The sequence below is a fragment of the Dreissena polymorpha genome, chromosome 3 (genome assembly GCF_020536995.1).
Source record: "Dreissena polymorpha isolate Duluth1 chromosome 3, UMN_Dpol_1.0, whole genome shotgun sequence".
Classification (NCBI taxonomy): domain Eukaryota; kingdom Metazoa; phylum Mollusca; class Bivalvia; order Myida; family Dreissenidae; genus Dreissena; species Dreissena polymorpha.
The window spans coordinates 36,249,630-36,321,718 of record NC_068357.1 but is presented as its reverse complement, the minus strand read 5'-3'; the positions used below and the strand labels follow the sequence as shown (position 1 = coordinate 36,321,718).

The window sequence follows — 72,089 nt, the reverse complement described above, 5'->3', positions numbered from 1 at the left end:
TATAATTAATTGCACTATTAAACGAATAATTAATTATCACACTGCTTTGCCTATAATAATGAAACACAAAAATCGTATGACTGTCCTTATACGTATTATCTGCGTTTGGTTTAAAACAAAACGTTAAGACGAAATACTCCGGTTAATGTTAAATTGAAGACGTAGATATAATTTCACAATAACGTTGCGATGTGTTGCGTCATATGAATTAATTTTTCTACAGAATGCAATTTATTATAAAAAAGAGTACGATTATTGTTTAAATCTTCACTAAACGCCCTGCGTAATAATTAGTTAAAGAAATCTCGGCCTCTGAGTTACTCTTTATTCAATCATAAGCACGTGCTTGTAATAATATTCGTAAAATGATGCTTAAAGTCCCATATATGAGATTGTCCATTTTACTTTTTTTGTTAATATTTACTAACTTTACGAAATATTATATTTGAAGAGTATATAAAATGTCATATTAAAATCGACACATGTAGAAAATTTAAATATTGTATTATGTATTAAGTAATATTAAAGTTCATTAGTCGATCTCAATTTACGTAATAGAAACGCGCCATTATTAATAACATTCCTAACTATTAACCAAGTAACATAATTCTTAAACTTGTTTGTCACATTAAGTTATTATTTTAATTCGTTAACGAATTCAACGTGATTATTCGCTTTTTAAAATTAAATGGTAGAATATTCAAGTTAATAAAACCAATTCATGTTTAAAATTAATGAAGAACATGTGTCACGGTATTATTAAATATGTACAATAGAACAGAATAATCAACATACGTTTTTCTACAGCAATTGGTATAACAGAGGCATTAAATTCTTAGAACACATATTTGACTTCAGGTCGAAAACCTTTTACAATTTTGACACATTTAAACATTTTTACGATATTCCTACAAATGATTACCTCAAACATTACACACTCATCAAAAGTATTCCAACAGCTACATACAAAAACTAAGTGAAGAAGATTTTTTTAACTACAACCATGTGAAGAAGATTTTTTAACTACAACAATGACACATTACTTGAAAAGGTGTAAGTACAAAGAAAGCATGCAAATATTTATATAACCTACAACAAACCTTTGATGAAAATAAAACTAAACAGCAGCAAACATGGGAAAGTATCATGACTTCCTATAACTATAATATTGATTGGAAGAACGCATATCAAATACCATTTAAAGCCACAATTCACAATAACTTACGCTACTTTCAATACAAAATTCTCCAACGTACATTACCTACTAATACATACCTGTATAAATGTAAATCAACACTTTCAAATCTATGCTCATTCTGTGCTAGTTATAAAGAAAGTTTAAGGCATATTTTGTATGAATGTAATATTGTACAACCAATATGGAGAGATCTTGAATACTATTTAGAATGTAAAGATATATACATTGACCTTAACGTGCTTGACATAGTTTTTGGGACAAAAAGGTGGTGCAAAAAATATGGTAATAAACTACATACTCATTCTTATCAAATCATATATATATATTCAGTGTTAAAAATAGACACGATTCTCTAAATATTGAGATTTTCAAAAAAGCTCTAACAATGAAAATAAAATTGGAAGAAACAATAGCGTTTGAAAGACATAAAATAGACTTACACAAAAACAAATGACAGAAATTTGTCGCACTCTAACAAGATCTTGCCTATATCGTAGTATTCCTTACCGTCTTACCTTTTCCATATTTTTCCTTACTGAAATTCCTTAAGGAATTTTATATCGTCCTTCCTTTTTTCTTTTTTAATATAATATATTAGAATCATCTTTAAAATTGACCTCAGCTTTTATGCAAAAATAGTGTATAATATAAAGATATCTTAATAACAATAATTGATATGCTGATGCTGTCAATAAATAACCATTTTTTTTTCATATGTATATGAGATGTATATTTAAATTGAATAAAAAAAAGAAATTTGTTGTTTGTTGTTATTGTTGTTTTTTTAATATATTTTTTGCCACGTTTTAGTGTTAGTCCGGCAGAAAAGTGGCAATTTTTAACTAAACCCGTTATTGAGGTGTATAGTAAATGTTGTTGTTTTTTTGTTTTCGGGGGCACGCTACTGATGAAGAATCCAAATGATGCCGGGCTGGTATCTTTGGGGGTTACGAGAAATTCAAAATGGCGTCCAAAAAGGGGGCTATTTTCGGTCTGATTTGTTTAAACATATACATATGCATTATTTTATGTATTATATTGTCCTTATGATATAATTGTTAAACGTGTTTAATATGAAAAAAGGTGAAAACGTGTTTAATATAAACAAACGATGAAGATGGCGTTCAAAATGGCTGCCAGAATCGATTTCGCTGCTCAAATATTGCTTCTAAAACCTAAATCATACCCATTTTCTCCTAAGAATAATAAATATGAAAAAATAAGACAATTAAGTTGCAAAAAAGTTTTTTTTAATAAATGCTCGATTAAATGAATTCCAATTAATACATATACGCAGAGAATATTATAACAAGAACATATCGACCTAATACTGACCATTGGAGAAAAGTTATATTGTCTGTGTGTACAGTAACAACAACTTCATCAAAGGTATGATTTGTGTTATGAAAATGCAACGGTGTTATAAATGTCATAAAGCACATTATACATCAATTTAAACACCATGCTTCGTATAATTCAACATTTGTTTACAAAGGTTATGAAAAGGTCACATTGTTAAAACATCATGGTATAAAGTAGTATGTATACTAGTTTAGCTCCTGTTGGGAGTAGTTGTCTATCATAGGGTGATGTTCTAGTGAGAATATTAGTTCATTTCCCATGTTTGTCTTTTGTGGCAACAATTATCCTCCACTTTTCCATTCTCATTGAGAAAGAAAGTTATCTAAATGGCATGTTTTGTCTGATCATTTGTACATTTTACTATGTCTACCTGAAAATTTTGATAAGCGCTTCAGACATTACATAGTAGTAACTATTGAGTTCAGTAGCGCCCACATGTTGAACATGGGCCATCGCTTTTACACACTCATTTTATCCTTTTTTTGCACATTGACGGGAGCTTAAGCAACATTTGATGCTACTGTAATGGGTAAAAGGGTGTTAATCAAATTGATCCAGATCGGGGGGGGGGGGGGGGTACAGGGGCTGCATCTAATGCGTATTTCTATATAAACGCCTGTGTGTCAACACGTTTCACATTTGAAACGAATGCTTTCGTGGTTCGCGGCAAGCTTGCTAGCAATGGCAAAGCCTTACCCGACTTGCCTATACTAGTTGCCCAAAGATTTCCATAGCATGCTGAAACAAATCAGGTTGCTTCCTTCACAATTTATTTCATACAAGCTGTCATATAGCCAAATAGTCAGATTGAGATACATGCGTTCAGCAACTCAATGAATGTTGTCTTACCCATACCAAAATAATCAGCCACCGTGTTGCATCTAGAGCTAGCGTGAGCCGGTCGCGATATTTCAATTATGATAGCAGTTTTGCTAATGTGTTTTATAGCTCTTGCTCTCATCGGTAAGTTAATGATGACCAATAATAAAAGTTGCAGGACAAAATAGTAATGTAACAACAAAACAAACACGTCTGCATCATCAGCTACCTCATAAATGCCAGTGTGTTCTGCTTCTACAGCATCAATTATTTACCTCATAATAACTACGTCAGCTCTTTCGTTGATTGTTTCTAAATCAGTTTGATTGATTATGACACCTTTATTTATTTCAGTGGTCGTATCATGATCTTCTGTAACGACCAACCTCTGTGATTGAGTGCACAAGAGATGAAATTCTTTATCCGTACATGAAGCTTAACAAATCAGAGGGATCAGCTTTTTTTGTTCTCAGTGACACCTAGTTAAAACTTCCGTGGTGGTTCAAACATGTAACCCGTTAGATTGATTTCCTTGAGGCTTTGATTGTCTACTTGACATCGCCACACTCTTGGTGCTGACATCCATGTATCGGGAAATCATTACGTAGAAATCACATTTATTCAGATTTTGTCTTATACATGTATAAAACTTAAAGTTGTCAATAAAGTCATGGATATAAAGTTGTCAATAAAGTCATGTATCTAAAGTTGTCAATATAGTCATGTATATTTCCATCTAAGGGACAGTGAATGAAACACATGACAGCAGATCCATCTATTAATGACCTTTTGATCAGGCTTTCAATGTGTCGCTCAGACATGTCTACTTTAAATTGCTTCTTCAGCACCTATTTGGGTTTTCCTATTCTGAATTCCCCTTTTTCAGTAAATATAGCAGAAGGTACTGGAGCCAATACATGGTTTAGAATATGGTTTATGTCAGTTCCCCTAAAACAAGCTTGTAAGCCAACTACTTTTGAATAAATCAGATTAATTTCATACACTTTGGTGTCTGCACATCTAGGGTGCTTTCTTGAGACAGTCTGGGTTTTTTTGTTTTTAAATTGACACATAAAAAGTGCGGCCATGAGTTGAAAAATTCCATCATTTGGGTTTTACTAAATGTGGGTGCTATTGTTATAGTCACATTGTTTACAAGATTGGGTGGATACTTGGTTGGATCCAACGGATCAATACATTCTGTCAACTTTCTCCGAATACTTGCTTTATCCTTGGCACCTGCATTTAATCCTGGCCCGCTTTTCTTTTTTGTGTTGTTCATCAGTGTGAACGAAATTGACACTGCTCATTTCTCTCAGTGTTTTTCCATCATGTTGACAAAAAAGCAGACTCAAACTCAAAACCTTAAGAGTTGCAGGTTTAAGTGTCGATCATATAAATCCCTTCTTGTCATGACTATATCTCATAAATGTTGTTAAATAAAACACTCCATATATCATTCCATACCCCTGGGATATGTCCCATGACATGCTAACCCTTTAAAAACTTGTCTTGTGCGCTTTCGCGCATTTTCTCCATTTACCTTCGAAAATAGAGGCTGTATCTCGAGTTTGGTTGTGCAGCGGCAAGAGGCATGGTAACATGGACTTAACCGATGCAAAGTGCAGCGGTCAATTACCTCACTGGTTGATTCAATCAGTCAGCCTTAGTTGTGCCTAAGGTGTAAATAATTTTAGTTGGTCGCGTTAGTGACCAGCTAAATTTACAGAGCATATTTTGCAAATAAGTATGTGCTTATGTTACGCCCGAACCCCCGTAATAGATAAACACCTTACGGTAGCGTAGTGTGATCCCCGAGCAGCAAGGGACTGATTTATTCTATATTGATACTAGGGGCTGGACGCAAGCATTTATAAATAAAAGAACAAATACCATAATCACGTATTTATTTATATTTTGAGTACGATTAGACCTAGTTAAGATATATCATACAGGTGTATTGCATTCACTAATCTATACCTTCAACGTACACAATTATTTTAACATACCATCGAGCACGGAGACTCGGCTTCCATCGTGGAATCGAACGCCCCGCCGAACGCCCCGCAAACTAATCTATTTATGACGTTACTTTACTCAGAGCGTTCTTAGGTAAAAACCGAGGGACACCGAAACTAACGAAAATACAGTTTAACAATCAGCGGTATTTAAACAGATCATTAAGACGTTTAAAGTCGTCGAATAGAGTTAATATTCGGCATAAATATATATTAGTTTCTATATTTTCGATTACATGTACAAATTCTTAAAACAATGAAAAATATCAACCACATGGAATGGAGGTTACAACCCACTACAATTTCAACCGTGGCGAAATCGACAAGTTCGCAACATTTAGAAGCCTTACGGTAAGAACCGCAACTCACTCTGCTAGGGACGATAACCGCTGCCTGTCTGCAGCAGACGACAAATGATTCTGCTCTAGCTGTGAGTGTATATACCCTCTAGCAGTGAGTGTATATACCAGCTTGAAAGACGACATTGGCCAGTCTAGTGTTTGTCATTGAAATCTATACATATTGGCTGCTTTCAGGGAAAACGGGGCTTAATGCAAGTCAAATAAGATTAGCCTCTGTACACTGATTAGCCTGTGCAATGCACACAAGCTAATCAAGGACGACAACAGCGAACAACTTCGTGCCTTCAGCGCTTTGATTTCCAAAGTGTTGGAGACCTGGATAACATCTATTCACCAAACATGAATACAAGTTTTGTATTAAATAGCACAGGTGCTATTGTCATAAACATAGAATCAACTTGTATGGCCTTGTTTCGAAATGAGGCAATAGTCCAGAGATAAACTGTCAATTTGCCATTAAAAAACTATAATGACAAGGGGTTGTATTATATGTTTGTCTTACAAATATATAAATAATAAAACTCATAATGTCACCATCATAAATGTAAAGCTTTTAATTCGTATTAATATGTTGTGATGTCCTATTTCAGGAAATAATCTGGATATTTATGAAAAACATTTCCCAGTAAAGAGAAAAGGCATTTGTTCACCAGTAATATTATCTTGAGTAAAGTGTTAAAAACAGACATGAGAAATTCTGCTCCCCCCCCCCCGCCTTTGTAAAATGTTGAAGAGTTCAAATGTGAAAATGAAGTGGATAAGTGGTAATGAATGAAAATTCTACAGAAAAAGTAACGTGGCTGCATTCCTACACATATCTGCTTTCCGAAACACAGGGCACAAAGCAAAGGCTTTTCAATAATACGGGATTCCAGCTCTTGCCACATACTGCATGAGTTCAATAAGAAGATACCCAGAAGTCATTTGTAAACCAAGTTAATTGCTTTTCTCTCTTTTTAACGCGGTACATGTGTAAACACACACAATTCCTATCGTATACTCGAAGGCAGAAGGCCATTTGCTCCATAGTGGCAGCATCAGTGGTTTCGGCCGCCATGAAGCCGAAGCAGAAAGACGTGTTGCATGCTTTGACAATATTTGACGCTATCATAGATCCACATATTTCAATCAGCTCGTTCAGGATCTGTGGGGATATCCGATAAATACATTGTCTTACGATCTCCGCTTTCTAGGTGTCCACTCTTAAAAGGGTCAAGTTTTTCCTGACGTTTCAACAACGCTCTGAAATTTCCCTTTTCCTCATCGGCACTGCCACGTAAAGCAATATTTTGTTTCCCACAAAACACAATTGCATCCACGATGCCTACAATAATTGTTCTGTTCTTCTCTACACGAGCTTTGTAATTTGCATTTAAGGTACACTCAATATCTTTCTTTTCCTCGTTCAATTGCTAAGAAATCGTCGGCCCTTTCTTCTCGTGCAATATGATCAGGGTTTTTTCTCGTGTTTTTTATGAGTGGAAGACACGTTGCTCAAATCCAGGTATGGCTGCCTGATCAAATGGGGGGGGGGGTTATTAAGTATCACCAGCAAATAGGTAACAAGGAGCACAGTACACTCCATTGGTCTTCTCAGAGTACCGCAGCCAGGAATAGTTCTTGAAATATTTCGGTTGAAGCGATCTGGAACCTCTGTAATGAAAATAATTATTGGTAACCAAATACGATCAGTAACGTCTTACGCTATCTTTAGTGAGAGGTGTAGCTAGCCTAAAAAATATCCGCGCGTGACCCATTTCAAATGTGTGCACATACACTATAGTAACGCGTTTCTGATGGTTTAAACCTTTACCGGAACATAGCAATTATATTTGAAACTGTCATACCTCAGTATTTTACAACATTATGATAATTTGGAAAAGATTTTAAATTTCATGAATTTGCATGCAAAGAGGACACTAAGGTTTAAAGGGGCCTTTTCACAGATTTTGGCATGTTTTGATGTTTGTGATTAAATGCTTAATATTGATTCATGTAAACATTAGATCTAAAAAGCTCCAAAAAAAAAATCAAGAATAAAATTTAAAACAGACAAAAAACAGCAGGACTCGAACCACTAACCCCTGGAGTCCTGGAATAAAAACTCGCATTAGACCTCTCGGCCATCCTTCCGTATACACATATTGAGGTATTGTATGCTTGATATAAGCGATCCTCGTGGTTTCACAAAATATAAAGACACAAACACAACTCTCCAAATTATTTAATCGTTTTGCGTTGCAACGCTTTATAATTTTCAGGATTTTAAATCGTCAAAAGATACATATAGGCTATTTTAGAGCATGACAAATGTTCAGTATTACGGTTTCCTCACAAATATCATAACTAAAACGAAAATTTGCGAATATGAAACAACTTTGTTCAATTTTGTCAATTTACCAAAACGTAAAAAGGTCCCTTTAGCCTACCTTACAGGGAACTTATACAAATGAACATTGCTCCAGTCAGCAGTAAACAATTGTATTGTATCTGTACTGGATGTTGGCCGGTCTGATTTTCTGTCGAAATCATCTCTGTACGAAGGCGACATCAAATACACGGTGTTGACGCATATCGGTGGCCTTTCTGTCAAAATGCTGCCTCTCTGTTCATTCTTCGCTGCCCCTCTGTCATAAACAAGAAAAATGGATGATCGTTATTCACAAAACAGGTAAGAAAATGTCAAATTAAAACCCGTAAACACATGTGTGCATTAAAAGAGGTTGTCCATGAGTTTAATCATATATCCAGCTAATGGTTAACACTATTCCGCAGGTCTAAACACTCATCACAAACTCTATCGAAGATGGAATGATTACGAGGGTTGTGGAACAATCGTGCATACATGCTACTTTGATGACTTTTTAACATAGCTTTTCCGTAATATGCCAAATATCTAATGGCATTGATATCATCTTTATGATCAAAACTGTACATTCAATGTACGCTATCTAGTAATTTTCCATAATTTTACTTAAAAAAAGCCTACTTTCGCTGTCGTAGTGGCACGGAAAGCCTCTAGATCGGCTCACTTTTCTGGCACGGGAAGCCAAATTGTCGATTTGAACCGCTTGATATATAAAAAATCTTCTCGAGTGGATATGACTCATTATAGGCTAGTCTTTTATAAAATTGAATCTTGTATGTGTACCAATTTTTAGCTGTAAATATTTCATTTTTAAATATGTCTTTACACAATTTTGTGTTTGTGGCTTTTTGCGAAAATTGAAAGATAAAAATTGATATCAAATGAATAAATTTTGATACCAGGGCTCAGTGAACACGGAAGCAATAAGTCCGAGTAAAAAAACAGGGACGGAATGATACTTATTGACTGGTTTATCCACTTGTAAAATGCCGTTTTATAAGGACCAAATATAAAGTGGGCATTTTTGATAATCTGAGCCTAGCAGGCGACAAGTTACTTGACTTGCACGAGAAAATCCATGAACTCGGTGGCAGTTTACCGAATCTTTGGTTTTTGCATTAAGTTCTGTAAAGTTTGTAAACACGTTGTCACCAATATGTGTTCATTATTTCTGCAATACAACGCGATCTTCATTACTGACGGATGTATACAAAGTAGCATTACATTAAGGTACTTCAAATATGTAGTCGACAGGGTTAGTCCAAATAATAACGTTAAAAGTCCCCTTTCGCCTTTGATATTTACATCCAATATTCTGACATTTGAAATTATTACTATCAATACTTTTAACAATTCCCTTACATCCCTCCTTTCCTTATAAAGCAAACAAACAAAAGCTCTGTTATACTAGCCGTTGGGACTCTCCCGACGCATACCGGCTGAATGTTAGCCGTTGGGACTCGCATACCGGCTGAATGCCCCCCGGCTTTCCATTTATTATTATATTTAACATAATTATCATCATCAAACCTTCAAACATACATCACATACTACAATCTTTCTAACAGTCATCATACAGTGACATTCTATGTAAATTTAGCCCAATACATATATCAATTATTCAATTCAATATATAATTTCCATAATATGAAATATTAACACATTACTATTAAAATAACATGTATACCGTGCAAGTTCCAAAAGCTGAATGACAAATCTTCCAGAGCGCCTCTAGCGGCAAATTCATACTGAAGGGAAAGTAATTTTTGACTCAATCAATAAATTTTAAACATCGAAAATTATATTTCCCTTACATCCCTCCTTTGCCTATATAGCAAACAAACACAAACTCTGTTTTTTGGTCCTAGCCGTTGGGACTCGCATACCGGCTGAATTAAAAGCACGGGCTACTAGACGTAACATAATTGTAAAACAATACAATATTATAACAATTGTTTTTAATATTTACATATAAAATTACAAACCTAAACACTCAGACACCCTTAGCCTGTCATCTATCGAATTCTTAACACAACCATCCTTCGCGGATTCACTGGACCATCGTCCGTGACGCTTAAACAAACGGTCATGAATACCCATGTTAGCTGCCGCCGTGGCTCCACCCAATCTCAATGAATGCAAACCATAACATTTTATATCACTTACAAAAGGTTTGAAAGCATCAATAAGAAGTTTTCTTAAATTGCTGTGTGATAAATGTTTATCACATTGCCTTATTTTAAAACCGTCTTTTGTTTTTGACAGTTGAGAGAAGACAAAACATTCTGAATCACTTGGTATCTAACCCCACCCAAAATATCTTTCAAGATTAACTACTTGGCATAAAACAGTACCAGTTCTATGCTCCATCCCGATACTTGTCGATCTTGGATGACTGAATAAAAATACTCATATGCATTGGGTAAATAATTATATCACATCTCTTCAAATTCAACCACGCATTTCTTCTTAAAAATGCAGCATAAGAAAGTAACAGTGCACAAATTGTCCTGTGATTAAACCCATTATTTTCTGTATACAAACAGTGAAAAACTTGTTCAAGTACAGATACAGAAATTGGTTCTTTTCTTTTCAAAGGTTTGCTTAGTCTCCTCCTAGCGGCCTCTAACACATTTTTAACTATATTAGAATCGGTTGGTGATTGTTAGTCCAACAAGTCATGATACCACTTTATACTATAAAAAGCATTCCCAATAGGAGTTGGTGACCGAGCAGTTTGAATTAATGATGTCATATATAAAGCCACATGAAAAGCCTTGGCGGGCAAAGTATCATCACTTGTTAAGTTATTACTCAAAACCCAACCGCACCATCTTTTAAACCCCCTTTTGAATGCCTCTGATGTATTCATAGCTCTCGATTCTTTGAGTAACTCGGGCAGCAAGGAAACTCCCCCACCCCACCAATACCTCAAGCAGCGCGTTTATATCATCTGCATGTCTCTGAAAAAACAGATGTTAACACACAAATTTATGTTAATAAAAGATCCAACACAAACTAATACATTCCGATGTATAATACTAACCCGACAGCCGATGCCGGTACGTCGTACCGTGCTTATACGCACGTTCCCACACCTGGTGTGTAACAAGCCACTGTAGCTTCTATTAAGGCAAGCGCCTTACCCGCTGAACCATCAGCGCATACTCATTCACGAGTAAAATTAACAACATACATGTATTGAAACACACACATTCGTGTTAATAAAAAATTCAACATAAACACACACATTTAAAAAAACAGACAAATCCATTCCAATTTATATTACAACCACGACAGCCGATACCGACACGTCGTATCGTGCTTACACGCACTTTCACACACCTGGGGACCGTTTCTTAAAACTACGTACGTTCAAAAATCATGCGTAAGTGCAAAACGTTCAGTTTGTAGCGTTTCTATAAACTTCGTAAAGATACGTTTACCGTATTTTTGCACGTAAAGTTACGTGTGTTCAAAGGCTCACGTAACTCAGTAATTTAGCGTAAATATGGCGGCGTATACACCGATATTTCGGAGAACCGAACGTAGACTACGAAATCTACGAGCGCAACATCATTTTAGTTAATTTCAACCTTTATCTATATTAAGATCTTGGTAGGTAATGGAAAGATACTGTAACGGAAATCCTGCGTTGATTGTGCAGGATCTATTTTGTACGATTGTGGATTGGAGTTTTGCTAAAAGAGGAAATTTTACATGTTCGAATCGATTGTTGTTATGATTTGTTCGATTTTCCTTTTGACAATTCATTCAACTTTCGTTTTGAACAAGGCTTTATCCATCACAAGACGCCAAGTTGAACTCAACGAATGTGACGTTTGCTGAGTGATAGAATTGATTCATTGTAAACATGGGTAAAAGTATACTTTTTCTGTAAGAATTATGTATTAGAATTGTATAATCTACGTTTTTGTAAATAGTTGCATTTATATTACACTGCTGTGTCAATGAATGACAATTATACAGTAGTCTGTGCTAATATTTATTCAATTAATTTTAGCACAGATTACTGTATAATTGTCATTCATTGACACAGAAGTATAATATAAATGCAACTTTTTACAAAAACGTAGATAACTGTATACAATTTTAATTGATATGTCAACAGCGCTTCTTATAAATGTGTATACTGTTGTCACTTTATTGTTGAATTTGGCACGTTTACAGTTTAAGCAGAAGTTCTGCATCAAGATCCATTTCTTTGGAAATAATATCATGCATATATCATTTTGTCAAAACTGCGTAAAATAAAATATACTGTAGAGACTGTGAGATACAATCTGTCGACATGTTAGCTCAGTTCAGTTAGATTGGTTTTTGTCAGCTCTGGTACTACAATTGTATTTTATTTCAGGTGTGTGGCTTTAAATACTCAACACCTTCATTGTTTTCGACTGTGTGCTTATGGATTAATTTAATGTTCGATCTGCATAACGCCTGCATACTATCATAAGACAAAACATGTGCATAGTTATCTTTTTGTAAGATTTGTTTTATATTGAAAACAATAATAACGTTTCATTTTTGTGCCGAAATAATTTGCATAGATATTTAATTAGTTGTAAATATATGTCATAACTAATGAATATTAAGAATCACTCGCTCGAATTATGTTTCAAAATAAGGTTATACAATTCAAGTGTCTGTTGTTTCTTTGGCATTTAATGCATAATGCATTTAATTTTGAATAAAATACTTAACGTGAAGCTGCTATTTTATTAAAAAAATATTTTAATTAATGAATGACACGCTAAAGGTCCTAAGGTATGTACTGCTTACGACGAGTACTTGTCAAACAAATTCAAACAAAATCCTTCCTTTATATATTTGTTTTAATTTAAATAGATCAAATAAAAGCAATTGCCAGTACCGATAAATACAATCTAGAACATCCCAGTAAAGAGTCACCGAATATCGTATTTCTTCAACAAGTGGCAATACTAGTGCACTACATTTTAGGTTTTAATAAACTACTCAAACGTTAAGAACTTTCGCAAATATCACCGTTGATTTATTGACATACAATTTAATAATGCCAAGCATTTCTTAAGTAGCCTTACCCTACGGAGTTTGTCTTCGACTGTTGACTAAAGTAGATCAATAAGAACGCCGACTGCATATGACCGATCGTATGTAAATCAATATTTGAACACAAATGGATGGGGGATATCAAATCATCATCATCACGCCGGGTATGCGAATACTTTGATAACAGATGGCACTTCGGTACCAGATAACAACAAAAGCCACGCGCGAGAGTTGAGTTCTTCAGCTATTTGCAGTTATGATCTATTCATTTGGTTTCAAGACACGTAACATTGTTTGGTTGATTAATAGTATAGTATTTCGAATTTGGGAGCAAGAAAGTCGTGGAAAAAACAGTGCATTATAAAAAAGAGTTAAAATTTCATCGATAATCGTCATGAACTCGATGATCAGTACGTATTTCAACAAAATAAAAATACTTGGAAATACATCAAGAACGTGCCAACTAATCAAAATAAAAGATCAATATGTACATCAATGTTACAACATGTTAAATTTTAGTTAAATAACGTATTTGCGGAAATTCAAATGTTTTAAGTGTCGGATGCCAAATATTTATGGACACTTCTTTTACCGGTCATCTCAAAGACAATGGCACTTCGATTCCAGATAACTCGACACTTTTTACTAGATATAACACTATATTTAGTGAATCAGAAATGCACAATTCGCTGTGGAATACTGCTATACTACGAACGCAATGAATAAAAATGTATGTACTGACGTAAATTAAAAACGAATTACCGAAACATGTTCTTAGCCCTTTGGAATATGATAATAAAAGGAAAAGGGAAGTGTAAAGGGAAGTGCTTCCTATAAGTAGAGCTCAATATAAAGGGAGTTTTCCAATCTCTTTTAAATTTTGTGGCTACGCGTTAGTATCGTCTTCATGATGCGATTCTAATGAGCACCAATGACAAAGGGTTTTATTAGGTGTATTGGCCGCTTTAAGACCCCTTGCTCCCCTTATCTAGAGTCCTGCTATAAGTTCAATTGAACACAGTCGTGTTGATCCACATTATCCGTTGTATTTTCAATTCTTGTAATCTCAATTTACCACTTAACAAGAGCTGTCACCATAGGATGACATATGCCCCCTATAAACGCTTTGATAGAAGTTATGAGCTTTTTTCGAAACCTAAATACTAAATGCTTGAAATGCACTAAGATACCCCGTGACCGATTTTTTGACCCGGCATGACCCATATTCGAACTTGACCTAGATATTGTCTGACAGACAGACTCACAAACAGACTGACGGACAGTGCGAAAACTATATACCCCCTTTTCTTCGAAAGGGGGCATAAAAACAAGTTTATTATTTAGACAATTATTTCGGTTGTCACTTCAAATATATTACTTCAGAAATAAGCATTCGAATATTATTTAAAATGTGCACTTATAATATTAATTATATAAATTAATAGCAATAAGATTTTTGAAAACGAACAACGCCATTGGTTATATTTTACATGTGTGTGTAATTACGTTATGCATAGATTCCCAATGTGTTGGGCTTGACAATGCAAATTGATTCGTAATTGGTAAATTGGTAATAATAGCCATAATATACATAAATGCATTTCAGGTAGAAGATAAAACTCGGTAATCAGAGTTCCCAATTTGTTGAAAGTCTCTGTTATCCGAAGTGCCCTAAATCCCTAAAAGACAGACAGACAGACTTTTTATTCCAGACTTGTACATAGTATATCGTCTGAACACATACATTTACACAGAAAATGTAAATATTATAAGAAGTTATCATTTCCGTATCGTAAAATCAACAGTTAGGAATTATGTGTTAAGTTTACATTAATGACGATACCATTTTTGTATCAGAGATGAGCAAATATTGAAAATATTGAATATACATTTGAATTTACACAATAGATGTATACAGACATGACTGAACACCTCAAAACGATCACAATACGCAGTTACACACGGGTGAACGGTAAAACTTGTATATGCACCTTTCAGTTTCTCATTTGCAGTGGGCTTATTTGGCGAATGTAAGAAAGTTCGGTTATTGAAACTATTTCCACTGGTATAAGACATTTATTATTTCAATTTGTACAGGGTAGCGATTCAAATTGATTGTTATTTCATTGTTTTATCTTAAATTGTGTTCGCCGAAGAAGTAGAAGTAATATGTCTTTTTAATTGAATTTGCTATTACATATAACATATATATATATAATTTCGGACTAGTACTTGAAAGTTCCCTGGGTACTATTATGTATGCTACAATATACCCTGGGTACAGAAAATATATTTAAACATACCCAGGAATACTTAGGCTAAATCTGCTGTTGTTGGCTCTTTTTTCAAATTAATAATGTTTCCGTTTACATTCTGTGAAATGGCCTCCGCGATGATATTATCGAAACTCGTACTCAAAAAAGCATATTGAGTTAAGTTTTGTTCAAAGAGGATTTTGTTTCGTATTCAGAAGTGCGTTTGATGACATCAAATTTTAGGCAGGAATAAAATTCTGTACCCAGGTCACATTGAAGTGTACTTTAGAGTACCCCGGGTACTTTTAAGTAGTACGGGGCCAACAATGACCAATCAAGCTTCAGTTGTTTAAGCGCTGCAATTATTAACTGGAAGTAAAGGTCAAAGCTCACACACTTGGCTTACTTTGCGCAATGGTTATTGTAACAACTAAAACTTAAGTTATCTGAATAGTAATAATGGCTAATTTAAAGTAGGTTTGAAAAGTTTTCACTGTTTTAGTAAATTTACTGAAAACATGTATTGAAATGTACCAAATATGTCATTTTATACAAAAACTGTCAAAACACTATGACTTTTAAACCAATGAGTTTTGTTTTTGGTAAGTTACAGTTGTAAGATGCTCAAAGTTGTATTTTTAGCGAGGCTGTTTTCGGAGAGAGAAAACCCGAGCTATTGTCATAGCCAGCTAGTTGTCCAACGTCCGCCTGTACGCTGTATGCAATGTGCTAAAACCTTAACATTTGGCTCTAAAATCAAAGTGCTTCCACCTTGAACTTTGAAACTTCATATGTAGATGCACTTTGATGAGTTCTAAACGCCACACCCATTTTGGGTCACTAGGTTATAGGTCAATGTCACTGTGACCTCTACAAAAATATAAAATTCTGACAAGCTTTCACAGCCCAGCGTTTTTTTACCAATCCATGCATTTTTTTTAAATATTGAACAAAAAATATAATATAATTATATATGTGAAGAAGCATACTTTATGATAATTGCAAATGGCTATTGTCTCAAATTAATAGAAGCATTCATGGACAATGTTAATTTAACACAGAAAAAAGATTCTCATTTTAAATGAATTTATGAGTAAAAATCTGTTGTTGTTTTTTTAAATATTTTGCGCACGAGTATACATATAAACATGGTAAAACATGATGTTGATTGTTATAAAATTATCTAGAAGTGCGACAAGTGAATACAAGCTACAGAGTTTGTTAATTCTTCTAAAACCATACTGTACTACTGTACATTATCATTGATCAGTAAATGAAATGTTAAAAAATACTACCTTCTTTACAGAGGCCATTGCTGATGTTCTTCTCATTATAGGACATTCCATTTGTAATTCAGTGACGCACTAAACATAATCAAAGATACCCTTCCAGTAAATTGAATTCCTGTCAGAAAACTCTTTGATTATGTTTCTGTAAATTCAGATGTGTAAGCTACAATACACATGCCTGTCTTCTCAGTATTATCCATCCATTTTTTTCCAGTTTGCTCCAGCAATTCCAGTTTGAAATATATCTGACTAACCTTCGTAAAAGATTTGCTTCAGTAAGAATCATCTCTTCTGTTTTAACAAAGAGCATATCCAGCACAACAAAGAATGGCCACACTTAATTTAAAAAAAATCAAGAGATTGAACTTTTTTACAGTTGACCCCTTTTTTCATCGCAATTTCGCAAAGCAAGAGTAAGAACTTTGCTATTTATAAGGTACTTCTTAAGGATAAATGTATAAATATTTAGTCTACCGAAAGTTTGTTAGAGAAAGCAAATTAAATCTACTTTATGAATTTCTTCAAATGTTCTCTATAAGGTCCGCACAATCACCAGACTTCTGTTTAGAGATTATTCAAACATAGCAACTAAGTTTTACGCCACGTTCGGTTTATAGAAACGCACTTACGCATTCAGAAAAGCGTACGTAACTTTATACGTACGTACATTTTCGTCCGTAAAGTTACGCATTGTACCAGAAACGGCCCCCAGGTGTGTAACAGGTTACTGTAAAAAACGCAAGCGACATAACCGCTGTACTTCTCAGCGCATACTCATTCACGATTAACCTCCCTTCTATCAATTTGGGGCTAAAACAGAATAAGTTATCAAGGGAAACATCTTATTCATGATATGGTTGTTATTATAAACTAAATTACCTCCCTCGGTAAATAACACATGATGATTTGACCTTTAAAACTCAACGAAAAATGCAATCATTCTGAACCACAGGTTTTCTGTACCAATTATGCCAACACCATTTATGCACGGTGTATATGAATCTTTATTTGTAGGCAAAAAGATAAAATCTTTAACAAATGCACTTAAGTCGCCAGAATTATCATATATAAATGGCCAAAAACTAGGCCGTTTCCATTCTGGCGCAACCAAAACGCCCTTTCGCTTTACAATACGCCATTTTACTCAAAACTCTGGGAAATAGAGTAACAGGAGGAACGTACAGCCCAAAAAACATGCTCCAGTCAAATGTAAAAGAATCGATATCTGCTGATGTTGGGCACAAAAATCTACTAAAGAATGTTAAAAATTTTGCATTATGCTCCGACGCAAAAACATCTACATCTTAATGGCCCCATTGGCTTTGCAACATTTCAAATACATTCAAACTACATGTAATTCCCCAGGCATTCCTCTCTACAATCTTGGATGAATAATCTGCCAATCCGTTTTCTTCTCTCGGAATCCATACAACTTCTGAATAAATTGATTTTTTTTTTGCTGTTAAATGGAATATTTTGATTGCTATATGTTGTAAATCCTTTTTCATTGAACTTTTTTAATAACACTACAAACTCCCTAATTGTCTGTAAACCATTTAACGCGGTGACTTGCAAGCACGTCAATTAATTACTTTAAAACTCTATAAACTCCACAAAGTTCCCGCCAAATAGAAGACATTTTAGTCTCCTCTGACGACCATGACCCATGCGCCACACCATTGACCGTCCCTACCTCATATCCGGCATAAGACACAGCAGATGCATCACTGTATACTACTTTTGAGCAAACGCCAGTAGTAACAAGCACTATTTTGTTAAGCAAATTGAGCATTTCTCTCCAAAAATGCCAATTGCTCTACACTATCGATTGTTAACTTAACATACGCATTCCACGTGCACTTTGTCGCAACATCGATACTCAAATATCTAGTCATTATTTGAGCTACAGGGCCAATTACAATACTCGTAGAAATAATTTGCCCAATAAAACTAGCTACCTTTCTTACTGGCATATATTCAGAGCCCAATAAAATCTTGATGGTATTCATAGCCTTGCATATTCTTCTTTCAGGAATTCTTATTGAAAACTCTCTCATATTCATATTAACACCCAGCCACTCCTTGTTCATGTTCCCAGATACATTTATCCACGTTAGGGATAAACCCAGAGAGAAGCAAATCATGCTTTATGTCAGACGCAAGCTTTTTCGTCTCCTCATAATTATCATGTGTACCAAAACCATCGTCCAAAAACATAATGACTCATTAGCCTTCGCCCGCCACTTTGCTATAAGTGGCCTTGTAAGCTTAGTGAAAAAAATAAGGTGCTACACCCAACCCGAATGAAAAAACCTTGAACCTAATGTAACTAACTACACCATGAGATCATCTTCAAACGAAAACCCAAGGTAAGTTGTATTTTCCGGATATATATCCACAAAATGGTAAGTAGAATGAATATTAAACTTTATCATGTGATAAATCCCCCTTCTTTAAGAAACATCAAACCTAATCTCAAATCCTCATATTTAACCGATTGTTTCCACACGTGTTTATTAACCAATCTCAGTTCAAGCATGAGACGCGTTTTACCAATACTTTGAATGGAGACGGATAGTGGATTAACAACACGAGGTGGGACATGTTTTTTTTTACCAAATCCCGATCTAACAAATCTGTAATTGCTTTCCTAACAAATTCCCTATTAGCACATGCCGATTTATTGTTTTTAAGCAATACACTTTCAGGTAAAGAATAAAATGGAATCTTGTAACCATGTTCTATAGAATCAATAATAAACTGATTGGCGTCGATGTTTTTCCAAAACTGGATATGTTCCCTCAATCTATTTTCAACAATAATGTCTTTCCGACCTTGCTCTTAAATAACATAATCATTGGTAAATCTGTCATCTTGTTCATAAATTTAATACTCATCTTTAAATACAGCACTTTCGATCGCGAGTGGGCTCGCCTCAGTGGAATCACTACTTCCTGGCCTGGGCGCTCTCTTGCTGACCTCTGGTGGTGGGACACGTCTGCCGTAAGTGACAGAACTGTCAACACGCGAAGCATGACCCGAGCAGCGGACCCCATCCAGAGTAGCCACGAAAAGAACCAATCGACGGTGGTGTGGGCCTCTGTGGTAACGGGTACGGCGCCGAACGTGTTCCTACCTGTCCCTCAAGCAACTGGCGGACTGCATCCGAGTGTCAATACATGGCGGCTGGCTTTTTCTCCAACTTCGCTTGCATAGCCTTCTTTTTTCTTTAGAGCTTTAGAATCCGCCCTATTGATTCTCGACTCGTCATCAGAGTCACTCGCGAGGGGGTTCTGTTTGTACTGTCTTACAGTTTCCCACCCGCCTTCTGACGTATCCGTGTTCCTTATGTGTTTATTTTCCGTGTGAATTTTATTGGCAACCTCCGATTAAACTTTCTTTGCGTAGTCGCTTTTCTGGTTTTCAATTGCCCACATGCATTGCTTGATTCCTTCATGGACATCACAATTGAATTCATATTGCTTTGTATTTCCTTCAAATTGCCATGTAATGTCTTTATATTCTTGTTTAGACGACACTAGTAAACTAACTTGCTGTTTCAAAGAAGTTATATCTACTTGCTGTTTCTTTAATTCGAACAAAATTTCCTTCAAATTGTTATTTATGTCTTCCGAACACGTGGCTCGGTCCATGTCGTTTATTGTTTAAAAAAACTATAGCATAAAATAACATGTTTACATACCGTGCGTGTTCCCAAAGCTGAATGACAAATCTTCCAGAGCGCCTCTAGCGGCAAATTCATACTGAAGGGAAAGTAATTTTCGACTCATTCAATAAATTTCAAACATCGACAATTATATGTGTTAAACTCATTTTACTGAGAAAAATAAAATTTTCAATCGACGAATAGGCTTCCCGTGCCAGAAAAGTGAGCCGATCTAGAGGCTTTCCGTGCCACAACAAAAGTGAACGTAGGCATTTTTTAAAAGTAAAATTGAGGAAAATTACTATATATAGCGTACATTGAACGTAAAGATTCGATCATAAAAATGATATCAATGACACTAGATATTTGACATTTTACGGAAAAGCTTTGTTTTAAGTCATCAAAGTGGCATGTATGATTGTTCCACCACCCTCGTCATTATTCCATTTTCGATAGAGTTTGTGATGAGTGTTTGGACCTGCGGAATATAGTTAACCTGTAGCTTTATATATAGGCTCCAACTCATGGACCACCTATGTTTATGCATAGGCGCTTGATGTCAATCGCAATGTTTTTTTTATTATTTATTTATTTATTTATTTTTTAGTTACCCGTTGTTTATTATAATGCATACACATACTAAATTAATAATAAAAATCTTCCGACAAAACGTCTTCTTAAAAAAAAAAAAATTCGACCATGTACATAGATATCTATATATACATAGTCGAACTGTCTTTTTTTAAGAAGACGTTTTGTCGGAAGATTTTTTTTAATTTAGTATGTGTATACATTATTATAAACAACGGGTAACTAAAAAATAAATAAATCATTAAAAAAAAAACAACATTGTCATTGACATCGAGCGCCTATGTTTTTATGCACAAATGTGTTTACGGATTTAATTTTAGATTTTCGTACCTGTTTTGTGAATTCCGATCATCCATTTTCTTGTTTATGACACCGAGGCAGCAAAGAATGAACAGAGAGGCAGCATTTTGACAGAAAGGCTACCGATATGCTTCTACACCGAAAATAAGCAGCCATTCTTAAAATTTCCCGCTTCGTAAACAATCCATTCGAATAAGTCGAGAACAATCGAACGACGAATTTGTGACGTCATTGTTGTGTCATTGATCATGTGACTGCTAAGAAAACAACGATAAAGCGCAGTCGATAATTTTGTTATGTATAGTCACCATCAACAGAAACGTAACCTCGCAAATGGTAAAGCATGCGTTTTCTATGAAGTTGAAAAAACACACTTTTAGACAGTTTTAGTGTTTTTGATATTAAAACACATCTTTCGCATAGAAAATATGCCTAACCCGGGTAAGGCATCACATTTTATTGCATTTTTCGATTACTTCCCAAACAGCATACGCATGTGCGTATTTGCGTATGTCCAGTCACTTGTTTTGTTAATTAATTTATTTTTTTATTAATTGTGAGATTGTTATACTTGTTCACTATTTAGTTTGTTTCGTCTTCTCTTTTTGCATTATATTGTAGTGTATTAGCACTATTGACACCATGAACTCTATTCTTTTGCATTTAAATGTTGTGTGATAGTTGAAATGAGAAAAATGATTTCCATTGATAAGTTTTATGTCTTATCATTTATTTAGAATCAAAGATTGATTTGGTTGAGATTTAGGATAAAGTAAAGCACATACAATAATTAGTCCCATAATGCATCTCTTCTGAAGTCCTTGCTGCGATATGAACCCAGGCCTCCTTCCTCTGTCATGGAGAGTATTCTGACTTAAAATGAAAGGGCATGTTAGAGGAAAATGAACAATTTGAAGACTATAGACCTTCAATAATATTTTATCTGTGGTATTATGTAAAACTTCCCTATTTTTTACAGGCTCTATCTTATATAAAATAACAACAGTACATAACACACATCTGTGAATCTGCAACACATTACACTTTAAATTAATTGTTTATGATTTTGCATTTTTCATGTACTTTCAAGTATTGTATTTATCCTTTTTAAAGGGCACCGCCTAAACACATGTGTTAAATGCTGGTATTAAAATCTAACTAGATAGTATGCCAACGGTTTGATTTTCCTCTGTTAATATCCTCAGAAATATGCCACCATTTAAGGGACTTGTTCTCATTTTTTTGTATTTTGAATAATGTCAATTGTGTTAAAATACTTAATTGATATATCAAAATATTGAAACACCAATATAATTACATTAATCTTATGAGAAAAAATAATCGTTTTAAAATTTCAGTTTGTTAAAAGATCTTATTAAAAATAAACATTTTTCACGTTCAGCATAATAAAATAATTGAGGAGAGAAATTTCCCGTAACAGGTAGATCAGATTGGACATAAATAAAGGGGTCAAAGGTTCCAACAATCACGGGTGGCGGTAATGTTTCTACTCACCTGTGTAATTTCGATAATGCTCAACTGAAGCAGAAGTGTTGAGAAAGGGCAGTAACCATCAACGCTCATTTGGTCATTGTCGGATCAGGTACAACATAGTAGTACCCCGGGTACTCTTAAAGTATACTTCAAACAATGCAGGATATGGAGAATATGCTAAAACGTACTCAGGAGTATGGTCAGTTGTCTGTATGGGTATTTCCGTACCCGGCGTTCATTGTAGTATACTTAAGAGTGTTCGGGGTACTTTTAAGACAACCAAGATTAGCCTGTGTCGACTCAGGTACTACTTATGTACTTGAAAGTACCCTGTGTACTCTTTAGTATACTTCTAAGAACCCCAGGTGCACAAAATATAATAAAAAGTACCCCGGTGTATGGTCGGATGCCTTAAGCGTATTTTCCATTTCCGGTACATTGTAGTATACTTAAGAGTCATGTTTTTTAAGAAGTACCTGAACACCAATTGAGCATCGCTTACAGAATCCTGGGAGCCAGATCATATTCTGTTAAGAAGGATGTTCTAAAATATCATATAAAATATGACATTCTTCACAAGCAGGCTTCAAATATAATTAAATCACTAGCTTGGGGGCACTTTTTGTCATGGGTTTACAATAATTGTGTAAGAGGTTACAAAAGCAGACTTTGTGTATGAATGTCGACTTAAAGTTTAAAGGCCAGAAAAAGTATGCATTGGTTACACAGCTCAGTGTGTACATCACCTAGTCCATATAATAAAACGTTATCTACCCATAATTATAGAAATGGTAAATCAACGTGCTAGTGTTCCAACTGTGTTTGGGTGCGAGCCCTATACTGAGTGAACATTTCTTCCAAGATTTAATGTGCTGAAATAGTTTTACTGTTTACAGAAACCGACTTTTTCGTATGAATAATGTTCAAGAGCCTTCTACTTCTAAATACTAATCATATTATGATAATATACATGTAATATAAAATTACTATAAGATTTGATAAGATAACCATGCATTTAAAGTTGTAAAATGGTTAACAATTCTCTCTCCGTATGCAGCTAGACACATTACAATAATATCCCCTTATTTGTTTGATAAATACAACAGAACTTACCATAGCAATGCTGTATGTCATTCAATCTGTACATGTGTTTACATAAGAGATTTGAGCGTAATAATTTCATTTGGGTTAATTGTCAAAAAATAATTTAAAAAGATGCATACACATTATCAGGTTTTAGCCCTATGTATTGTTTAATTTTTAATTTACAATTTATTGTTTAATGTTTTCAATCCTAAATCTCCACTTTGATTGCGTTCATTGGGTTTGAAAAAGATTTCTTGTTCTAATGGCTGCCGAGCCCGTTGCAGAGGTGTATGGGAGAGCAAGGAACGACAACTCTGATTGAAGATTGTCCAAACAGGTATTTCTATCTTTCTTATTTGAACATATAAACTCTGTGTTATATGGCGAAGAAGACAGTGAATTATCGAATTCGAGTGTTTTTACAAACAACCAGGAATCATACGATCCACTGAAGGTTAACACCATGGCGGCAGCGCAGCCAACATTACATGACGTAATGAGTTTGCTGGAAGGCATAAGTGGACGACTCTCTGCAGTAGAACACAAACTACAATGCCTAGATAAGATGGACCAACGCATGGCAGTATTGGAGAAAGATATGAAAACTCTGTGGTTGACTCTTGACGATAAAGTCAAAACGGTTGAAGAGCGCGTTTCCAAGCTCGAACATATCTCCGATGGGGCGGATATTGCTTCCGCACAGGTTAGCAGTAGTTTAGATGATCTTGAGCGTGAGCGTAATAGTCTTCGTGACGATTTGACATAAATGAAAGCTCAAAGCATGAGAAATAACCTTGTATTTACTGGTGTACCGGAAACAGAGAACGAGTCACCTGAAACCACCGAGAAGATTCTGACAAAACATTTGAGCGATACTCTCAAAATTGCTCAGGAAACTGAGGACACTATCAGGTTTGAGAGGGTTCATCGATCGCTTGCGGAACACTCACGTGAAAAAGGTTCGCTCAATCATAGCGAAGTTTACATTTTTCAAGGACAAGGAAATGGTGAGGCGTCTGTGGAAACATCTGGCCGGCACCGCATTTGATGTGTTTGAACAGTTTCCGCCGGAAGTGGTTTCTAAGCGTCGCAAGCTGCTTCCCAAGATGAAGGAGGCCAGAGCCAAGGGCAAGCGGTCGTGGATCGCTTAAGAAACTCTCTACGTCGATGGGCGACCAGTGCGCGATTAGGGGCACGACGGGGGAGAAATCAGCAGTCTTTCGTGGAATGTTAATGGCTTTACGAATTGTATAAAAAGTAACCCTTGCTTTGTAAATATTTTGTGTTTTAATGATATGTGCTTTTTGTTATAAAATTGGACGAATAGTAGTAGTGATATTGATTTGAGTGGATACTTGTCTTTTAACTTCTTTAGAAAATTCAAGAATAGAAAATCTCTTAGAAATAGTGGTGGCATTGAAATATACATAAAAGAACAAGATGCTAAATGTATTGTTATTGTAAAAAATCATTATGACACAATTATCTGATTAAAACTGGACCACACATTTTTCAATATATCAGATGATTTGTATATTTGTGCAACGTATATATTGGGGCACGAGTCTCCCGTATATAACACATTCGATGTAGATTTGTTTGAATTATTAGAAAATGATATTTCTTATTTTTCTGAATTTGGTGAAGTTTTTGTTGCTGGCGATCTCACTAGTAGAGTTAGTAATAAATGCGATTTTATTGTGCATGATAAAATTAATTCTGTTAATGATGATATTGATTACTATCCAGATATTGCCTCTGTTAGGGCCTCAGTAGATAATGTTCTTAATAACCATGGTGTGAAATTACTTGATTTATGTTAATCCACATGCCTACGTATTTTAATGGTAGAGTTGGTAATAGTTGTAAGCAAACTTTTTAATCATATAACGGTACTAGTGTCATTGATTACTTATTGACAAACGAATACAACTTTTCATCTAAAACAGATTTTACCGTGCACGATTTTAACGTATTTAGTGATCATGCCCCGTTACAGTTTACTTAATTATGTAACAATGCATCGACTCAGTATCAGTCTTACACCGATGTCTAATATAAATGGAATGATGATTTATGTGGGCAATTTCGCTCAGGGATTATTTGTATGCGAACTGTTTTTAACAATATTGTACAACATATTGATTACTCAAGTAGAACGTCAAATAATAACGTTTTGATTAGATTTACTGAAACTATTCGCAGTATTGCTGACCCTTTATTTTCAAAAACATGTGTGTATAAAACAGATCCTAATTTTCATGTTAATATCTATATAAAGAATGCAGAATGGTCTGATCACGAGTGCGATGATGCACAAAAATTGTACCACGACACTTTACGTATGTTTAACTCCAGTAAAACAGATACAAACAGAGAACATTTATGTACACGTAAAAAGTATTATAAGAACTTAATCCGCAAAAAGAAAGCATGATGTTATAGGCAAAAGATTTTACAGATTGAAAATTTAAGAAAACAAAAACCGAAAGACTTTTGGCGTTTTTTTTTCAAATCTAAAAATAATGTGTTATCAAATTAAATATCATTAGAAGAATTTACAATGTTTTTTGAAAATCTAAGTAGCAATATGTCTGATTTTTGTAATAATAAAGCTGAAGAATTTTGTTTAAATAATGATTTTAATTTGGAAAATTCTACATCCCCGTCACCTGACGTTCCGTTATCTGTTGAGGAAGTTCGCAATGCGATTAAACATTTAAAACGAAATAAATCATCAGGTAGTGATTGTATTTTGAACGAATATTTTCTTAAATGTAGCGATATTTTGTCCGCACATTTGTGTGATATGTTTATCGGTATTTTTTCCCCCGATGAATGGACAGAAGGTATTATAATCCCTTTGCATAAAAAGGTGATGTAAATGATGTTAATAACTATAGAGGGATTACTTTAGTGAGTTGTTTTTCAAAATTATTTACCACGATTTTAAACAAACGTATTGAATCTTTTTACAATGAGAATACCATTATTTCGGATGCTCAGTTCGGATTTAGGAAAGGATATTCAACTGTCGATGCTATTTATATATTGATGTAGATTGTACAAAATTATTTAAATGAAAATAAACGTCTATATGTAATATACGTCGATATGTTGAAATGTTTTGATAGCATATACCGCAATGCATTATGGTTGAAAATGTTTAAGTCTGGTATTCAAGGCAAATTGCTTAGAATTGTGAAGGATATGTATGCAAATGTTAAGTCACGTGTTAAATCATGTTCATCTTATTCAGATTATTTTAGTTATGCGGTTGGACTGAGGCAGGGGGAGGTATTGTCGCCGATTTTGTTTTCTTTATTTGTCGAAGACCTTGAACTTTTCTTACAAGATAACTCTGGATTGAGTATAGATGATATTGTGTTGATTTTACTATTATTTGCTGACGACATGACTATTTTAGGCAAGTCACCTGCTGAAGTCCAATCCCATCTAAATAAATTATATTTATACTGTAACTCTTGGGATCTTAGTGTTAACACTGCAACAACGAAAATTATGGTGTTTAGGAAGAGAGGAGGGTTAAAAGAAAATGAAAAATGGACATACAATGGTAATGTTATTGAAGTTGTTGATAATTTTAACTATTTAGGTACAGTGCTGAATTATACTGGAATATTAAACTAAACCAAGAACATTTGGTTGGTAAAGCCCTTAAAACCATGAATACATTATTGACAAAATGCCACGACTTTGACATAAAACCAAAAAAAATTGCCAGCTGTTTGACTCCTTTGTGGGTTCTATATTAAATTGTGCTTCGGAATTATGGGGTTTCACGAAGTCCGATGATATTAAACGCATTCATTTAAAATTTTGCAAATGATTGCTTCAGGTTAAAATAAATACATGTAATGTTGCTGTTTATGGAGAATTAGGTAGATATCCATTGTATATAAATAGGTTTGTTAAAATTATAAAATATTGGTTTAAAGTTGTAAACAATAACAATATTATGATGCAAACTGTATACAGACAAGCCTTAAACGATTGTAATAAAGGTTATAACAATTGGCTCACGAATGTCAAGAATATGTAAAATAATTATGGATTTGGTTATGTATTTGAAAATCCAAACGTTGTGCAAATAAATAGTTTTGTAAATGAATTCAAATGTAGACTTGTCGACAATTTCAAACAAGAGTCGTTCGGTAAAATAAATAACAGTCCTGTATTAGATATGTATAAACCTCTTTGGAATATGAAGAATACTTGGACTTACTCCCTAGACGTCTTCGTTTATTTTTCGTAAGATTAAGAGTTTCTGCACATCCGTTGAGGATCCAAACTGGCAGATATGCACATAACAACATCCCACGAAATGAACGTTATTGTTTATGTTGTAACGACCTACATTTAGAAGATGAATATCATTTTATATGAATATGTCGCTGTAACACTGATTTAAGAAAAAATATCTGTCTGTCTGTCTGTCTGTCTGTCTGTCTGTCTGTCTGTCTGTCTGTCTGTCTGTCTGTCTGTCTGTCTGTCTGTCTGTCTGTCTGTCTGTCTGTCTGTCTGTCTGTCTGTCTGTCTGTCTGTCTGTCTGTCTGTCTGTCTGCCTGCCTGCCTGCTGCCTGCCTGCCTGCCTGCCTTGCCTGCCTGCCTGCCTGCCTGCCTGCCTGCCTGCCTGCCTGCCTGCCTGCCTGCCTGCCTGCCTGCCTGCCTGCCTGCCTGCCTGCCTGCCTGCCTGCCTGCCTGCCTGCCTGCCTGCCTGCCTGCCTGCCTGCCTGCCTGCCTGCCTGCCTGCCTGCCTGCCTGCCTGCCTGCCTGCCTGCCTGCCTGCCTGCCTGCCTGCCTGCCTGCCTGCCTGCCTGCCTGCCTGCCTGCCTGCCTGCCTGCCTGCCTGCCTGCCTGCCTGCCTGCCTGCCTGCCTGCCTGCCTGCCTGCCTGCCTGCCTGCCTGCCTGCCTGCCTGCCTGCCTGCCTGCCTGCCGGTCGGTCGGTCGGTCGGTCGGTCGGTCGGTCGGTCGGTCGGTCGGTCCGTCCGTCCGTCCGTCCGTCCGTCCGTCCGTCCGTCCGTCCGTCCGTCCGTCCGTCCGTCTGTCTGTCTATATTCACGATTGTGTATTTAGAGACTATACAATACTCTCGCGTTTGTTGATTTATGAGCATATTATGAGTGTTTTGTAACCTAAATATAGTAATTTCGCGAAATGAGTTCTTTTGCAGCGAACTTACGATTCATTTTCAAGTAACTTTTAAACAACGCTGTGTGTTCATCTATTACAAAAACAAGTATGAAACATTGTTCGCGGATCTCGTGCACACGATATACAACATTGACCAATCAGATAAATGGTGAGTTCATATCACCGTTCAAAAATTAGAATCTTTCACAGCATGAGCTTTTGTCATAAAAATTATACAATTTATTCCTATTAAAATTAGCCGTTTATTACCCGGTACACTTCAGGTATCAGTGCACTAAAATCAAGACTCGCTTTATAAGCAGTGTTTACATTGATATTTAACATGTCTCATTATAATTAATTATTATAATGTATTACACATTAAATGACGATACTGAGTGAGACGGGTTTATTTTTCAGTTACACATTGCTTGAGAAGTATAAATAGATATGCGGAAAAGCATGCAAGCATGGTTAATAAAGTAGAACTCATAAATAGAGATAGCCAGTTAAATAATGACAGTTGGAGTTGAATTAAAAAAAAAATCAATTAAATATGGCGAAATTGTTTAAATGAAATTATTCTCGGTTTGATAAATACGCTATAGTATGGTTGAATACGTGTTATTTAGAAGAGAGATTATGGTAATGGTTTAGCGCGTATAATGCACGGGTTTTGTGTGCATGTTTTAGCGCGAAAGCGCACGAGTTTTTCGTTTTGGGGTATATATGATTTGCACATCTAGTAAGACGCCATTCGAGGGTTGTTTTTGACAGGCAAAGTTATGGAGCAAGAAAACGAAAGGGTGATAACCCCGCCCGCCCGCCCTTAATGAACATATGTATGGTTAAATAATTGGTTACATTGCTTTTATGTTTATAATTTTGCTATTATAAAGTCTATATTTAGTATATTTTCAGTTCGGTTTTTAGTCCATGTGAGATGGGATCTTAACACGAACAGATTTCTTTACTGGGAAAGACGATGGGTGTATTTTCATTTGAGTCTGAAGCAGCTAAGTTTTCTTGATTATTTTGACTCATTTTTTACATAATATTGTGTTTGAATGAGGTCTTTTAAGTTATGGGTGTCATGTTTTTCGAGACTCTCAATTTCTGGAGATAGTACCTCCAGCATACTTATTGAAATATTGGTATGTTTAAATGTCAGTGTTATAATTTTTTGTTGTCGTTCGTAATGAACGTTTAATTTTAAAGACATTTTTATTTTACGATTACTTAATATTTTCATTTTGGTGTGACTGGTTAGATGTTGAAGTCGGTTTATTATAGCTGTTAAATTCGTCATATGCATTTATATATTTCTCGGAATATTTATGATTTATCAACATTCTTTATAGATGCTTTATGGATTTTATGGTTTGAGTGATTTGTTTGTTTCTTGTTGATGTCCGGGGTGTGTGCAGGATGCTTTTGATGTTTGTTTGTTATGTTAACTTGCGCAATGAAATTGATAATGTTTTAATTACATTTTTTACTATAAAATACTTAATGTTACAGTATCTTAATAGCTGCTTATTTGTAGATTTCTCTAAATTAGAGGTTTTGGGAGGTGATGAAGGCACCTAGACACCGGTCTCGAGCCATGGGTCCTCATACGTCCCCCTGCCATTAAAAGAAAAAATAAGAAAACAAAAATGGCAGTAGGGTTGCGTATCCCGCTCGCGGTTTTACCTGAATCGTTTATTACTACTGATTATTGTATGGGGTGTACGTGAAGTCATGTACACTTCTCTTGATTGGTGGTGGTAGATGAATCTTGCAGATATTAGCAGCTTCTTTGAACAAATTAATGTTTCACATTTGTTTATTTATAATATTTAAGCAAGTTAGCGTGATTGATGGGCATTGGGGGCGTCCTGTGTGCACTGTGGGCATCGGCGGGGATCAGTTTATTCAAATAGTAACTCTTTTTTGAGATATATACTTGACGTCTAATTGTTATGAATACATTTGCACCTTTTCACATGACACACATGTGTATACGAAGTATTCATAATTACATGCCCTACAGCATTTAAATAGTATCGTTTCAGTTCTTTATACACCTGAACAAAGATGTTACACCGTTTCCAGTCGTCTCGAGATTCCTCAACTGAGCGGTGCCGTTGAGGTCTATATCCATTGCGCATACAACATATACGGGCGTCAGAAGAATTGTTTTTTGCATTTATTTGTTGAAAGTCCTGTCAAATACAAGCACTCACTCCTATTTTGTCTTTGGTGTATTATTTGTTTGATAATGATAATGATGATGATATGGGTTATAAAGATGATGAGATTTTAATAGTATTTTGAGAATAGAGAATAATAAATTTACTCATAACTATGAATAACTGCTTTTCTGTTCGGCTGACCAACATAAATATTTTTATATTCTACAAGTATTATTGCTGGACTAAATCACTTTTGTATTCCTACCAAGTGACCGATGTTATAAACACCACCGATCGACCAGTCAGAAAGTTCAATATTAAAGAAACGATGTTCTTCTTATCAATACAAGTTTATTAACCCATTTATGCCTAGCGTCTAGAAAAAAGGCCTTGGCAAACAGCGTAGACCCAGATGAGACGCCGCATTTTGCGGCGTTTAATCTGGGTCTACGCTGTTTGTTTTAAGAAATGTCTGTAAAAATATTCTAAATATAGAAATTAATATCGTAGACATCCCTAATTTTGGAAATAAATTGATCCAATTTAGAAATATGGGAGAGTCCATTAGGCGTAAATGGGTTAAGGACTGCATAACAGTAACGACTAGTTGGCAACTACTGCATCTCTGGTCCTTTCAATGCACACTATAGAATTCCAAGTTAAATCATGTTCAAGTTTTGGATTTAAAATGTCTCATCAAGTAAATTATTTGAAGTTACATGTATCATATAAAGTTAAAAGTATGTTCCCGTTTAGAATTTAAATGATAAAATTTGATCAAGAACACGATTTTAAGTTTTATCATACTATTAATTGCATTACATTTATAACTGCATGATGTAAAGGTGCCTGCTATCATTAAGTATATCATGTCAAAAGGGTTTATATCAGCCAATCGTTGGAGGAAGGTCATATTACTCGAAATCAACAATAAATTAATCATGTTTGGTACACAAGGATAAGATTCAACAACAAAAATCAGTTTGATACCAAGATGTAATATATGTTAGAAACACAAACAATATTAACAACAACACAATATTTTATACAAATATTAAGCGCAAGTGCACATGACGTCATTATAAATACGTCAAACTTCGTTATAATGTATTTATTTTATGATATCCTGTCGTTTATAGAGAAATATTGGTGAATTTAAACGACTTATTCACTGGTTTAAACAATGAAAAATTAACTGAAAATTATCGATAGCATTCACTGTTATACTGTGAAATTACGTCATTTTCATGACGATATGACGTCATTATTTCAGCAAAAAATGCAAAAATAATCATAAAGTGTAATATAGATTTTAATATATTTATATTTTATTGATATTTATCATTAACAGATTCATTGAGAAAAAAATGCAGGAGACTCTCCGTGACCACCGCACCTCTACTTCCATCAGGAGAAGACCCATCTCCAACTTGAGATTCGTTGATGACATCGATCTAATGGGTGGCACCAGCAGCGAACTTCAAGATCTCACCAACATACTATATGAAAGAGTGGGAACACACATGATGAAAGTCAGCACGGAGCAGTCGAAGATCATGGTGAAGAGCACGACCAACACAAGTGCAGACATCACCATGAACGACGAGAAGCTAGAAAAAGTGACCAGCTTAAAGTACTTGGGCTCAACCCTGTCCAAGGATGGTACCACTACCGCTGCGGTCCGAATAAGAATTGCCATGGCGACCCTAGCGATGGCCAGACTCAGCAGATTGTGGACAAACAGTTCCATCAGCTTCATCATCAAAGTACAGGCTCTACAAGTCCCTTTTAGTCTTCATCATACTCTTCGGCTGCGAGACCTGGGCCCTTCACGCGGACACATAACGCAGGATACAGGCATTTGAACTAAAATGCCTCCGAAGACTGCTCCGCATCCCCTACACGGACCACAGGACCAACGAGTACGTCCGGAATGATGATGATGATGATGATGATGATGATGATGATGATGATGATGATGATGATGATGATGATGATGATGATGATGATGATGATGATGATGATGATGATGATGATGATGATGATGATGATGATGATGGTGGTGGTGGTGGTGCTGGTGGTGATTTCGTCGTAGAAATTATATTATATTATTTCTTTAGAAATGGGAACATAGAGGTATGATAAAAAATAAAAACCATGTTACTATCCTATCGTTTTTGACGGCATGTTTCCAAATAAAGGTAAAATGACGATTGTTATCATACGATATATGGCGATATATGGGGTTGGCGCGTATCGTTTTTTCAAGCAGTCTTAATTTTTTACTAAACTTGGAAATATTAACAATCATACTTAATCAAAGTATAGTAAATGAGGATCAATAGTGAGAAATATCAACAGATTGACGTTTATTACCAGCGAAAAAAGTTTAGTTGCGTTCGTATTGTGATAAAAACGAGTTATTAACAAACGGATTACCCCTCCCACTACAAATACGCGGCCATGATGGATAGTTGAATCGTGACAATTGTAGAGGTGAGCACGAAAAAACAGCGAAATATCGTTACACCTATTGAATGAGAACATTATATTTCAATTATCAGCTTATCTGTATGAACCGTCCATGGGAAAAACACGCAAACGTAAAAACAGCAGTAACGGTAGTAATAAATCCAGTAGTAGTAAGGGACAAAACAAAGTTGCAAAAAATAAGTGCAGTTCTGGGGAAACAAATGCTTTAACAGACGGTGTGTTGAGTGAAACGTGCAACGCTAATTTAAGTGTTAGTGACGCTATCCACGGTGCTCATTCCGTACTATTCAGTGACTCCGGGATGGATAACTCAGTGTTCGTACCAAGTGAACGGGAGACCGGAAATGGAGCTGAGGGAAGCATCCTATCACAGGTCAGTCAACCCCTCAACTCAGAGATTATGAGTTTCCTGAGATCTATGAATCAGGCTATGAACAATAAATTTTCAAGTATTACTACACAGTTGGAAACACTAAATAAACTTGAAACAAAAGTAAACGGCATAGAATCTGAACTTTGCAAGCTGTGGAATGTTGTTCAAGAAAATAACAAAATGCAGAGCGAAAAGCTTAACAAGATTGCGGAAAATGTTTCGTCGCTTGAGTTCGCTTTGGCAGAGTCACAGAGCGCCATTTCAAAACTGCAGCAAGAAAAGTCCGAATTATCAGAGACCTTAAATTACATGCAAGCGCAGTCAATGAGGAACAATTTAATTTTCTCCGGCATCAATGAAAGCTCGTCCGAAAAGCCAGACGATACCGAGCGTCTACTGCGCTCTTTCATAGTAGAAAATCTGAAAATACCCCAGGACGATGTCAAGTGTATTAATCTTGAGAGAGTACATCGTATTGGTGTTAGGCAAAGCGGTAACCAACCACATCCTCGTCCAATAGTGGCAAAATTCTCACTGTTCAAGGACAGAGAAAGCGTGCGGAAATCAAGTTGGAACCTTAAAGGAACCAAGTTCTACGTCAGTGAGCAATTTCCAAAGGACGTTGCCGACCGACGCAGAAGCTTGATGCCGGCATGGTTAAGCTACGACAAACTGTACATAGATGGTGTTCCGGTGCGTCCTGACAGTTCCACAAGCAACAACAGCAGCGGTAGCAGAAAGTAGGGACTTCCGGAGGCTGAAATAAAAGTTCTCTCTTGGAACGTTCAAGGACTTTCAAATGTAAAAATTAACGATGAAGACTTCTTAAACTACATTCGTAAATTTGATATTATTTTGTTCTATGAAACATGGGCTAATAACTCAGCTTGTTATGACATTGATGGTTATAAATGTTACCTTTTTAACAGGAAAATTCAGAACAAAAAATCAAAACGCTCTAGTGGCGGAATAGCAATTTATATTAAGCAATCTATTGCGAAGGGAATTTCTATTGTTAAAAATTATCAGGATGCAATTGTGTGGCTTAAATTAGATAAGCTTTATTTTAATCTAACGGATGACTTTTTTCTGGCTAGTGTTTATATCTGGCTTGAGAATTCCCCTATGTATAATATTTTGAATGTTAATTTATTTGATATCTTACAAAATGAAATTAATCATTTTCAAACAAATGGTAAAGTTTTTTTAGCCGGTGATTTGAACGCTCGAGTAGGAAATAAGCGAGACTTTATTGTATGTGATCGCACAGTTAATCTGTTAAATGACCAATCTTACATAAGTGATTCTCAACTTCCACGAAATTCAATGGATTCGCAAAGTAACTGTTTTGGTACGAAGCTTCTTGACATGTGCAAATCGCTCTCATTGAGAATAGCTAACGGTAGACTTAGCCATGATAGTTTCGGCGCTTTTACGTTCATGAATTCACGTGGTTCAAGTGTTATTGATTACTTGTTACTACGCGAAGAAAATTTTAAGCTTATAAAATATTTTAATGTTGAATCTCACTCAGAATGGTCAGATCATTGCCCGTTGGCATTCAATATCATGTGTAATACTTTAATATCGAGAGGTAATAATGAATCGACTACAACACGTCTTATCTGGTTAGATCAGCATCGAGACGAATTTAGACAAAAATTAATCGCAAATGCACATGTATTTAACAGTATTAGCGATGATCTTGATTGTAATAACGTTGACAGTATTGATAATTGCGTGTACAGATTTTCGAAAATATTAAGCGAAGCTGGTGAGGCTTTATTTTCTAAGACTTTAAAAAGTGAGAAATCTTACTCTAAAAATACATTATTTAAGAAAGCAGAGTGGTTCGATAACGACTGCCGTCTAGCAAAATCTGCATATTTCAAAGCTCTAATGGAATACAATAAAAGCAGATCAGATATCGATAGAGCGCTTATGATAAATAACAAATCATTGTACAAACGTACTGTTAAATCGAAACGTCAGCAACATAAAAGCAAAAAATTAAAAGATATCGTTAGTCTTAGACACTCAAAGCCTAGAGATTTTTGGAAGCTTTTTAGTAAAAATAAAACTAGCATAAGTGATTCTTTGTCCATTGATGATTTTTATAATTATTTTTACTCTCTCCAGAACGATTTGAAACACGTAGTTCATATCCAAGCAGAACAATTTTGCAGTTCTTATAATTTTAACATTAATAGCGGCAGATTTGAAGAATTAGATGGTCCAATTACCACTGACGAAATCGATAAGGCAGTTAATCGGCTTAAACGTAATAAATCGTGTGGCTGTGACTATTTGTTAAACGAATATTTCATCGAAAGTTTAGATATATTATCACCACATCTATTAAAGATATTTAATGCTATACTGAATTCAGGTCATTTTCCTTCAGAATGGTCAAAGGGGTTCATTGTGCCTGTTTTTAAAAAGAATGACCATGACGATGTACGTAATTATAGGGGGATTACTCTGGTAAGCTGCATGTCCAAACTTTTTACGAGCATTCTAAACAGTCGTTTAAATAACTGGATTGAAAGTAACAACATTTTAAGTGACGCTCAATTCGGCTTCCGAAAGGGCCGCTCGACTACTGACGCTATTTTTGTACTTAATGCTATTATTCAAAATGTCGTGAATTCTAACGGACGTTTGTACTGTTGTTTTATCGACATGAAACGTGCATTTGATTCGGTCTATTTAAATGGACTATGGTATAAGCTTTACAACGCAGGTATTAACGGTAAATTACTAACGCTCATCAAAGACATGTATCATCAAGTTAAATGCTGTGTAAAAAAGTGTAATTCATACTCGGATTTCTTTAATTGTGCGATTGGACTCAAACAGGGAGAGGTACTCTCGCCGGTGCTGTTTTCTCTATTCTTAGATGACCTTGAACTATTTTTAGAAAAAGACGTCAATTCTGGACTTTCATATGATGACTTGATATTTATACTTATGCTTTTTGCTGATGATATGGTAATATTCGGCAAGTCTGTAACTGACCTCCAACAAAGTATTAACAACCTTAGCGAATATTGCGATCTTTGGGGTCTAGAAGTTAATATTAGCAAAACTAAGGTAATGGTATTTAGAAAAAGAGGTCCGACTTTTAACAATGAAAAATGGTCATTTAAATGTGAAAAGTTAGATATAGTTGATGACTTCAATTACTTAGGAACAGTTTTTAATTACACGGGTTCGTTTTTACTAAATGCTGAATCTCTTTCTGGGAAAGGACTTAAAGCCCTAAATGTTTTAATGATTAATTTAAAAAACCTTGATATCAAACCTAGTATTGCTTTTCAACTTTTTGACGCATTCGTGGGTGCGACTTTAAATTATGGTTGCGAGATATGGGGATTTGATAAGTTTATCGAAATAGAACGTATACATCTTAAGTTTTGTAAAAGGCTCCTAGGTATCAAAGCATCTAGCAGCAGCATGGGAGTATATGGGGAACTAGGAAGGTATCCACTTTGCATTAACAGAAATGTTCGTATAATAAAATACTGGTGTAAACCTATCCATTCAAATAACATAATCATATCAAAATTGTATGAACGCTTCAAAAGTATGAAACTATGTAAAGGCAATTGGGCTTTAAATGTGAAGAAGTTATTGGATACCTACGGATTTTCATACGTATGGGACAATCCCTCTTCGGTCAATCTCGATACCTTCCATATTGTATTTAAGTCAACTGTTTTAGACGTTTTTAAGCAATCCTGGTACAATTCGATTAATAATAGCAACTCATTAATGACATATAAATTATTTAAATGCACCTTTGAGTTTGAACCATATCTTGATTATTTGCCAAACAAATTGCGTATATGTGTTTCCAAATTACGATTATCGTCGCTCAAACTAGCAATTGAAACAGGTAGACATAACAATATAGAGAGATCACAGCGAGTATGCGCAAAATGTCAAGTCAGAGATATTGAAGACGAGTACCATTTTATCATGATATGCCCAGCCTTCAATTCACTTAGAAAAGAACTAATCAAAGCCTACTATTATAAAAGACCAAGTATGTTTAAATTTGTTGAATTAATGGGTACTTCAAACAAAACACAAGTAAGGAACCTGAGCAAGTTCATATGTAGAGCCATAATGCAGCCCCACCCAGCTAACTAACCCTGGATATTCAAATATTAACTAATAAATTTCCCTTCATCTAGTAGTTGGGTAAATAAACTCGTCTTTTTAATGTTTGATGGTCGTACTATGTTCATCCTCAACATTCGTCTGTAAAAGTTCTTAGTACATTCACCTTATTCATCATTTGAATATGTTAGCCTAGCACAACTTAAATATTATTGTTGCATATTTTGTAAAATGTACAAAAATTAATCAAATTTTGTACAATTACCTTTTGATTTTAAATTATATATGTTGTACAGTTTAGTATATTTCAAATACTTCACTTATAGCCTTAACGCATGATCAAATTTTACTTATCTTGAACACATTAGTTAAAATATTAACTAACTAATTTTTCTTCATTTTTTCCGTATCAAGTTGTCTTGTATAACGTTTAAATAATTGAACTATATTTATGGTTTTCATCCTCCAATATTTCTATGAAAGTTAATAACAAATAATTGTTTTCATCATCTGTATATGTTAATCTAGAGAAACACGAATACTATTTTATTGTTTTTTTGTTTTGTTTGTTTCTTATTAGTATTTAAAACAAATCTTTATTATATACAACTTATTAATTAAAATCATGTATGTATGAATATGATCTTTACGCGATCAATATGATATTTAAATATTCTTATTTGTTATCACGTTGACATAATGCTTTGTATACATGTAACTATTTTGTAAATGACAAAAAACTGTAAAGTTTACGTCAATAAAACATTCTGTCTGTCTGTCTGTCTGATATAGCCATTTTTTGTCACAATCAAAGGAAGCAACATATGTTTCGCGTCGTTTTGCATTCCCGACTTAGGCTCCAATATATCATGAACTATTGATTTACACCCGGTATCTAATAGCTTGATTTTCATTTAATTGTTATTTTTCAAATGTATGTGTTTTGTTTTGAGTGATTTATAGTTATTTTCGTAATGATAATTAAAGTGTCGGATACAAAGAATGGATATTGTATATCGTATATAGTTTTCGAGATAAAAAAATGTGTTCTGAGTTTGTATTCACCATTTAGTCTTGCTGTTAAATATATAAAGTAGAAACTTGGTGAACATATTTTTAATATACATGTTATGCTATATTACTTAGCTATATATGTAATTATGTGCGTTTTCCTAATTTCAAGATTACATCAACTTTTAGGTACGCGGGTATGTTAAATTTAATTCCTTTTTATTTCTCCAACCTCGTCAGTAAATTATTCCTTTAATAATGATAATAATAATAATAATAATAATTATACTTTTTATTATTATTATTATTATTATTATTATCATTATTATTATTATTAATAAACCGGTGGTTCATAGAGATATATCAGTGAAATAAATCTGATAAACAGTGAAAATTAATACTGTAAAAAATGACGTCGTTTTCATGTCGTTACGACGTCATTAATTGAGAAAAATACAAAAACATATAGAGGATATTTGTTCATGTCATGATAAGATCGTTTGTTATTTCACGAATGATCATAGAAATTATATTTTCACGAGTGGCGCAGCCACGAGTGAAAATATTATTTTTCTATGGTCACGAGTGAAATAACAAACGATCAACTCAACTCAACTCAACTCACACAATTTTATTTAAGTGAATACAAGCCACCAGCCCAAAAATACACAATATACACAAATTATATACAATCACATAGTTGCCTTGTAACTATTTCTATCCTTATTTAATTATACATTTTTAGATAAATATATAAATACATACACATTGATGTTGTTTCACATGTAGATATACATATAAATCAGGGATGTATAATAGAGGGATCCGCAACTCCATGCATAAATCCGAAAATATGCTGTCGTGGCTGATAATCCAGTCAGAAAAGCCGATAATTGACCTTTCGACAGCGAGAGTGAAGCCACGCCCACCGATTTCAAGGGGGGTCACTCCGCCGAAGTCCGTCATAAAAATGGCTACGCGAATCGGCCGCATAAGTGAACCAAAAAGGCCTCATGGTATACCAGAAAGGCCATACAATAGTTTTTATTATCATTGAATAGTGGTGCTGAATATAATTATCATATCTATTAAATAGTCAAAACTTTTTTATTAGTCTACTTAAAAGCCGTTAAATTTATCATCAAAGTCGGCAAAATTATCGCCAATTATCGCATACAGTATGAATTGTTCGTTAGTCACAATATTTTTCCTTGAGTAATAGATGTTTCAGTTTTTTAATTAAAAGCCGTTAATTTTTGCAACCGATGGCAACATCGCAAATGTGGCACAGGTAAGTAAATTTATTATAATAGAAGACGAAGAACGTTTTTATTGAAATCCGATATAACACATATCTACAATGCGTTTGGTCAAAATGACCCATGAGCATTGTTATAATCGTAAAACATAGTCAAAGTCGTTAAAAAAGTAACATACACAATAAATTATTATATATTATTATTTCCTCGTAAACTATCTTCTGCAATATTTAAAATATAAGAAGTTGAAAGAATTTTCATGTACAAAAAAACTCGCTAATCAGACCGGGTTTTCAAAGGGTCATTCACAGTTTGCGGCATCTGTTTTGATAACGGATTAGTAGAAAGCCCACATATGGTGTAAAATGACACTTATTGGCCCCTATTGATAATTACTTGCGCATTTTAAAATAGTTTCTTAACTTACATTAAATTTGGAAGACTTAAACCGAAAGAAATAAAAAATGTTTTATTCTATGTGATATTATTAAAAATAATAACTGATTGTCTTTATTATTACGCATTTCATTAGCATTACAAAAATCTAGCAAAGTTTATAATGTCTTATTTATTTGCCGACTGCATTAGAATGTCAAATTTTTTTAACGTTGGCCACCTTTGAAAAATGGTTTTAAATGTTCCTTTCTAATTTGTCTATATAGAGGATAAACAAGTACAAAGTTATACTCTTTTTTATAACGTGTCCGTTGCAAAACTTACATTTTCTATTTTCGCGTAGTATCTTATTATAACGACTGTGTTTTGCTTTCGGGCGATCGCTTAATATGTTGAGATTAAGCTGTTCGTGTGGACGACCACAAAGACGAATCCAACGTTTGAATTTTTCAAGATTAGTACCCGGTTGAGGGAACGGAAAAAACGTACTTCCATCTTTTAACCGTTCTGGATACCTTGTGTCTGAATAACAAGTGCCATAACAGCACCTTTCAACCATTTTCTTTGTTTAAAACACAGAATTACGTATAAGCTTATGTGTCGGACAACGGCGAGTTTGACGGACAAAATGGCGGATAGTAACGGGCCTAATCTATGCTGTAATCTGATTGGTTAATAAGCCTGTCAATCAATCGGCTGTCGAAAGGTCAATTATTGATTTTATCGACAACGCGTAATAGCTTAACGGTGTTAATCGAGACGGTATTTGACCATGGTAATTTAAATCCCGATTGTCACGTTATTTATCATTCAATATTTAAAATGTTACTCATTTTAAGATGAAATGTTGCTCTTTCTTAATATCTAATTTATATGTCAATGCATAACATATTAAAAAAGATATGACGAGTTAAACACAAAGTAATTACTTTTTGTCTTCCAACTGCGGCGGAGTTTCGGGTAAAAATATCGTCACATTCACTGTAAAATATATTATTGCATTGTCATTTTTAGTCAGAAATTTGACAAGTAAAATTCATTAGAAAGCTTATAGATTGAGGTTTTTTCTGTGTTATGTTTGATTGTTTATTTGAACTATCCAAGTTATTGCGTCGAGTTAAAATCAAAAGTTTTACTGGCAGCCGCGGTCGATTTAAGCGGCTGCGAGACGCGATATTCAATTTTAGATCACCAAATTATAACCGCTTTTAATTAAATATTAAAGAAGTTACCATCGTTCGAAAAGCTTGGAGATTGATTGTTTATATTAAGTAATTTAATTAGAAAACAGATGAAAAAAAATACGGAAATCGCGATACCGATTTTTTCTGTGTTCTCAACCGCGTCAGATACTGCATCTGTAATTTCCCATCAGTTGCTTAAAACTATTCTCAATAGACGTTTATTAAATAAATTGTTTATATATAAATAATATCAATTACAATTTTAATTTTTTTTAATAATATTGACTTATACAAAACATACACGTGCGGTCTACTGTAATAACAAGTCTTTAGCCTCCATCATTCAATCGGTACAAGAATATTCTCAAAAGAAAATTGTCACACATCCAACACCCATAAAGCACTTTTTCACATTTCGACCTTTGATGAGTCCCTTTATTTGACAAACAAGTACAATCACAATAGATCTTTGCCACAAATTTAGAAAATGGTTTAATCAATTATCATGATAAATAGCATGCGTCCTTTAAATTGTTCCTACGTTGACTGTTTTCACGCTGTTTCCATTTTCGGTATTGCAATTAAAAATCAAACAATAACAATTATCTTGTTAATGTACCCTATATCATAGTTTCATATGTTTTTATGTACAATCACAGTGTTGTTCATTATGGCATACAGTAAAGATGATTTTGTTAATTTCTCAGATATTGAGAATCTTGAAGAGATATTAGCTGATTTTAAAGCAAGTGAATACGATTTTAGTGATAGTGACTTTGCGGTGGAAAAGGAACCAAAATCTAAATCTATCAAGTCTAGTAGCAATACAGAGAAAAATGATACAGAGACACCTAAGAAAAAATTGTATCAATGTGATGAGTGTGACAGGTCTTATGCTTCGATTTCTGGGATGCGTGGCCATCTTCGCACAAAGCATGGGAAGCAGAATATAAAAGGTAAGACCATACCAAAAACTATTGTCCTAACAGCTTAGTCTGCTTCATAGGGTCAACCAGGGCTGGTATCAAAATAAAAGTAAGTCTGCTTCCTTGAGTCAACCAGTACTGGAGTCACAATTAAAGAGGCATACATTGTATAATTACCAAGTCACAACTTCCATCTGAAATTGCTTATCTTGAATTAAAGTTAAAATTCAATCACTGCTATACTGTCTGGCATATCTATATGTCATTTTCTTTTTATAACACGTGCAGTTTATGCCTCTTTTCTCGAAGGCACTTTTTACCAGTACTGAAAATTACCAAGTTTCCTGGTGGTATTCAGACTAATAAGGAATAATAAAGAGCAAATACTTCACATCAATTTAATATCCATATTAGAATTTTACATCAATTCAATATCTATCGAATTTTGCGAAAACAACAATTTGAACAAGAACTTGTTTGCAAAATGATGAATAATACTTCTAATTCTGTAAACTTTATACAAGTCAAGCTGAAAATACAGTTTGTCACAATACAAAACTCAAAACTTATTTCACTCCAGAATACAATATAGCTTGAAGCATTTTCAAAAATATACATATCTCATTAATATTCACTTATATCGGTTAAAGTGAGAAACATATCAGTTCCGTTTTCCATATCCCCTATTTACAAAATTTATATACAATTTTTTATTTCATTTCAGTATCTGCATATCGAAAAGGGAACACTAACACAGACAAAGCTGAACCTTTCAATCTTGACAGTACACAGTTTTCAAACACATTCTCATGTGTCTTCTCTCAATCTCTGGAGAATGTAAGTAAAAACAAGTTTCGGAACATGAAACGCTCAGTTAATGGATGAAATATAATAGATATCATCACAAAAATTCAAGAAAGTGAAGATGTTCTTAGACAACTAGCTAGTTATCTTGAACCTAGGTATCATTAGGTTTTCAACTCGGCAGCTTCAAGTGAAAGTAGTACTAGTGAATCACTCTACAGAAATTCCATGAACTCATGTATATGGAGGATTCTATAGATCAAATATCAAAAATATGTAAAGATGCTGTGAGATCAATTCCTACTAGACCGTTCATTGCAGTTTTACACCGTCAGTTGCTAACAGATCTAATAGAAAATAGGGCATCTATGTACAAAATACCTTATAAAAAAGGCATTACAACACCTTTGAATGATACTGAACAGTCTGTGATTCTTCATATTAGCGGGTATGTATTGTACCAGTTGAAGAAGAAGACCCATGCAATAGACACAGAAGCCATCACCAGTCTTATAAAAAAACTGTAATGACTCAGAAAAGACTTTCATAGTTAAATATTCATGTTGGACAACAACCATTAGTCGTGGCAAACTTGTAGTCCCGAGTGATGATTTCTTCTTATTCATGCGGGAATGTGAAATTTGTCTCCGAAGAAATGTGAATGAATGTGAAATAAGCAAGGACTCCTTCATTAGTGCTAAAGAAATTATCATGGAAGATCATATGGTCAAGTTCTACTCAGAAAAACTTCTAAATGAACAAATATCCCATTGAATAATGTATTACAATATTTTTGAATGTTCGTGGTCCTGCAGTGGCAAAACTTAAACGTAGACAACTCATAGGGGACAAAAAAGATGCTACCAAATCATTGAGAAAAGTGCTTCATGACAAAAAAACTCTGATAAATAGAATGACTTTGACAAGACTTGAAAAATCCTACTTGATGATATCCAGTATGAAAGAACAAGTTACTGCTATCACTAACATCTGTACTTAACTTAACAATATTAATCCATGTGTCATATATTTGTCTTACCGAAAGAAACATGTAAGACAAATATTGTGGAAACAAGAATAAGTTCTCAATAATATTAGTTAAATCAAAATTAAATTATACTGTTCTCAAAGCTGCACACCATCAGATGAGTATAGAACTCTTAAATGTAGTTTTTGAGATAAATACTTAATGTAGTGAAATTATATTTACTAACATACATATTTTATGTAAATTAAATTGTTTAGACATTTTGCTATACCTTGAAAGAATTTACAAATTTTATTATTATAATTTCATTTCTATCTAGTTACATATACATGTAGAGAGTAACTGCAAACAAGATCTTATGATATTTTGACTTATTGTATGGTTGTTATAAAAAGTGCTGTTGACAAGTGATTTAAGATTGAATAAACTTGATTTGCTTCAGAATTTGTTAATTATTTTGATTTTTTTTTTAAATGTTCATAAACTTCTTTATACTGATAAATCTGAGGGTATGCTGCTGTACATGATGTAATAGTAATAAATTAGTACACCTAGTACACAACATAAAACAATCTTTATCCGAAATTAATAAAAAATGCTTTTTCTATTAATCACAACCCTATCATTATCATATTACTGTCATCAATATTAAATAAATTGATTGTAGGAAGAAATGATGTAGATTTCAAGTTGTATTTCCAAATGTCATTTTATCTATATATTTATTTCAGAACAACAATACAATAGCATTTCCCTTTACTTTACAGTGATACAGTCAAATAAAAGTTTTGCAAGCAGTTAAGTTGGCCTTCTATTTCATATGTTTTACTCTTTTCCGAAGTGGCAAGTCATCTAATGGAGCAAGTTCTATTCTTCGCTTCGTATTTCCACGAAAAGGTTCTATTGCTTGGCTTCCTGCAGTACGGATTTTAACCATGGAATTGTTAAAGTCATACAACCGTGGATTTGTATTGCTGCCCAAACTAGCTCGATGGATTCCAAAGTGTTGTTCGATTGTGTCTTGGTTAAATTTTTCAGTCAAAACAAATTCCATTCCTTGGTTTAAACAAAACTTGACACAATCTATCACGGAATTCACGGTGATGTTAAACCCGTCTAATGTTTGGAAGCTGAGCATCATTCCATTCATCTGACCTTTAGTGAATGTACCCCGTCTATTTTCCACACTTCTTTTCCAATCTTCAAAGTATTCTAGAAACTCTTGTTTCAAATATAGCAATCTACTGTCATTTACATCTCTGTATTCTCTCAAATTTTCATTGCGAGTCCGATTGGCTTCACCAAGATGCCTGTTATTTAGACAATCGAAAAATTTATTCATGTGTCTAATAAATTTTACAGTTTCTGTCACACGATCATCATAATTTAGCTCTAAAGCATGGGCAACAGTAGATGAAAGGACTTGAGTCGCTAGTTTAACTTTCATTGCACCAAATGAAGTAATATCGATGTGTTCTTGTGTCAGTTTTGGACAAAGTCTGTAAAGGCCACAACAATGATCCTTATACAGGTTGATAATCTGCATCCATGATATATCATGACCGTCTTTCCACATTTTGCGACTATTGCGATGAGAATTTGAATTCGAAAAGCAATTTTTTGTAGTTTTTATAAGGTGGGATACATCACTGATAAAGAATATCTCTCTAGGTTCATGGGAAAATACATTATTACTTTTGTACACAGTGCCATTTCCGCCTCCATGAAGACGAATAAAACGCCTGTTTGGTGATGCCCCATCACTTGTGATGAAGAGCACTTTTAGACCAACATCCACTTTACATACCTCAACTGCTTCCCATTATATGCAAAATAACTGGTCGGAAGTTACTCCGTGAGTTGCAAAATGAGCGAGTGGCAATTTCAAATTTGACGATATACCACGTACCATCACAACCAACACATATTTCGCTAAACTGTCACATTCATTTTTCAGATCGTTCAAATTTTTATTGATTGAGCCAAGATTCACAAATTCTATGAGTTCACCAGTATGTCTGTCATAAGCGAGGTCATTCTTTTATTTTACTTCATCCTGAAGCAACCCAACTATCCTTTGGTGATCTGTGTAGCCTCAAAGACAATTATTGGAAAGTTAAATTTATATAATATTAATATGTAATTTAAAGCTGCACTCCTCCAGATTTAGGGCAATACAGTAAAAAAAAAGGATAAATATATAAACGAAAAGTGATCTAACAATCTTAAAGCACTTATTTTTATTAAAAACAACAACAGATATCAGCGATTAGTTTCCTTCTTTGTTAATGAAGTATCAGAAAACGGCATATCAAGTTAAAATATCATAAAATATGCCTTACTCATTTAGTAACGGGGTAGAATTATGTTGATACAATCAGTACTTTCTGTCATATTATACAAAAGGCATATAAAACGTCTGATAAGATCGGCATATTTACACATTTGTTAACATGCAGATATATTATGTGTTGTGTTCGGAGAAAACTGGGCATAGTGCATGTGCGTAAAGTGTCGTCCCAGATTAGCCTGTGCAGTCCGCAGACACTTTCCGCTTTTATGAAATTTTTCGTTTAAGTGATGCGAAAATTTAGCTTTAGGTTCAGTTCAGGCCAAAAGTGTCATCCCTGATTAGCCTGTGCGGACTGCACAGGCTAATCTTTGACGACACTTTTCGCACATGCATTTTGTCCAGTTTCTCAGAATGCGACACATATTTTTCTTACGTTTAGTTTCATTTTTTTTATTTACTCATCTGGAGGAGTGCAGCTTGAAAGTAATTATATAAATAATTATGATTAATTAAAAATGATTTACCCAAGTACATTGTTCACACAACCATTTACCAAATTGAAGACTATTCAGTGTTTCCCTAGTGTTCCATTTATTTGATTAGCTGTATGACTCGGGGGAACTATACACTAACTAAACCAGAACTTTTTATATACAAGTAAGTGAACATGAGCACCAGAGTTTGGATGTCTGTTTTTTTTTCAGTGTTTTGTTTTATTCAGACCCAAAATATTCCTGATTATACTCAAATTCATAAATGGTCTCATATACTGCTATGAAACAGAAGTAGTTAAGATAGAATATGTGTAAATAATAAAAATAAATTATAATAGTTATTTTGGTCTTTGAATTGGGGGAAAAATCAACTGGGAATAATATTTTAAATACTTAGAAATTAAAACTATATTTACCTTCCGTTTCATCTATAAGCATGTCAATGTTGCCCTCAAGGAACCCTACTTCTTAAGCATTAGCATTTGTGTAGTCAAACAGAGTTCGCTCGGAGGGTAGTTTAACAAAACCGGAATTCCTCAAAGTGTCGTATGTTGTAGCACTTGTACTTTTTTAATAAATGCACCATTTTATAATTGATGGGTGCCAGCGCATGCCCCGATTGTCGTTTAGTTGAGAATACTTGAATTGTTCTTCCCAGAACAAACGCTGATATGAAGATTCATCCGGGTGACTCTTTTTAACGTCCCATTCACAACTTTGCATCAGTTCAGATAAGTCTTTACTTCTTTTTCCGACAAGCAGACACCTTCACTTCTAATTTTTTTAGTAATTTCACGTCTTAAACGGGCATTTTCCAATTGCAACTGGGAGGTAATGTCTTTCAGTTGTTTAATTTTATAAAATTTTTGATGTTCTGTTAAGTTCTTGTTGGAAGTTTTACATTTAGTCCAATCCTTCTTGGGTGTAGAAACTTTAGGAGAACTTTTTTCGATTCAAAACTTTGCGAAGTGTTCGACGGTAAGTTTGACAAACACAACAGCGACTAATTTTCCTTTGTACAAACAAGTCACATCTCTTTGATCTTATCGTTGACTGGTTGAAAAAAAGAGTCACGGTAACCTTGATACTTGTTACCTTTGGTTATATCCATAAAAGATCCAACCGGAATGAGATCTTGAAGCTCTGCATCATTGTTTCCTTCACAAATGTGATAGTCACTGATAATGTCAAACACTTTTTGAATAGACTTGATAGAATAGCATGAGCTTCCAATTCTTCTATAAATTGTGTGACTGTCAGGTAAAGACTTGCATTGCACCATGATTTTTATTGCCAGGTCTTTATCTACACTTATGCATGTCTTAACTCTGGGCGTTTCCCAGTGCTCATCACTGTCATACAGTTCTATACATTTCAAATTTGAAGAGTTAGTCATATACATAAATTTCTTATCACTTTTTAAAGCCTGCTCACAGCTTTCTCTCAGTTTGCTCAATATAAAGTCCTCTAAAACAACATCCGGTGAGTATGTGTATGGTCTATCCAAACAAACTATGAATTCATTTGCAGAAAACCCACCAATATCGATATCTTCAACAGGTCCCGCCTCAGGAATGACATCAGTTAAGCTATTAATGTCCTCCGCATCGGAAAAAAAGAAGTCCAGTGGCTTTGCAAAGAATGCATCAGATTCTGCTGCGACAGCGTCTGTAAGAAAATAAAACATACACAATGAAGTTATACTTAAAACAGTATCAGAATCAATCAATGTGAAAATTGGTGACCGTATTGTTTCTAATTATTGCCCAAGATGTTGCATAATAAACTTGCATTATCTAAAAGGGACGTTTATAAGTGGGTCAGTCACTAAAACCAGACACAAAAAGTCTCTTTTAAATGAAACAATTACAAAATATAAATATTTATTAATAAAAACATGAAGTTTTAAGTGGTGGGGGCGGTGGATGTTAAAGGGGAGGGGGGGGGTTGGTCCCACGCCGAAACCCTGTAGATCGAACCACATGTTGTTCAATTTTATCTTAATATGCGTTTTTATAGCGATTTACTTGAATGCCATAACTATATTGCTGGTGTATGGAATGATATTATGGTTGTTGGGTTTATGCAGTAATGTTAAGCGCTGACATAAGAAGTTGGTATGATATATCAACTTCCAAAAAGAGAAAGAATTACTAAAGTCTTGCACTAAACCCTTGATATATAATAAATACAGAAATTAGAAAATGTTAGACATACCTTCAATCTTAAACACTTTGGATTTCTTCTGAACAGAAGCGTATTTCTTTCTTTGGCCGACTCTCGTCTTCCTTCGTGCTGGCATTTTAAATATTCTTCCAGTAGTCAACAATGAAGATGTCTCTGCAAAGTTATACTTGCATGGTTAGGTGAACATCAACCTGAAATGTAAGATAACATAAATTTTATCAGAGCAGAAATTACAACGTAAACAAAATTGGCAAGTATGCAACTGCCATTTATCAGTAAGCACATTATAACGTGACATTCCTGGCATGTGAGCAATATCCGTACAGGAACAACTAACTTTTTTTTTAAATATTAAACACTTTATTTTTACATTGATCACATGATCATTGGTATACATTGATACGCATGAACTGTCAAGATATAAAATTGATTGCCAATATGTCTCATAAATTTGAATACTAAAGGGTTCACATATCCCTGTTGTGACCTATTGCAGACGGTATGGTTTAGGTTTAAAATATTCCAAAACAGCATCTACCTTATGAAAGCGTTAACAAACTATCCAAAAATGTAACTCGAAAAGAATAAACTAGTAGTAAATGGAGTTTAAATAGATGTAAACATCTTTTTATTTTATTGTAAAATGTGAAATTGGATTTTAAAAAATCCGCCATTCCAACTTAAATAGCATTAAAATCAAAGGGTAGAAACACACAATTTTTTTGAAAAACAATTCAGTAACATGAGTTTAGTTAATTTTTCAGCTTCCATTTATATTTTTAAGATGTTTAAATACACTTGATGCTTCAAGAAAATATGCCATTAACTTCTTGTTTCACCTGCAATTCTGCCATTTTCCCCCAAATTCCAATAAAAAAAATAACAGAATTAATATCGTATATGCTTTTCAAATATGTCCACGACACAATTCGATACATTGTCCATCGGTTTATATAAAGTTTAATAATCAGTATAATCTAATATAAACCTGATGATTCAAATACATTGGTACATGTCGGCTTGTTTAACATACTTTTCCGCCATTTTCCCCTGAATTCAAATCCAGAAAACTAACATAATTAATAACGTATATGCCTTTCAAATATGTCCACAACACAATACGATACATTGCCCATCGATTTATATAAAGTTTGATAATCAGTATAATCTTATATAAACCTGACGATTCAAATAAATTGGTACATGTCGGCTTGTTTAACATACATTTCCGCCATTTTCCCCCCAAATTCAAATCCAGAAAACTAACATAATTAATATCGTATATGCCTTTCAAATATGCCCACGACACAAAACGATACATTGCCCATCGGTTAATATAAAGTTTAATAATCCTTATAATCTAATATAAACCTGATGATTCGAATAAATTGGTACATGTCGGCTTGTTTAACATACATTTCCGCCATTTTGAGATCTATCCTCTACCGAAGGCTATTATTTGCAACCTGATTTTATGACTTTATCATCATAATCTAACATAAATATACATGCTTAACTGATTTTAAAAACATACTTGTCATTGTACCATGTGTATTTGGTCTCGATGATCGTTTAATAACGGTGATTATGATGATTTTTTAACCTAACAAAAGTCGTCTGATCCACCATTTTCGTTTTCAGCTTCAGACGAGTGCGCATGCGCGAAAACTGCACGACAGCATATTCGGCTTAAAATCGAGTTGCGGATCCCTCTATTATACATCCCTGTTTGAACTTCAAGATAATTTATAATAGTTTATTGTAAATCTAGAGGTGCAACATCATTACTTGAAGACTAATATTTATTGACTCTAAGTTATGTGTGATCAATCTTGTTTACTGACTTTTAATTGAGTTTGAAATACTAACAGGGTTATTCAGAACTTCTCTCCTTATAATGTATATGAACTTTCTTTATTCACATATATTGTTTAAGGATCGTTGGGTGTTTTACTATGGTATGATTAAACGTATGATCTTATTAAGACATTTACTGGCACTTTATTGTAATTGGTACTGTTCACATACGCCCTACAATCAATGCACAGTATGAAAACTCATAGTCCGAAAATTGCTTTATATTGAATATGTAACTTGGCTGATAAAATGGCAATCTATATTGCAACTATCTTAGTTTGAGATAAATAAATGATGTAAACACTCGTCAATAGACTTTATCAAGATAAATACGGATAAAACCCCAAACACGTGTTGTTGACGTCCTAGCATTTAACCTGTATATGCATATGATGTGATTTTACAACATGCGATCATTCATGTGACGAGTTGATCTTAACAAAAGATAATTCAAATAATATCTGTGTTTTAGATATTTAATTTATAGAACGCGGGATGATAAAATCAAGGTGTCCTTTTCTATAACATGTGATATTCAGATAAAGGTTGCAAGCTATTAGCCAAGTCAGCATTTAATGTTGTGCATGGTTATTCAATCGTTTCATTGATTTGCAGTATACAAATGACACGCTGACCCCAAAATTTAAAACCCAGTGAAAAACTTCATAATAACGTTACGACTCAATTTTCATGAACTCGCAGTAAGGATTGTTACGTTACTTTTCAGACAATGTCTAGTATCGTGCTATTTGCGAAAACAAAACCATATTTTTCAAAACTAAACATATTTTGATCAATAGATGTAAACAAGAGTTTATTTAAATTTATTGACCTTGGATGAAGTGTCCTCAAATGTGTCAATCGCATCTTGTGACTGATAGGTGACACGCGTGATTCAATCATCACTGGATATTTCTAGGTAGCAATTAGCTGCTGTTAATATCAGCTTGATATACAGGAAACATACCTATGATAGTAGATTCGTGTATTTCAATACATTTAAATAAACATGTGTTGTAACGTTTAGTTGTGTCTTAATAGACTGAAAGGAGGTATGATTCTTGAACTTCCGTAAAAATACTCTACATCAATATAATATGTTTGTGATTTTGTAATATCTTCAATACCGCTTACGTAGTTGTTCACAAACAAATGGAAATAATAACTTCACATGAAAAAGCATACGTACTGAGGTACCAGTAAACCTATTGTAAATACTTGTAATTTAAAGAAATTGAGGAGGTGTGATCACAAAGAAGTCACAGGGGGCCAAAGTACGTTGACTCTGGAAAAGTGACATGCATAACTTCGTGATAAATCTTTAAAAACAGACATAATAATACACACACTTAGTATTGCTAGTGGGACTTTTCAACACAAAATTGGTATAAAAACCGTTTTTTTTTTATTTCTTATACTTCTCATATTAAGGATACATATGTAACAGTATTCATTGGGTTGAATTCCTAGATGTGTATTATTTTGTTTTCGATCCCTGTGAGCATTATTAATCTTTCACATATTCTCAATGACTTACTTACACAATATTATTATACGGGACACTTGCAATAATCAAACTCTCAGCTATATGACACCCAGTGTCGGTAAACGAATGTACTCATAAAAGCTCCAATCATTCAAGAAGAACAAGGCAGAGTTAACAGGTATTTCAGAAAGAACTCCGCGGATGACCATACAAATCATATGCAAAAATACCGCAAGTTGTTCCACAATTAATGAAAATAAGGCAATCGAAGGCGCATAACTGCATGTACCAATATATCATATTTGTCAGTTGAAAACATGCACTCATCTTCTTCTGAATGCATATGACAGCAAAACATGAAACCGTTTCATCTATCACAACCGCATACTTTGCAAGTTCATTGCTCATTTTGAATTCGTATCAACACCCACATTCGCAAAGTTTTATTAGAATTTCTAAACAAATGAATTCGCGTTGGATATGCTATTGCTTTTATATAACGGGTTCAACGTTGCAAATTGCGATTCAGTAAAATCTGGCATCTGCACTTGATCAATAGTGTAAAAAGCGTTACATTAAAAACTTCTTCAATCATGAATATCGTACAAAGAAATTCTCTGCATCGCCCTATATTTTTTGCAAAACAAACATCCATTGATAAATATGTTAACACATGCACGCATGCAATTAATAATGTGACCTGCACGCATGCAATTAATAATGTGAACTTCATTTAACTTCACTTCAAAGGCGAACGTGTCCTGAGACTGAAACAATGAGTGTGTAATGGTCACACAAACTGAGGCTGGCTGTTGCAATATATATACATATATTATATTGTATTTATTTTGTCCTACACTTCATGAAAATGTTGTTGATGTGTTTCGAAAACAATATACGACCGGCATTATTTCTTAGACTAGTCAAATGTTGTCAAAATAGTTCAATTATTTTCACATTCTTCTACGTAATTTATACGGATGCAATGATATACAGCTATATCGGTTATACGCGGTATTTACAAACTTACTATAGTATGATATCGATTAACTGGTGTGCTACATCGCAATACGAATTGAAACCAAGTCAAAAGCGCTCTGGTTTTTCATTTGATCCAGCAGTGCAGGTGTTTGTGTTGCTTACAAAAAGTGTAATAGTATTTGGTGGTATGCGTTGTTGTTAATAATGAAATACATAGGAAACATTAAGTACATTCCGATTGTGTTTGAATAATGTAAAAATAGAAAGAGAACGATTTAATTATAGTAACATCATGGTATTCATATGGCAAAACTTTAATGATTGAAACGGATTTTCAGGCTCAATTTTGACTATTATATAGTGATATATGGTATAAACACATCATAAAGCTGTAAAAGTTTACTTCTTTCAACTATATGGTTTGTAATGTCAACTCAGTATGGCAAACTTAAAGTATCCAAATGTATATATTTTGCAATTGTAAAACGAAATGATATCATTGACTATTCTGTTTCTTCGTAGCAGTTCAATATTCTTTACAGGCACTTGTTTCTGTTATGATAACTTATATTCTCATATTTACATATTATTTGCATGCAATGCATTACATTCATATACTTTAGTATGATCATCAGTATTGCGTACAATATTTCTCTCTGTCAACGTTTAATTATTATTGGATATGTGAAGCGTTTTACACAATGGTATAAACAACTAAGTGAATCGATTAGCTCTCCATTAAAATGCTGCCGAAAAACACCGTTTCTATGATATTTTGTTACCAAAAAATGTTGAAACATCTCTGAGAACTGCGCACAGGTTATATTCTATTAATTTAGAATAGTACCTACCTACCTGCCTACCTGCCAACCTGCCTACCTGCCAACCTGCCTACCTACCTGCCTGCCTGCCTGCCTACCTGCCTGTATGCCTGCCTGCCTGCCTGCCTGCCTGCCTGCCTGCCTGCCTACCTGCCTGTATGCCTGCCTGCCTGTCTGCCTGCCTGCCTGCCTGCCTGCCTGCCTGCCTGCCTGCCTGCCTGCCTGCCTGCCTGCCTGCCTGCCTGCCTGCCTGCCTGCCTGCCTGCCTGCCTGCCTGCCTACCTACCTACCTACCTACCTACCTACCTACCTACCTACCTACCTACCTACCTACCTACCTACCTACCTACCTACCTACCTACCTAACTACCTACCTACCTACCTACCTGCCTTCCTACCTACCTACCTACCTACCTACCTACCTACCTACCTTCCTACCTAAATACCTACCTAAATACCTACCTACCTACCTAAATACCTACCTACCTACCCACCTATGTCATTATGTGTACACATGAATTTAAAGTATAAAATATAAAAGTTACAAACTACAAATCCTTTTTGATCTTGTTAACGTAGTGTTTACTTTTACTTGAGGTCATATGTATGTTCATTGTTGTTAGAAAATAAGCATTAGTCTAACTACAGCTGTGGAAATTTATAAACATAGTGCACAACTAAGGTAATGCACACGTTTCAATTGATGGATTTTCTCGCTTCTGTAGTGGACTGCTGAATTGCTTGCAATACCGTCAACATCTTTGTTTGACTTATTATTTCTCTTACTAAAACATGAATTGTTGTCAAACGGAACGATTTATGTATGTGTAAAGTTTCCAATGTATGTAAAAGCGCCATTTCACTTATACTTAAGAAAACATATTGTGGAGAAATACTTTGTATTGGAAACGTTTCCGACCACAAAACAATACTAAACATGGTTACTGTTCATGGGGTTGTAATTCTTTCACTTAAAGAGTCTTTAACTAATTAGGACCCTGAAGTAAATCGATTAATTAATCTTTGGTCTATAAAAATACAGTAAATTATATATTCCATTTGTACCAAAGAATATAAAAAAGCATAAATTACCGCATATTGTACTCCCAAAAAAATGTTAGTAAAATACATGTTATTTCATGTGATATGAGCGGATTTGCCGTGCTCTGTGAAAGAGGGTTTAATGCATGTGCGTAAAGTTTCGTCCCAAATAAACATGTGCAGTCCGCACAGGCTAATCAGGGACAGCACATTCTGCTGTACTTTTAAAGAAAGTATCTTTTTAGCATAAATCCAGTTTAGTCGGAAAGTCTCGAAAGGACGACACTTTACGCACATGCATAAAACCCCCTTTCCACAAAGTGCGGCTCAAATGCATGAAATTACTTTAAATTGACTGGGGCTTTAAACATCTATCTAAAGAAGTCAATTACTTGACACGTGACAATCTTAAAAATAACAATGACAATAAGAATTGAAGTAGAAGAACCCTATATACAAAGTTATTTAGCAAATATATGCTTGTCAAAATTCGTATATAACAAATTACATAGTTTTTTTTAGTACAGTAATTGCTAATGTTTAAAATGTTTTGCGTATATAACAATAAACATAACTTTTTTATTTAGTAATTGCTGATAATTAAAATGTTTTGCGATTTTAAATAGTCAAATCAAATATGTTTCTTAATAATTGTATTACGTAATTTAACATGATCGTGTATATACAAATAACATATTAATTTAGTCCCATAAGCGCAATGTAACATTTAAAGAGAGGGATATATAGATTATGTCACAAATATATTCTAGCATCTGTGCCCAATATCTTTTGCATAAATCAAAGCGAAACAAATTGTACACACCGTGCAATTTAATGGAAAACTGTCAAAAAGTCATTACCGTTATGTGAAAAACCAGGTACAAACCATGCAATGAAATATTTATATTTTACATGTGACCACGAAGGGGGAACAGCTGATATCGCTGTACACGAAGTTATTGAAGACAACAATTTGAGAGAGATTTGAAGATCGGACGGAGATGCTTATGGCGGAATACAAGTCGATCGGGCTTTCTGGCAGTTTCTAGAAGATGTTTATGGACCAAACGTCATGTTAACGTTGCGCAAAGACAAAGCTTCCATAAATGACATTCGAGCCTCTTTCAACCAAAAGAAGAGAAACTTTGAACTTGAACAATCTCACACATGGGAACGAATACAGATGCGAGAAATAAAAAAAGGCTATTAAAAACACGGCTAATGCAGACGCAGACAAAATTTTAAAAAGATGCATTGAAACAGTTTACCGGCAAAGTTGACTTTAAAGGGGACAAATTAGTCATTCATTCAGAATTGATGCAACAATTATTTGAGCCAGCAATAAATGGAATAATCAAATTCATTCAAAAGCTTCGTAATGACGATAACGTTGGTATCATTAATACCGCAATTCGTGTTGGTGGGTTATCCAATTCTAAATACACCCAGAATATGATTCAAAATAAAATCACAGGCCTGCGGGTAATAGTGCCGCCAGACCCATGACGTGCTGTTCTGAAAGGAGCGGTGCTTTTTTGCAAGAATCAATCGCAAATTACTGAGCGTATTGCACGCTTCTCATATGGATTTGCAGTTGCGCGTACATGTACACGTATATTCAAAAAGGCTATTGATCCTGTTGGTCTTAGATTCAATCTGAATGGCATCACTTATTGCAACGAAGTGTTTGATAAGATGATCACAAAAGGTGAAATTCTTGTTAAAGAAACCGATAGACTATCGGCTGTTACAAGAATAGAAGATATAGACAATGTGAAAAAAGCAAATAAGCATAGAAGGATTCCAGTTTTGTCGGAAATTTATAAGTCTGAAAAGACAGATCCCAAATAAACAACTGCAGAGGATGGCAGCGAACTTATAGGAAGGATTGTTGTTATGCCGCCTAATGGTAAATGGTCTTTGGTAGCCGTTATAAAACATGGTCTGGTTGTAAAGGAAGTGAACTACACGCTTTCGCTAGAGACCATGAGGCGAAAACACGATACGAAGCTCGGTTTGACTGTATTTAAAGTTTGTTTGATTTGAAATACAAATATACTTCAATGCGTATATGCTGCATAAAATAAACATAGTGTGATCGATCAGACGATCAAATTAATTTTACGAATGGAATCACAAATTATGTCAAAAATATATGTATGTGTGCCGAGCACTTACAAATTTTTCGGCGAATAGGTCTGCCCAAAGTCACTTTTTATGTGGACAATGAGATGCCAAATATTTGGTCATGTTTTTTATGTAAGTGAATGCAATATTGCAACACATTTATATTTATTATATTTTATAAATTATATAAATTTATATATAAAAACAAATATACATCAATTCCGTGACCATTGTGTCATTTTGTGTTTACTAGATTGATAGCAAATGAACTTCAACATCTTAAAATATTACAACCAACTTAACTGGTGTAGGAATGAGGTTGTGCTAAGCATTCGATTTCAGAAAACGTCCAGAACACAGTTCTGTGTCATAAACAACTCATTAATAATAGTTATAAGTTTCGAGGTCGCGTTCGTGTGTATAAAAGCTGATAATTAGGTGAGTAGATACTTTTGATTATATCGATTATGAGTAGTATGTGTTTACATTCAATATAATATGTAATCGGGTATTAAACAATGCTATGTTACTGCCTTACGACGATCTGGTTTTGTACTCTATAATGCAAGGTTTTGTAGTCTTGTCAATGATGTGTGGTGAGGTAAGCCTTAAAGCTTCTTTTAACCACGAAATATGTTTCCATACCCACCTTTCCCAAAGTAATGTTCCGGTGGCCCGTGAATGTCATTTCGGGAGAATGTATGCATGTTTTGCAATTAACTTGTTATTTGTTAACGCGTTCATATGTAAGTGATTATTGCCCCATTTAAGTGTTAATGTCGGCTAGCCTGTAATCAGGTAGAAATCCCCAATGCTTTGCAGTGATTAATCTTGGACGACACGTTCCGCCTTAACCGGAGTTTCGTTAACCCATTTATGCCTAGTGGACTCTCCCGTTCTTGTAAATTGGACCAATTTAATTCCAAAATTAGGGATGTCTAGTATACTTATTTCTATATTTAGAATATTTCTTACAGAAATTACTTTAAGCAAACAGCGCAGACCCTGATGAGACGCCGCTTCATGCAGCGTCTCATCTGTGTCTACGCTGTTTGCCAATGCCTTTTTTTCTAGACGCTAGGCATAAATGGGTTAAGGAGAGACTTTCTTTAAACGCAAAGATCCATAAAATCTAAAAGTGTCGTCACTGATAAGCCTGTTAACTGTACATGCTAATATGGGATGGCAATTTAAGCTCATGCATTAAGCTAAGTTGTCTAGAACGCGGCTCAATTATGTTGAATGTTGTATTATATATACTTTCCTTGACATCTAGTGTCAGTTTTTACTTTTGTAAACCGAAAATCAGAAAAACGTCTCGCAGTCAGGCGATTGTTTCCCAAGGGATACAAAATACCCGGATATTGGATGTTGGTAGATGCAATAGATAAGATAATTAATGCAGAATTTACTTATTCTGACAATTTTCAACTAATGAACATTTTTTCGAAGATATTCTTCCAACAATTTGTCTAAGACCATTTTAGTGTATTTTTCTATGACCATTTTTGGTTGAAAAACAGTTCTGTTATTGGCAAAAGCTAGATAACGTTTATAATAGGTATTATTGCAGAAACTCTATCTATAATGCCCTCTGGCGGGGTGCAGAAACTTGGCAAAAGGAGGGCTGGAACGGGAGAAATCGTGTATTAACAAGGCGATTCACGTGCCGTTCAAGCCCTGTTATGTGTTTTTCATATCCATAATCTGGTCCACGCGCAGTTACTTCCCTTCTCCAGCCTTCGACGACTTTACAAGCATAAATAGGGAACTGAATAAGCACAAGTTTCCTCATGCATGCAAGGATAATGACTATTTCAATCCACTTTTCAAATTATACCATCTGCACTCTCTTGACAAGAGCTTATTTTTATTGGCAACGTCAATGAAGTTAAGGTTATTTACTCAACACTTTCAAAAGACTATGATGTAAATGTAAGTGTTTATGTACCTTCAACGTTCCTGCTGTAAATTCGAGATTAATTCCTCATTTCTTACTTTGCGCGGCTGCATTTCAACTTTTCATTAATCCACTTTTTAAAGACATTTTAAATCGAAAACTGCCTATCCGAAGGTAAAGCCTCGTCATTTCGGATGATGACCGAGTGAGGCATATGTAAAACACAACATTGAACTGTATTGAAATAATCGAATTATTTTGTCGATGTCGAATAAACAAAACATTTTTTTTTCAATGTTATTTTAATTTATTTTCGAATGTGTGATTTGTTTATGCAATTATAGCGAAAATACACATTTTCTCGGACATGATCATCTGCGGGCGCTCTTAAAATCCGTTCCTGCCCTCGTGCTGCGCACTCGGGCAGGAACGGATTTTTCGAGCGCCCGGAGATGATCATGCCCTCGACAACGTGTATTATCTCTATATTATGTTTCGTTTCAGGCCATGAAAGGTTGCGTAGCGAAGTAGTAGCCCATCGGCTTACGGATCGTGACGACACGGGTTCGGATACCGATGTCGTTAATTGTATTGTGTTCAATTTTTTTTCTATTAAAATAAGTTATGTATATTAAAATCATTTAAGATTTGTAAACATTCATATCTTATGGCATTCGAAAAAAATACCAAAATCTGTTAACAATTGCCTTAAAACGTGGATGGGAACGAGATTTGTATTACATTATCCTAGTTCCACAACTTGTTCATATATGCCATTATTCGAATAAATATGTCCCTAACATTATTTGCTAACTTTTTGCATACTCAGTAATTTTTTTTAACAAATTAAATCTCGTCGTATTTGATTTTGAGATACAATACTGTGTATCTGTAGTTATTAATGGGGTACGCTACTTTAAATACTTTTAACGGATAAATAATTGTCTTGTTTCTTGCAGAAGAATTTCGAGTGTTTTAGGGCTGTAATATCGTGAAACTTTGTGAAGGCAAACATTTACCTTGCGATTTTGCGCGGCAAAATAGGGGTTTAAATAACATTGTTTTGATATAAGTCTGCAAATAATATTGCATATTATTTGAAATTATTTGAATAATTTTAATAAGGATTAAAAACGTCAGACTGTGTGCATGTAATATTTTGTCGGCGCTCCCGTATTATATATATATATATATATATATATATATATATATATATATATATATATATATATATATATATATATATATATATATATATATATATATATATATATATATATATATATATATAATAAAAGTAAAAACACGTGTCTGGGATTTTAAATATATATTGATATAGCCTTCATCGATACCCAGCGCCTCCAGGGTACCGGTCGTATCCACGACTTCACCAAATGGTCCTAGAGGCATACTGCTTCTGTTGCTAGTCTGATTCTTTGCAAAAGTAGATTTTATAAAAATCTACAACTAAACATTGTTTATAGACGCCATATTGGCGATGTTTCCATAACAGCAAATGCTTATTATTTGCTATTACTTTTATTATATAATATTCATAATCTGGATGATAACGAACAGAGTTTTGCTCAGTGTGGTAGTATAAACATAAGATTACTTGTTACAATAATTTGTTTAACCACGACATATACACTGTTAGTGCAAAGGGTGCCAAATGCTATATTAATCCTAAGCAGTTGATAGATACAGATATAAACGTGATATAAACTTATTTCATATGAAAATAGATTCATAATGTCTAAATATAGAATTGAGTACGTGAATCCATCTCCAACTTTAAGAACATACGGAATTGTTTGTAGTAGGGTCAGGTATAAGAAGTACTTATACTATATGAGCTTGTTGGTATGGCGACGCGGTAGTCGGGGATTTTTTTCTCTGGGTCACATTGGAGCCCAAAGTAAGTAACCTGCATGTGGTTATTTGCCCATATGAGCATTACGACCTCCAACGTATCCTGTATGTAATAGTAGTACATGTTTATACATTTTTCTTGTGTAGTACTTTTATCAGCGGTTTCAGCGTCGATGGTGGCTCATTTCGCTAATTTAAGGCCATGTTCTTACACTTTTTAAGCTATAATCTAACCCTAAATAACATAAACAAAATCTCATATTTGTTCCGTCATTTTTCGGAGGCTTAAGCTCAACAAAACAAATCGGGGAACAAGTTTACATACAGCTAATACTAAACATATCAACATATAGCATACATGCATAAGTTTACAAATAACTGATTAAAACTGATAAATTAAAAACATGTACAATATAATGATAAAGGAAATGTCGTTGAACTAAGTATCGTGTCAAGAATGAGAAGTCTGTTTTCAATGGTTCTGTCTAACAGTTCAAAATAATGTTCTGTAGAGCTCGTAGTTATTAAATGTTAATTACAATTCATATTGCATTGTCACACAAGGTAATTGCAGTACGGCGCTTTTGTTTTTAGGGATATTTTTCACGTATAGAAAACAAACAATAAGTTTTCACATACCGAATAAATTATAAGTAATAAGCAGAATGTTCTGTATAAAACGCAAAAGATTTATGCAATTGAACATTTGAGATTACATATTATTTCGTAAGTAACTTTAAACCCAAGACTGTTTCTTAAATACAAAAAGAATAACAAAGATGCTACGTATATGCATTTAACGAAAACCATATATTTAACTGCGAAACGAATGGTACCGTCGATCGTAAAAGTTGTTGTTACTAGAAAGTTTACATAAACGACCTAGCAACGAGTGTTAACCCGGCGAGTATACTAGCCGATATCATGGAAACGCCAGCACGTTCTGCGCCATTTTGGCTACTGGCAGCTGTTCCGGCGTTACATAGGTCTGTGTCGCAGTAGCAGGTTTTTGTTTCGACCCCAATTAAAGTTGCGGTAGTACATCCGCTTGCCATACTGGACGGATAACAGGCCCTAGTGACGACTAAATCAACAAAACAAAAAAGTTCACCGGTAGTTAGTGTGTTGATTGCGTTAGAATTAGATGTCTTTTCTTTAAAATAGTGAGATTTATGATGATGATCAGTAGTCGTAGTGAAACATTAAAACATTAAAAACGAGTATACACAAACCTAATTAATATGTTTCAAAATATTCTTGCATAAGCATTATTTTTCAACCTACCAGATTTTGGTACACACATTTCATAGAAAAACAACATAAAAGATGTAATCTTATGTTTAAGCGCATGACAAACATTAAATAACGAAATAATATATGTGCATTTACCAGATGAGGCCGTCACTGTGACACAAGAGCCGCCGCATCCGTCTTCGCTGCTTACCAGAGAGGCATTGGCATCAAAGGAGCCGTCGCTGCAGGCATCGCCTCCTGTTCCGACGCACACGTGACATTTAAGGGCGTCGCTAACTCCTAAGAAAAATATTTAGAATATAAAGATATTGAACTGTTAATCACAATTATCATGATTATCATTATCCTCATTATCCTCATCACCATCCTCCTCCAACTCCTCCTCCTCCTCCTCCTCCTCCTCCTCCTCCTCCTCCTCCTCCTCTACCACATATAAACATCTCTTTTCTATGACAAACAATTGAAGTTGTTTTCGTTTTCTCTGACCACATTTGAATAGATCTAATTTGGACGGGCTCCAAGTGTGTGTTTTTTTACGCATTTTGTTTATTGCCGACCGATTCATAATTAACGGCGTCGTTCAGCCATATAACACAGAATGGGTAGGAATAGTTGTACGGCAATGATATATCAAATTATATTTTTCATATTCATTAAATATCAAAAAGTATGTATGTGAAAGTTATTGTTTAATACGCGGGGCGTTTGCTCATTAGTACTTTGAAAAGGAATGTCTTTAAAAACAATGTTGCAACGTTACGACTCAATATTCACATGCATTTCCCAATTGTTTTTACATTAAGACTATGCGAGAAAATCGAGCATTTGTCACTGCAATAATTGAAGCATTGGCACAAGCAAAATATATTTTCATTGCAAACATTTATTCGCTGGCAAAACAATAGATATATTAATTCAACAACATATATCATATTGTGGATTCATTGAAACGTTCGTTGATTTTGCATGTATAGTCAAGGGTTTGGTAAAATAAGAGCTTAGAAAGTTAGTTACTTCTAACTCACTGAGTACAAAACAAATTGTGCTTAAGTGATAGTAATATTATTTTGTTAGTTTTTTAGTTGTTTGTTTTATATATAAAAAAATAAACAAAACATAATAAAAGGACATGAACTGTTAAAAAAGAATAATTGTTAAAAAATTACGTTAAGTTAAATATGTTTAATAGCAGAGGAAGAACCATTTATAAAAGCAAAAACCGCGATGATAAACTATTGTGCACATGAAAACAAATATGAGCATAACTATAAATCAAAAACTGTAGTTCAACAAGTTGAGCCGCGCCATGCGGAAAGGGGTTTTGATGCGTGTGTGTGAAAGGTCCACACAGGAAAATCAGGGACGACACTTTCCGCCTAAAATTGATTGTTGGCCGCAATATCTTAATGCTGTTATGCGGTGTTTTATTCTGAACTTAACCATGGTATGCTTAAAAGCAAGTTTTCAAAAAAAATAATATGAGTATTCAAATTGCAAACAATTAAAGTTAACGAGCTTACCTGCAAGGTAAACAACAGCAGCAACAACAAAGACGAACATCTTCAAGGACATTGCTCCGATTTGTGAAGTTCAGACTTCAAAAATATCCAAATGATTTATGCCGGGAAAGTGTTCGATTATATGAGACCGCCGAAGTTTATATACCCACCATGCGCAACGCATGGGCGCACAATCTTTGCGACACTGTCATAGTTATAAAGCACTTGCCATTATGTGTGTTTGCCGTTGTGATGTATTTAAGTTACTTAACAAACTTGATTCATTACGAAATCTTTCGTAGTGTGGCCTGTTTTTCACTGTTTTAAAGGTGCTCCAACCCTAACACCTCACAAATGACACAGCTCAAATCAAGCAATAATACAATAATAAAACGTGTTCTGTTTGAATAAGAAATATTCAATTTTCTTGCGAGATATACGTCCACCGAAAAGCAATTCAATTTACCAGTGCATATGGTCGAAATCGCATTAATTTTACTGAATCGTATAGAAAGGTCCCTACTTCGAATCCCGCTCAGATCACTGTTGTTTTTTTCTCAGCAAAAATTAATCCTATTCTTGGTCCTCTCCGTCCATGTGTATAAATATGTAATTGTGAAGGAAATACGCCAATATGTCGTTGTTGTGCACTGCGCCGACTGTAAACAAACGACCTTTATCCCGGTGATCGGGTGTAAATTTTGAAAGACGGTTGACGATGTCCCATCATCAATATTAGACTAGAAAACCGAACCTTTACATTTGCAACGTGCGCTTTGTACCAACGGAAATTAATAACTCATTCCAAGGGCAGCATCAGCGTGTGTGTGCCTGCCTGCGTGCGTGCGTGCGTGCGGGTGCGCGTGCGCGTGTGTGTAAACACAACTATACGACGAATATTTACCGAAAGCTAGTGTTATAACGATTCTAATCAATTTTTTATTTGTATTGTTATCAATAAAAATATCGCTCGGTTGTTTTTTCGTACAAGGGGATGTGGTCTTCATGGTATTGCACAATTTATTTATTAAAAGTCCATTAAATTGTTTAATACGTGAATGGGGTTTTGAACTTAACCCAGCTGTTTATAGAATTGTATCTATCGTATTAGGATGTGCGCTCAAGCGACGTAATAAGAGTGAACCTTGTTTATGCCAAAGTCTTATTATTAATTATAAGAAAATATATACGATCAGAGCTTGCGTCCAAAACTTACAGCCAGATGCTTGCGTCTTATACATTAAGCTACAGCTTGCGAACAAAACCTAAAGACAGCGATAGTGCCCAATACTTGAAGTATGCGTCCTGTACATAAAGCCTTGCGTTCAGTACATACAGGTAGAGATTGTGTCAAAAACCTACATGTAGAGCTTGCGTCAAATACCTTTAGGTAGAGCTTGCGTCAAATGCCTACAGGTAGAGCTTTCGTCAAACACTTACAGATAGAGCTTGCGTCAAATACCTTCAGGTAGAGCTGGCGTCAAATACCTTTAGGTAGAGCTGGCGTCAAATACCTTCAGGTAGAGTTGGCGTCAAATACCTTCAGGTAGAGCTGGTGTCAAATACCTTCAGGTAGAGCTGGCGTCAAATACCTTCAGGTAGAGCTGCCGTCAAATACCTTCCGGTAGAGTTGGCGTCAAATACCTACAGGTAGAGCTTGCGTCAAATACATTCAGGTAGAGCTGGCGTCGAATACCTACAGGTAGAGCTTGCGTCGAATACCTTCAGGTAGAGCATGCGTCATATACCTACAGGTAGAGCCTGCGTCAAATACCTTCAGGTAGAACTGGCGTCAAATATCTCCAGGTAGAGCTGGCGTAAAATACCTACAGGTAGAGCTTGCGACAAATACCTTCAGTAGAGCTGGCGTCAAATACCTTCAGGTAGAGCTGGTGTCAAATACCTTCAGGTAGAGCTGGCGTCAAATACATTCAGGTAGAGCTGGCGTCAAATATCTTCATGTAGAGCTGGCGTCAAATACCTTCAGGTAGAGCTGGTGTCAAATACCTTCAGGAAGAGCTGGCGTCAACTACCTTCAGGTAGAGCTGCCGTCAAATACCTTCCGGTAGAGTTGGCGTCAAATACCTACAGGTAGAGCTTGCGTCAAATACATTCAGGTAGAGCTGGCGTCAAATACCTACAGGTAGAGCCTGCGTCGAATACCTTCAGGTAGAGCTGGCGTCATATACCTACAGGTAGAGCCTGCGTCAAATACCTTCAGGTAGAACTGGCGTCAAATACCTCCAGGTAGAGCTGGCGTCAAATACCTACAGGTAGAGCTTGCGACAAATACCTTCAGTAGAGCTGGCGTCAAATACCTTCAGGTAGAGCTGGTGTCAAATACCTTCAGGTAGAGCTGGCGTTAAATACATTCAGGTAGAGCTGGCGTCAAACACCTTCAGGTAGAGCTGGCGTCAAATACTAACAGTCTTGCGTCCAATAACTACAGCCAGAGAACATGTATGTATTCCATGGTTCTGTCAAGCACACAAAATTTTTTTGGACAAATATTTAATCGATGTGTACAGCTTGCGACGTCATACTAATTATTGACGTTTCATTTATGAAACAAAAAACGAAATTTTGAATCAAAAGCTTGTTTCCATCAATAAAAAAGAATATTCATTTCGAAATCGACATTTTAAATATTTTGTACTTGTTCACAGAGTTTGTAACGTTTTCAAGTTCACTAGTGATGCTTTTAATGAAAACATACGAATTAAAGACCTACAGTATAAATAAAAAAATGACTTTAGGAACAAACAAGAAACACTCCAAATATTTAATCGGTCCGCGTGTGTAGTCCTTTACAATTGTATAAGTTTCTATTAATTACTCAAAACAAAATGGTATTTTCAGTGTTTTCGTCAGTAGTTTGTCATTTGCTTTAATGTATAAGAAAAAGATACAAAATTTAAATTTCGAAAATCTGTGAACAAGTCCCTTTAATAATACCATATAGTTAAGTTTACACTGGTGTATGTTCAATTAGCTTAGGTAAACTTCCAATTATACGTTGAAACATAGTGAAACATTTCATGTTGTTTTAAGAGATAAAATAGAAAGGTAGTGTACATAGCTCGGTCTGAAGAGTTCCGTTTCGATTCAGTTGATATCGAATGAACAAAACAATGCGATAGAATGCTAGATACCTGTATTAATGAACTATTCAAATTTGGAAAACCATATGTTGTATGTGCTCATAATAATATAGTGATAATCTCCGCAATGAAAATACATAACGCCCTATCTAACGTTGAATCAGTCGATGCTGTAATCAACAGCTTTAGCTAACTATTAGTGTATCATTTTTATTGGGATAAGCTCGTTTGCATTTGAGGCTGGTGCTTGCAGAGACAACCTCACGTCCATTTCCTGGATACGACCAGTAATTGTGTCTGTTAAGGTGATGTGAAGAGCGCTCCGACCTTTGGGATTGAAGCCGAAACCTCCCATTCCCCTATCGCTAGAAGGACAGCGCATCCACTACTCCACGGTGGCATAGCTAGCTTTGAAATCGTGAGGCTGAATAAAACTTCCGCACAAGCACAACTAAAACGTGGATGATGTAAAAAGCTTTTAGCTACATCAAGCAATAATTTAAACTAAATTGTTTGGCTAAATTAGTATTTAATAGAAATTATTGAAATGTTTAATTACGCAAAAATGTCCTTATTTTGATTGGTGCGTTAGAATATCAAAGAATTTGTCCGTACATTAGGTAGAACCTTCTCTCATATTATATAAATTAACATGGAATAATAAATGCAAAACTAAAATTATCCTTAAATATCAAAGTTACATGTGTTAACCGTTACCGTTTAGAAAATACAATGTTGCAGTTTAACTGTTACGTGAATATATGCATACATTTCCCTAAGCGGAAAGTATAAACAACATTAAAACGAATTGAACATCAAACGTGACTTCATTTGAATCTACCACTTTATTTCGCCAAAATAAAGTTAAACTATTAATTATATAAAGAAAAATCTCAAATGCTTTCTTAAACAATATAATGATTGTTATATGCATATTGGTTGAATAGCAAGGGTTATAAAGCTTGTCTTCCACATTAGGTCGTTTACAAATGTGTATCTGACAGAAAAGAGTTAACCAATGTATGCCTAGAGGACTCTCCCATCCTGCAAAATTGGATCAATTTATTTCCAAAATTAGGGATCTCTAATATATTTATTTCTTTGTTTAGAATATTTATTACAGAAATTCCTTTAAGCAAACAGCGCTGACCCAGATGAGACGCCGCATCTTGCGGAGTCTCATCTGCGTCTACGCTGTTTGCCAAGGCCTTTTTTCTAGACGCTAGGCATAAATGGGTTAATACGTTGACCGTTTCAATTTTTAGTCGACGCGTTTGGCAAGCGAAAAGGAAATTGTCAAATACACTTCACAGGTCTCGTTATTTTAAATACTAGTTTATATATATTTATTTAATAATCTTCGAAAGCTTCGACTTATTTACCTGAATACTGTGTCGACAGCGGTGATGTAACTTATATAATGTAGTAAGCCGATGTGGTGAGTGTACGGTTGTTCGGAAGTAAATAGATGGATTAGTTCAGCATTAGTTGGAGTGTTGAACAAACTAACTAGACAAAACTCACTTAAATTGCCTCCAGGATAAGTACACTTACACCATACTGAATGTTGATCGTACTGCTTAACAAAGTCTAAAGCTTACTGTGGATACAAAGATGCCAGTACATACACACAATGTATTTGTGTGTTTTGTCTAAATCCAGATTTAATTATTTCATCTCGCGATTCGGTAACGTTATTGCGGCGTGGAGTTTGTTGGTCTTGTTTGTCCTAGTTACACACGTGGACACTTATACAACTTACAGGGCTTCTTGGGGCGGAAATCGTCAGATAAGGTGAAAATCAATTATTACTGCACATGAATTATATCTGAAATGGTCTATTTGCATATAAGCTAACATGTCAAGTTTTTGGTATTTTAAAATGAACCACGCTTGTTACTCGAACAATAGTTATTGGACATGTATATTAGAGATTTTTAATTTAGAGTTTTTTTCATCTAAGGTTAATACGTTGGTGTGGATATTCAAGACCCAGACTTAACAAGACAATTGCGAACAGATGCCATCAACTTTTCTATAACTAGAAAGAAATGCTTATGTATGATTAAAAGGCGAATTTTTGCATAAATTAACACTATGTACCGGCAAAATATGATAAAAAAGTACTATCCTGGCTATAAGGGTCAACAACTAATGTCGGACTAAAATGTAACATACAGAAAAAAATAAACCAAGGCGGGCTGAAATAGAACATGAACTTGTATTCTAAAATGCAAATAACACATTCAGATTACTCTTAAATAGACAAAACAAAAGTTATGTATCATGTGGATTTCACGTGCCTGTTATTAAGATATATCGACTGATGAAGTTTCAAGTTAAAACCTATTCCACTTGCCTGCTGAATATGTTCTGGAAAACACTGTAAAGTGTCATCCCAGTTAAGCATGTACAATCAGCACAAGCTGTGACCACACTTTCCACCTTAGCTTGATATTCGTTAAGACGAGACTTCCTTCAACAAGAAATTCCCCTAAGCGGAAAGTGTCGTCCTCATAATCCTGGGCGGATTACACAAGCTAATATGGGACGAACATTTCCCTAAGCGGAAAGTGTCGTCCTGATTTACCCGCCTCGGATTACACAAGCTAATATGGGACGAACATTGCCCTAAGCGGAAAGTGTCGTCCTGATAATCCTGCGCGGATTACACAAGCTAATATGGGACGAACATTGCCCTAAGCGGAAAGTGTCGTCCTGATAATCCTGCGCGGATTTCACAAGCTAATATGGGACGAACATTGCCCTAAGCGGAAAGTGTCGTCCTGATAATCCTGTGCGGATTACACAAGCTAATATTGGACGAACATTGCCCTAAGCGGAAAGTGTCGTCCTGATAATCCTGCGCGGATTACACAAGCTAATATGGGACGAACATTGCCCTAAGCGGAAAGTGTCGTCCTGATAATCCTGCGCGGATTTCACAAGCCAATATGGGACAAACATTTCCCTAAGCGGAAAGTGTCGTCCTGATAATTCTGCGCGGATTTCACAAGCTAATATTGGACGAACATTTTCCTAAGCGGATAGTGTCGTCCTGATAATCCTGCGCGGATTACACAAGCTAATATGGGACGAACATTTCCCTAAGCAGAAAGTGTCGTCCTGATAATCCTGCGCGGATTTCACAAGCTAATATTGGACGAACATTTCCCTAAGCGGAAAGTGTCGTCCTGATAATCCTGCGCGGATTACACAAGCTAATATGGGACGAACATTGCCCTAAGCGGAAAGTGTCGTCCTGATAATCCTGCGCGGATTTCACAAGCTAATATTGGACGAACATTGCCCTAAGCGGAAAGTGTCGTCCTGATAATCCTGCGCGGATTACACAAGCTAATATGGGACGAACATATCCCTAAGCGGAAAGTGTCATCCTGATAATCCTGCGCGGATTACACAAGCTAATATGGGACGAACATTTCCCTAAGCGGATAGTGTCGTCCTGATAATCCTGCGCGGATTACACAAGCTAATATGGGACGAACATATCCCTAAGCGGAAAGTGTCATCCTGATAATCCTGCGCGGATTACACAAGCTAATATGGGACGAACATTTCCCTAAGCGGATAGTGTCGTCCTGATAATCCTGCGCGGATTACACAAGCTAATATGGGACGAACATTTCCCTAAGCGGATAGTGTCGTCCTGATAATCCTGCGCGGATTACACAAGATTATATGGAACGAACATTTCCCTAAGCGGAAATTGTCGTCCTGATAATCCTGCGCGGATTTCACAAGCTAATATGGGACGAACATTGCCCTAAGCGGAAAGTGTCGTCCTGATAATCCTGCGCGGATTACACAAGCTAATATGGGACGAACATTTCCCTAAGCGGAAAGTGTCGTCCTGATAATACTGTGCGGATTACACAAGCTAATATGGGACGAATATTTTCCTAAGCGGAAAGTGTCGTCCTGATAATCCTACGCGGATTACACAAGCTAATATGGGACGAACATTTCCCTAAGCGGAAAGTGTCGTCCTGATAATCCTGCGCGGATTACACAAGCTAATATGGGACGAACATTTCCCTAAGCGGAAAGAGTCGTCCTGATAATCCTGCGTTGATTTCACAAGCCAATATGGGACGAACATTTTCCTAAGCGGAAAGTGTCGTCCTGATAATCCTGCGCGGATTACACAAGCTTATATGGGACGAACATTTCCCTAAGCGGAAAGTGTCGTCCTGATAATCCTGCGCGGAGGACACAAGCTAATATGGGACGAACATTTCCCTAAGCGGAAAGTGTCGTCCTGATAATCCTGCGCGGATTTCACAAGCTAATATGGGACGAACATATCCCTAAGCGGAAAGTGTCGTCCTGATAATCCTGCGCGGATTTCACAAGCTAATATGGGACGAACATTTCCCTAAGCGGAAAGTGTCGTCCTGATA

At 35.0% G+C, this 72,089-nt stretch overlaps 2 protein-coding genes and 1 long non-coding RNA gene across 4 annotated transcripts; all 3 read right to left on the bottom strand.

Annotated features, from left to right (window-relative positions):
* Positions 1-5,269: 5,269 nt before the first annotated feature.
* Positions 5,270-8,842, bottom strand: LOC127873691 (uncharacterized). Its single transcript, XR_008046333.1, has 2 exons — positions 8,189-8,842; positions 5,270-7,412 (listed from the first exon to the last, which is right to left on the bottom strand). It is a non-coding gene; the product is annotated as an uncharacterized LOC127873691 (long non-coding RNA).
* Positions 8,843-43,352: 34,510 nt separating this feature from the next.
* LOC127873687 (uncharacterized) lies at positions 43,353-51,526 on the bottom strand. 2 transcript variants are annotated; one of them, XR_008046331.1, is made up of 4 exons: positions 51,261-51,523; positions 49,757-49,917; positions 47,956-49,207; positions 43,353-46,846 (listed from the first exon to the last, which is right to left on the bottom strand). XR_008046331.1 is itself a non-coding variant. In XM_052417619.1 (3 exons), the coding sequence occupies exons 2-3, from the start codon at positions 49,839-49,841 to the stop codon at positions 48,567-48,569; spliced, it is 726 nt and encodes a 241-aa protein (XP_052273579.1). In that variant the 5' UTR covers positions 49,842-49,917; positions 51,261-51,526; the 3' UTR covers positions 47,903-48,566. The 2 variants fall into 2 exon arrangements, 1 of the variants encoding a protein (XP_052273579.1); XM_052417619.1 differs by lacking the exon at positions 43,353-46,846 and having other exon boundaries at positions 47,903-49,207; positions 51,261-51,526.
* Positions 51,527-62,116: 10,590 nt separating this feature from the next.
* Positions 62,117-64,848, bottom strand: LOC127873688 (uncharacterized). Its single transcript, XM_052417620.1, has 3 exons — positions 64,586-64,848; positions 63,201-63,344; positions 62,117-62,895 (listed from the first exon to the last, which is right to left on the bottom strand). The coding sequence occupies exons 1-3, from the start codon at positions 64,635-64,637 to the stop codon at positions 62,681-62,683; spliced, it is 411 nt and encodes a 136-aa protein (XP_052273580.1). The 5' UTR covers positions 64,638-64,848; the 3' UTR covers positions 62,117-62,680.
* Between the last annotated feature and the right edge of the window lie 7,241 nt (positions 64,849-72,089).

What these genes read in the sequence shown, in the direction of transcription:
- LOC127873687 (XM_052417619.1), bottom strand. Translation starts at nt 49,841, where the DNA reads ATGCCAGCACGAAGGAAGACGAGAGTCGGCCAAAGAAAGAAATACGCT. An exon ending in CAAAGTGTTTAAGATTGAAG is followed by an intron (nt 49,208 to 49,756) that starts GTATGTCTAACA and finishes ATTTTCTTACAG; the next exon opens with ACGCTGTCGCAGCAGAATCT.
- LOC127873688 (XM_052417620.1), bottom strand. Translation starts at nt 64,637, where the DNA reads ATGTCCTTGAAGATGTTCGTCTTTGTTGTTGCTGCTGTTGTTTACCTT. An exon ending in TGCTGTTGTTTACCTTGCAG is followed by an intron (nt 63,345 to 64,585) that starts GTAAGCTCGTTA and finishes TATTTTTCTTAG; the next exon opens with GAGTTAGCGACGCCCTTAAA. An exon ending in CACAGTGACGGCCTCATCTG is followed by an intron (nt 62,896 to 63,200) that starts GTAAATGCACAT and finishes TTGTTGATTTAG; the next exon opens with TCGTCACTAGGGCCTGTTAT.